At 37.7% G+C, this 72,089-nt stretch overlaps 1 protein-coding gene and 1 long non-coding RNA gene across 2 annotated transcripts; one reads left to right on the top strand and one right to left on the bottom strand.

Annotated features, from left to right (window-relative positions):
- The first annotated feature begins 26,869 nt into the window (after positions 1–26,869).
- Positions 26,870–29,431, top strand: LOC110791797 (uncharacterized). The gene is made up of 2 exons (XR_002534199.2): positions 26,870–27,365; positions 28,827–29,431. It is a non-coding gene; the product is annotated as an uncharacterized lncRNA (long non-coding RNA).
- Positions 29,432–33,616: 4,185 nt separating this feature from the next.
- Positions 33,617–49,454, bottom strand: LOC110791800 (alanine--tRNA ligase). Its single transcript, XM_021996559.2, has 23 exons — positions 49,119–49,454; positions 48,422–48,660; positions 48,088–48,228; positions 46,107–46,253; positions 45,679–45,831; positions 44,158–44,287; positions 41,873–41,969; positions 41,588–41,708; positions 40,990–41,049; positions 38,852–38,902; positions 38,679–38,774; positions 38,330–38,431; positions 38,063–38,185; positions 36,963–37,100; positions 36,819–36,890; positions 36,648–36,723; positions 36,423–36,565; positions 36,224–36,332; positions 35,943–36,130; positions 35,707–35,796; positions 35,431–35,601; positions 34,411–34,602; positions 33,617–33,995 (listed from the first exon to the last, which is right to left on the bottom strand). Exons 1-23 carry the CDS (start codon positions 49,429–49,431, stop codon positions 33,924–33,926), a joined length of 3,024 nt encoding a protein of 1,007 aa, XP_021852251.1. The 5' UTR covers positions 49,432–49,454; the 3' UTR covers positions 33,617–33,923.
- Between the last annotated feature and the right edge of the window lie 22,635 nt (positions 49,455–72,089).

Here is a 72,089-nt window from a genome sequence, read left to right as displayed (position 1 = left end):
GGAAGACCTGTGATCATAGCAAACTCAAAGGGGGTAATGGTGATCTCCCCCCATAACATGTGGAAAGTGTTGGTGGTATCCCACCACCGCTCCAACAAAGCCCACAGTCGGGGCTTAATCCCCGTTCTCCTCGAAGTGCCTCCCATGGCATGCCAGAAATCAGCCAGGCCAGTCTGTGACCAAATCTCCATGGCCTCCTCATCAGCACGAAGGGCTTTAAAGGCCTTCTGAACCTCCACCAAGGACCAGAAAGTACGAAACGTCTTTCCATCGGCCTACAGGTGAACGAGTCAGTTCCAAACCTATACAAGTACAAGATACAAACTCAAAATACAATACAAGACTCACCAAGCCAGCGCGAGGCCGCTGAGACAAGTGCCACTCCGGCCGAAACACCAGGTCGGAAGGACTCCAACCAGTACCACTAAAAGTGGGCGCCTCCCGGGGAACCATACCCCCACCTGGCGCGTTTATTGCAGCCGCTTCATCATCCGAAGCATCCTCCTCAGCAGCCCGAACCACAGACGATTCGGCGAACTTTCTCCAAGTGTGACGAGGCATACTAAATCAAGTGAAGTACAAAGTGTCAAAATTCTAAACTGGGGGCTATCCTATACTAGCCTATACAAAGTCAAAAAAAATCCCTAGTGGGCCTCTAGTTCAAAGTACAAGTTCAACACCAACGCCTAGGCTACCCATGCCAAAGCAATTATACAAGTTCAACACCAACGCCTAGGCTACCCATGCCAAAGCCAGCATTTCAAAACTCTACAAAACAACACCAAGGCATCCTAACCTATTTCTCTACCTGAGACCCCGCTAGGTCACCAGTGAGACTACTATCTACAACTACCAGGTACAACATTCAAGAAAACTTTCAAAAAAATTCAAAACTACAAGTTCCAACAGTTCAAGTTCAAGTGGCTATCAAACAATCTTCTACAAGATTCAAGAAGCTTAAGCATACAAGCATCATTTCAAAGTACGAGAAAATCGAAACAACATGCAATCCTAGAGTTATTTCATAAGCAAAACATTAAATACTTACATGGATAAGGCAAGAACAAGACCAAGGGAAGACAATTCGACCTTTGAGAGAGAAAGAGAGCAAGAAAGCAAGAGATTGCTCCTCAAAATGGCACGGCAAGGGGCGCTTATATAGCGCTGATGAGCGACATTTATGTCGCTCTTAGCTTAGGATTTTAGTTCATTTATTAGCTTTTTATTATTGTTTTCGCTTAGTTTTATCGTTTTTAGTTCGTTTGTTACATTTTTGCATTTATCGTTACAATCTCTCGTCTTGCGTATATTCTAGCCGTTTTTGCTCTAATTATGTCTTTTATGCTCAATTTGATAGCGTGGGGTCATTTGGAGTGTTAACGTGCTAAATAATGCGACTTTTGGCTTAGACGATGATTTAAATAGCTTTACGATTTGCGAAAATGTCAAACGAATTAAATATGTGATTTTCCGATTCAATAATGCGTTTTCCGATTTTAATAATGTGCTATACGATTTTCTTCAATGTGCAACGACGAAGCAAAGCAGCCACAGCAAGGCAAGGCACACAGCCAAGCAATGCAGCTACACTTGTGCACTCACAGTAACACTCGGGCACACACAAAGCCACAGCAATACAGCAAGTTCAGTAGCTATACATTCAGCCTTGTTGCAGCCAGTTCCAAGCCCACTGCAGCAGCCTTGTGCTCTCCTTGAGAGCCATGACAGCAGCCCTTACCTTGCAACAACTATGGCACAACAATGTACACAACCACAGCAGAGTAGTGCAGCAACTCACAGCAGATCATCGCAGCAACACGAGCAGAATGGCGCAGCAGTAGCGCGCAACAGCATAGCCTGCAGTCTATGAGGGCGCACCAGCTATCAGTGCGAGCGCAGCAGCAGTTCAGTGCGAGCGCAGCAGCAGTAAGTGCGACCTCACGAATTGTCAAAATCGATGCAGGAACTCAGCTATGATTCGTGCGATCGCACAGCTTCTTTCGTGCGAACACACGGCTGTGCGGAGCTGTTTAAATACGAGAAATCGCGAGTTAGTTTTGACGTAGAATTAGTTTTAGTTTTCATTTTCCAGATTTTAGAATTAGAATTCTAGAGAGAGAAATAGTTTAGGGCTTAGGTTAGAGATTAGGATTAGGATTCATTGCTTAAAATTCTTCAATTCTTAGTGAATTCAATCATCATTTTCAGATTTCTTTTTCTCTTTGCTTTGTGTTTTGTTCTTCATTTTGTTCTTCAAAGTTTGATGCAATTTCTTCATTTCAAGGTATAATTCTAATTCCTCTTTTGATTTTGTTCTTCAATTCTTTAATTGCTTTGTTAATTTCGTTCTTGCTTAGATTTTATGCTTGAATTCTAGAATTAGTTTGATATTTTGAATTTGCTTGATTTTTCCCCAATTTTTGTGGTTTGAATTTTCTGAATTTTATTTTTTCAATTAGCTTCATTGTTGCAATTAGATTCATGATTAGGGTTGATGTTAGTTTAATGTTGATGTTAATCATGCTAATTGAGTAGTTTAGTCTAGTTGTTAGGGATGAAGCCTTGGCATTGAATTTGGGGAATTTTAGGGAAAATTCATGATTGATGTTGTGATTAAATGTGATTTAGTGATAGGATTTTCCATGATCAATTGAGTAGTAGTTGCAAATGCTAGTTGATTGAGTTAGATTGGAATGTATGATTTAGGTTTGGCAAGACATTGTGAGCCTAGTTCATGCAAGTGAATGATAGCACCTATTATATGCTAGCTAATCTAGCTTAGGACTATGCGAAAGCTTATCTATAGGCTAGGCTGCTTAGCGTGCTCTATCCGAGAGGTGGCGAGTACGTCATTAGTTTTCATTCCCCTAATTGCTATGTCGTTGCATATTCATAAATGTCTTGACCTTGTTATTTCTTTGATTCGATTCCATTGCCGATTCCCGAATCCTCTATAATTTCTTTATTAGTTTGAATTACTTGCTTTCATTAGATTAGAATTCAAAATCAAATTCCATCCGAACTAGCTTGTGAACGCATAGATTGATAAGTCAAACATATCCATTCCTATGGGACGATCCCTATACTTGCCGCTATAGTCAATATAGCCGGTAGTTTAGGTGTTTTATAAATTTTGTTTGGTGAGGTGATTTTCTATTCAACGACGGAAAAACGCCGTATCAAAATGGCGCCGTTGCCAGGGTATGGCATCATTGTTTGATTCTTCATTCTAGTTCGCTAGTCTAGTTCATTTTTAATTTTCTTTTTCTTTAAAAACCAAAAAAAATGGCAAATTCTCTTGTTGCTCAAAATGACGAATCGATTTCGCTTGATGATCTTCTCTTTCTCCATGATAATTTCCTAAGCTCTTTGAATTTTGAACCTCCAAAATCATTAATTATGAGGCTTGCTTTCATACAATATCTTGAAATTCAAGAAGAGCTAAGAATAGAATCTTGTTTGAGTTCATTTGAGGACATGTCCCAACGAGTTGTAAAAGGCTTTTTGGGAATTTCTAACCTATTGCAAGAGTCTATTAAGGAAGTATCATGGAGAAGAGAAGAGTTTGAGGCTACATTGCCACCTATGATGCATGAGATTGAGGAGTTGATTATTGGAGAGTTTGTTCCTACTCGTTCCTCTTTGAGTGAGTGCATCGATGATGGTGATGAAAATCTATTTGCTCCATTTTGCCTTGAAGTGCTTAAGTCGATTCAAATTGAGGAAAAGAGTGAATGTGCCAACCAAAAAGATTTTAAAGTGAATGACGGATCTTATGTTGAGATTTCTTGTGCTTTATGTGATGTGAGCGAAGTTGTTTGTGAATCTTTTGTTCCCACTCCCTTCCCTCATTCCCCCTTCCGAAAGAAGAAACTCAACATTTATCCTTCATTTCCTCTTTCTTTTCCCTTTTTGTCCAAACTCCCGCCGCTTGAGGATTCTTTTTCCTCTATTGATCCTAATGATTCTCCTTTACCAAAGGAGAAAAAGGAAGGGAGTATTTCTTTTGTTTTTCATTTTGATTTTTCTTATTTTTGGTTCCCTACCCCTTGTAGGCATAGAGTTGCGCTTTACTTTGTGCTTGCATCTCATTTGACTCTTGCCTACTTGATACTATTGGATATGTTTGTCATTGCATATGACAAACTATTGCGATCATTGTCGGGGTATTTACTAGAGGTAAGAAGCGTCAAGCTAATGACGTAAAAAGAGCGCTTCTCGGGAGGCAACCCGTGGGTGTTGGCCATTTGGCCCATGTATACTATTTTTTCTTGATTCTTGAAGTTTTTTGTGGCTCAAGCTTTCTTGATGTGGAAATCTTTGCATCCATCTTTGCCATGTCCGGCTATTCCTATTGGTGAGTTCGTTCGTTATTACGGTTCTTTGCGGGACTTGCTCCCACGTCATCACCGGTAATATCCATCTAACTCACATGCATTCTTTGGGTTGGGCATCTTTATTGCGGGGCATTGGTTGGATGGGTAGCTGTGCCCCTCCTAGTTTCGTTTTAGGCCTTGAGGACACGGCCTAATTCGAGCTTGGGGGGAGATTCTATTGTTTGCTACTTTGATCTCCGTGTGATGGATTGCTTGATTTTGTGAATATTTTGGATTTTGTGCATATTTCTTGTTTAGTTTCATTGATTTTGTGAATATTTTCTTTATTTTCATTTTCATTTTCATTTCTTTTCTTTTTCCTTATTTTCTTTTTCATTTCTTTTCTTTCTTTTTCCTTTTCGATCAGGCAAGTTTTTCTAGCTTTTTAGGCATTATTCTTGATTTGGGCAAATAAAATTGGAACTTGTAGTCTAGAATGCTTTTATTCCTAATTGGTGGATGGTTACACGGTTTTCAATGTCTTGGGTCGAATCTAGGATTTGGTGTTAAGAAAGTTGGTTGAACTATGGGTAGCATGCGTCATGAACTCTTGGCTTGTGGTAAGATGGTGTCGATTTCTCTAGTGATTTGAAACCGGAGAGAGTGGTATTTTCTCCCATGTGAGGTTCATGTTCAAAAATAGCCCAAACACATATACATATATTGAGTGGCATGGACCCTTGGCATTGACTTTCTTACTTCCCGAATTTGACTATTTCCTTCCCGAGACCGCGACCGAACTACTTTAGGGGACGATAGAGGCATTTCTTTCGGTGACTATTTTCCTTTTTAGTTTAGGACTTTATTTTCTATTTTTCTCATATGTTTTTGTTTTCATTTGCCCCCTTGCTAGCCATTTGAGCCTTGACCCTTCATTTCTTATGATCACATTACAAGCCTAATAGCCTTTGTTTTGTTTTCACCCTTAGAAGTGATAGTGAAGCTTTGAGTTATGATGCTTGTTGGTTTTGATTGAATATGCAAAGTTGAGGAATGAATGTTGATTGGTATGAATGTCAAAGTTTGGGAAGTATGTTGTATATAGTGAATAAATAAGCAAAAGAAAAAGTTTTGAAAAAAGCCAAAAATAGAGAAAAACAAGGCAATAAGAAAAGTTTCATTTGAAACACAAAAAAAAAGAGAAAATCAAATCAAGAAAAGTGCAAAAGGCGTTTTTAGTTTAGTGTAGTTGTTGAATAAGCTTGGGGGTACCCCAAATAGGTGGTATGAGTTTGTTTTTGGTTCGATTTGCTTGAGTTGAGTTCATTGATTGCGCTTCACTTTAGGTATGAGCACCAAATTACCAAATTTGTTCCACGCCTTACCCCTAGCCTACGTTACGCCCTAAAAGTCCTCTTGACCCTTTTGAGTTGATTCATTGTCGGTGGAGGGAGGATTTGGTCAAGTTTATGGAATGGGATTGTCATGCTATGATGTCGGGTAGCCTAATCTTGTTTTCCGGCGCCTTCACGGTGTCTCGAGACGCTATTCTCAAGGGTGGATAGGATCTAGAGATTTGACGTGGTATGCTCGGTTGTAGGGGAATTGATGAGTGCTTACCCTTAGTTCACTTTGCTTGGCACTTGAATCTTTCACTCGACTTAGGACATTGGTTAGCGTGCATTCGTTTATTTAGTTAGTAATATTAGCATTCTTTTGTGCTCGTTCCATAATAAAGGCCCATTTCTTGAGTTTTGTAGTTTCATTTTTCATTTTTCTTTCTTTTCTATTTTCTTTTCCTTTCTTTCTTTTTCTTTTCTTTCTTTTTCTTTTCTCTCCTTTTCTTGGTTTGTTTTTCACTTTTTAGGCCTTGCCTTGATTCAAATTTTTGGAAGAGTTATGGGTGTTTCTCTTTGAAAACCCTTGCGAGATCCCACTCGCCCTCATGAGCGATTGTGGGGTTCAAAGAGCTTGTTGCATGCGCTTAAATGCAACCGTGATTCCTACGAGAGTGAGTTAGTGTGCATTCTTGTAGATCTTATTTTCGTAATTTTGATTTTTAATAAATAAGCTCATTCTCCTCCCCGTTTCTCATTCTAGCTTTGCTTGAGGACAAGCAAAGGGTTAGCTTGGGGGAGTTTGATGAGAGACATTTATGTCGCTCTTAACTTAGGATTTTAGTTCATTTTATTAGCTTTTTATTATTGTTTTCGCTTAGTTTTATCGTTTTTAGTTCGTTTGTTACATTTTTGCATTTATCGTTACAATCTCTCATCTTGCGTATATTCTAGCCGTTTTCGCTCTAATTATGTCTTTTATGCTCAATTTGATAGCGTGGGGTCATTTGGAGTGTTAACGTGCTAAATAATGCGACTTTTGGCTTAGACGATGATTTAAATAGCTTTACGATTTGCGAAAATGTCAAACGAATTAAATATGTGATTTTCCGATTCAATAATGCGTTTTCCGATTTTAATAATGTGCTATACGATTTTGTTCAATGTGCAGCGACGAAGCAAAGCAGCCACAGCAAGGCAAGGCACACAGCCAAGCAATGATGCTACACTTGTGCAGTCACAGTAACACTCGTGCACACACAAAGCCACAGCAATACAGCAAGTTCAGTAACTGTACATTCAGCCTTGTTGCAGCCAGTTCCAAGCCCACTGCAGCAGCCTTGTGCTCTCCATGAGAGCCTTGACAGCAGCCCTTACCTTGCAACAACTATGGCACAACAATGTACACAACCACAACAGAGTAGTGCAGCAGCTCACAGCAGATCATTGCAGCAACACGAGCAGAATGGCGCAGCAGTAGCGCGCAACAGAATAGCCTGCAGTCTGTGCGGGCGCACCAACTATCAGTGCGAGCGCAGCAGCAGCTCAGTGCGAGCGCAGCAGCAGTCAGTGCGACCTCATGAATTGTCAAAATCGATGCAGGAACTCAGCTATGATTTGTGCAACCGCACAGCTTCTTTCGTGCGAACACACGGCTGTGCGGAGCTGTTTAAATACGAGAAATAGCGAGTTAGTTTTCATTTTTCAGATTTTAGAATTAGAATTCTAGAGAGAGAAATAGTTTAGGGCTTAGATTAGAGATTAGGATTAGGATTCATCGCTTAAAATTCTTCAATTCTTAGTGAATTCAATCATCATTTTCAGATTTCTTTTTCTCTTTGCTTTGAGTTTTGTTCTTCATTTTGTTCTTCAAAGTTTGATGCAATTTCTTCATTTCAAGGTATAATTCTAATTCCTCTTTTGATTTTGTTCTTCAATTCTTTAATTGCTTTGTTAATTTCGTTCTTGCTTAGATTTTATGCTTGAATTCTAGAATTAGTTTGATATTTTGAATTTGCTTGATTTTTCCCCAATTTTTGTGGTTTGAATTTTCTGAATTTTATTGTTTCAATTAGCTTCATAGTTGCAATTAGATTCATGATTAGGATTGATGTTAGTTTAATGTTGATGTTAATCATACTAATTGAGTAGTTTAGTCTAGTGGTTAGGGATGAAGCCTTGGCATTGAATTTGGGGAATGTTAGGGAAAATTCATGATTGATGTTGTGATTAAATGTGATTTAGTTATAGGATTTTCCATGATCAATTGAGTAGTAGTTGCAAATGCTAGTTGATTGAGTTAGATTGGAATGTATGATTTAGGTTTGGCAAGACATTGTGAGCCTAGTTCATGCAAGTGAATGATAGCACCTATTATATGCTAGCTAATCTAGCTTAGGACTATGCGAAAGCTTTTCTATAGGCTAGGTTGCTTAGCGTGCTCTATCCGAGAGGTGGCAAGTACGTCATTAGTTTTCATTCCCCTAATTGCTATGTCGTTGCATATTCATGAATGTCTTGACCTTGTTATTTCTTTTACTCGATTCCATTGCCGATTCCCGAATCCTCTAGAATTTCTTTATTAGTTTGAATTACTTGCTTTCATTAGATTAGAATTCAAAATCAAATTCCATCCGAACTAGCTTGTGAACGCATGGATTGATAAGTCAAACATATCCATTCCTATGGGAGGATCTGAAGGAAATAATGCCCTTGGTCCAAGTATGCATTCTATGTTAAGTCTAATAAATGCGGTTCAGTATTAATTAACAAGTTAATAATTCAGTGAGATCAAGTGAGCTGAATGCCTAGCTAGAGGCCGCTTCAGTTCAAGTGGAATTAATGATATTAATCCACAGCTTACTCTTGACTGAACCCGTAGGGTCACACAAATAGTACGTAAACGGATCAAGTATTTAATGGCATTAAATACTCCATCTATGAATATTCGGAACCGACGGATCTTGGTTTCAGTGGGAGCTAAGATCGTTACAGGCAAGAAATGAATACTCCGGAAACGATGATATTACCGGAAACGGAAATATGGATCGTATCGGAAATATAAATATTATCCAAGTCGTAGATGTTGCCGGAAACGGAAACATGGTACGTATCGGAAAATATTATCGGAAATGGAAATATTGCCAGAATCGGAAATATTGCCGGAAACGGAAATATTGTCAGAATCGGAAATATTACCGGAATCGGAAAATAATTCCGGAAACGGAAATATTAAATATTTGTTCGAAACGGAAATTAATTCCGAAATCGGAAATATTAAATATTGTTCGTATCGGAAATGAATTCCGGAATCGGAAAATTTAATCGGAAGCGCATCGTACGAATAAGCATCGGACGAGGCCTGCCGGACGAGGCCCAGCACGAAGCCAGGCCATCGCCCAGCAAGCCATGCGCGCCGCACAAACAGCCACGCCAGGCCCAGCGCAAGGCCAGGCCCAGCAGGCTGCGCAGCGCGCACAGCGCGCACAGCACGCGCAGCGCGCAGCGCGCGCGGACGCTGCGTGGGCTGCTGCTCGCGCGCACGCATGGGGGCCCATCGTGGCTGCCGTGCGTGTGTGTGCAAGTGTTTGTGTTCGTGCACGTTTCCTAAAACATGCAGAGTTCGGTTAATGATTAAATTCCTAATTCTATTTGATAAATTAATTAAATTAGAGTTCTTGTAGGATTCTAGGTTTAATTAATTTGTATCTGAATAGGATTTCGATTCCCTTTCCATACCCCTATAAATATGAGGCTAGGGCTCACAATTTATAACAAGTTTCAAAGTATTCAAAGTGAGTTTTTGAGAGAAAAATTCAGTCACACATTTGCCTATAAAGTGCCGAAAATAATAGTACCTTAAGGGCGATTCTAGTTGGTCAATCTTAAGGCGGATCCGGACGTGCTGTGGACTATCTACGGAGGGACGACACTTGGAGTCCTAAAGACTTGTTCTTGTTCGGTTCGGGCGCAGCTAGGGAAGGCACGCAACAAAGAGTATGCATCTAAACTATGCTAAATGATTATGTGTAAATAATATGTTTTCCTGGCTTTATGGTTTTTTCCGCATGATTTATGAATTGTCATATGAATCATAACCTAACAGTGGTATCACGAGCCCCTTATTATTTTCATAATCTAAATTGCATGAACATGGTTAAATATTACAAATTTGCAAGAATTAAAAGGGGTGATTAATTTTCGTAATTGTTAATTAATTGCAAATTGCGTTTATTTAAATATACGTACGCAGTTTTTTCGGCAGTTTCTTCGTTACTCATCCGAATTGAGTGATTTTTGTGTCAATTCCGCATGTAAAAGGCATTCTAAAATTTTGACAAAAAGAGTATTTTTCTGCCGAACCCATAATTCTCAAATTCGAAGCCTAACTATGACTTTTCGAAGGTTTTAGTTTTTCGAATGCAAAATTTCGTAAATTTAAGATGTTAAATTAAATATTTGCGATTCTTGTTGATAAATCTTGAATTTTTGATTGACCTACTGCATATGTTTAACAAGTTTGAATGCCTAGTCTTGTTAATTATGCAATCTAATTTGTAATTATGATTAATTTGTTGAAAATTAGAATAATTTAGAATTAATTTAATTTTCATAATTAATTGTAATTTAATTAGAAACCTATGATTAAAAACCACCATAAAAATTATAAATTTATGATAAATTTTAAATTTTTATGACCTAGACTTGAATCCATAACAATCGGAAATCAATTGGATAATAAATTTTCGATTTTTTCGCCCTAAAATTATGAAATTAATATTATTTATTAATTTGTCATTAATTTTAAATATAAATTTTAAATTTTTATGCGATTCGTTCATAAAACTTGCACGCACGAAGCAATGGACGCTTCGTGTTACCCAAAGGGGTGTTGTATAATGCGGGCATGCGACGACGAGCAAGGGAGCTCGTCGCCCGTGCGGCACGAATGCAATGAGCAAGGGCGTAGTGCACGAGCACAAGGCAGCAGCCCTGCCTTGTGTCGTGTGCCACGAGCAATGGACGAATGGGCATGGGCGAAGGGCGAGCCAAGGCAGTCGCGTGTGGGCAGCAAGCGAGCTGCGCCACAACGCGCGCTGCCTCGCACAAGAGCGCGCAAGCTCGCGTGCCACGAGCGCTGCGCCCAGCATTGCTCGCGCGCACAGCGAGCGATGTCGCGCGCCCAGCGAGCGATGTCGCGCGCCCAGCGAGCGATGTCGCGCGCCCAGCGAGCGATGGCTCGCGCGCCCAGCGAGCGATGTCGCGCGCGCACTGCGAGCGATAGCTCGCGTGCGATGAGCGCTGGCGCGCGCAGCGAGCACCAATGCGTGCGGAGGCTTGCGATGGGGATGCAGCAGCTATGCGACGAGCGCATGGGCTGCGCGCACATGGCCAGCAATGGCTGTGTGCGTGCGGCCCATGGGCGTGCAACGCGTAGGGTGTTTGCATTACGATTAAAGATCGTTTTGAATGTTTAATTTGAAAATTCCAGTTCAAGTAATTTTAATTAATTTTAAAATTAATAATTTAAATTATTTTCTTGGATTTTAATTTTGAATATTGTAATTATAATAAATGTTATTTATTCTAATTATTTTACTAAAATTAAAATCATGAATTAATTTAAATACGACTGAAATTAAATTAAACTTTTTTGGATTCAATTATAAATTTATATGAGCTTTAAATTTTAATTAAATTTGTATGTTTCCGGTTAGACTAGAAATACATTTTTATGTTTAAAATTAGTAAAGCATATGAATTTATTGGTTTAAGTGGGAGCGTATTTTAGTCATGAACTCTTGATTAGGTCTACAAATCCTTAAGGTTAAAGCAACTTGATTAGAATTAATAAGGACTGAATAATTGGTAGATTATTGGTGCCCTTGATTAATTGCTGCAAATGTTTACGTGATGCATAATGTGTTTTACTAACCAGCTATGTGGGCCATTCATGATAATGAATGGGTGAATGGTATATATTGTATATGTACTGTTTTGCAGGTTATGAAGTGACTAGTATGGCCCAAATAGGATAGAAAATATGGTCTGTGTACCATTAATTTGAATGTAATTGGTCTAAAGTACCAAAGTTATTTTTCAATTCAAATATGGTCTGCGAACCATCAAATAGTTGTAATTAGTTATAGCTTATCCTATTTGAAGAAAATGGTGCCTCCCACGGAGATTTTCAAGACGGACTTTGAAGTCAAAGCTTCAAGATGAAGTCGGGCCATACTAGATCACAAATATCTTATGCATGTTTTAAGTTATTTATTGCTTTTAAATATGTCTTAAAATGCATGAGATCAAAAGCTTGATTATGTTGCATGATTAAGGATTTTAGTTCACTTAAAATCTAACCAACATAGTAAGAGCCTTAAGTTCCAAACTTAAAAATTGAGTTAAAAGGTGCCATGCCAAAATATACACTTGCTTGGATATCCTTTACATCAATCTAGTAATAGTTTTCGCTCAGCGAGGTGTTACTTATTGGTCCTAAAGGGGCAAGGTACACAAATAATTGTGAGTACATGTTAGTTTTGGTGAAACTCAACGATATAAGTAAGGAGTCCTTTTATGTCGTGGCAAATTCGATAGGTTTACCTAATAAGTTCTTAGACGTACCTATCAACCAAGAATAGTTTCTAGACTATTAGCAAAAGGCTTTTGCTTACCTAAGATGTTTTAGGATTAAGTCGACAAACTGTGCTTAGTTCTTCAATGATTTTAGGATCTTGGAATCATTTTATTCACACCTGCCGGAACACATAATTTGAATAAAATGCTTAATAAACATTGAATTATGCATGTATGCTAGAATTTAAGTTTATTAAGAGAAACTGTGAATGGTTATTTATTTGTTTATTCTTTTCAATTGTAGTTTTAATATGGCAAACAACAATCAAAACATCATCATGGGTTCTGAGCTTATGGTCAAGCTGAACCTGACAAATTTTCTTGAATGGGAAGCTAAGCTAGTTGAAATAGTCAAACTCAATGGACTTGAGTATGTACTGTCACATCCCATGCCAAGCTACTATGCCAGAGACATGACCCCTGAGAGATTTTACGCCTGGGATGCGGATCTCAAAAAGGTTATGAGTCTCATGCTGAACAATATCCCTGATGATTGGGCTAAAAGGTTTGTAGCCTATGAACCTTTTACGCTCATCAAGAATCTGAGGGATATCTGTCGTGGAAGTACGGAGGACAGGGACCTGAACGTCCATGAGTTGATTGAATCAATGTCTGGTCTAAAGGTTAGTTCTCCCAACAGGTGTTATAGGATGGAGGTCCAAGAAACACATGTTCAGCTCCTTCGCACTAAACAGAGGGTAGGCGTCCCACTGAGGTTCCATGTGGATCTTATGTGTTCATATTTTGATCGCCTAAGTCAACTAGGAACACCAATAAGCGAAAGGATGGCAGTCTCTGTCTTGCTCAATTCACTACACAGTGGGTTTGGTCGCTTCAAGCAACTATACCTAAGTGAACCAAGAGAAGAAACAGTTGCAGAATTTATTCACCTTGTCAGAAAGGCTGAAATAGTACTGGACTGTGAAGCCAAAGATTTACTCAAGGCTAGAAAGAGACCATTCAAGAAAGGTGGAAAGTCCAAGGGCAATGCTAAATCAAAGCAGGACAAGTCCACATCAAGCTGTCTTTATTGTGATGGAATAGGCCATTACAAAAGAGAATGTCCAAAGCTAAAGGAAGATCAGAAGAACGGAACAGTCGTTCCATCTTCAGGTATTTTCGTTATAGACTGTATACTTGCTAATTCAACTTCTTGGGTATTAGATACAGGTTGTGGCTCACACTTATGTTCCAATCCACAGGGACTAAGAAGGGTTTGGTCGCTTCAAGCAACTATACCTAAGTGAACCAAGAGAAGAAACAGTTGCAGAATTTATTCACCTTGTCAGAAAGGCTGAAATAGTACTGGACTGTGAAGCCAAAGATTTACTCAAGGCTAGAAAGAGACCATTCAAGAAAGGTGGAAAGTCCAAGGGCAATGCTAAATCAAAGCAGGACAAGTCCACATCAAGCTGTCTTTATTGTGATGGAATAGGCCATTACAAAAGAGAATGTCCAAAGCTAAAGGAAGATCAGAAGAACGGAACAGTCGTTCCATCTTCAGGTATTTTCGTTATAGACTGTATACTTGCTAATTCAACTTCTTGGGTATTAGATACAGGTTGTGGCTCACACTTATGTTCCAATCCACAGGGACTAAGAAGAAGTAGAAAGTTAAGCAAGGGTGAAGTCGACCTACGAGTGGGAAATGGAGCACGGATTGCTGCATTAGCCGTAGGAACTTACTATTTGTCGTTGCCCTCCGGGCTAGTTTTGGAACTGGAAGAATGTTTCCATGTTCCAAGTCTTACTAAAAACATCATTTCAGTTTCTTGCTTAGATGCTAAGGGATTTTCCTTTATAATAAAAGACAATAGTTGTTCGTTTTATTTTAAAGAGATGTTTTATGGATCTGCTAGATTAGTCAATGGACTTTATTTATTAGATCACGACAAACAAGTATATAACATAAATACCAAAAAGGCCAAAAAGGATGATTCAGATCTCACCTATCTGTGGCATTGTCGATTAGGCCATATAAACTTGAAACGCTTAGAAAGACTTCAAAGGGAAGGAATTCTAGAACCATTTGACTTAGAGGATTATGGTAAATGCGAATCATGTTTACTTGGCAAAATGACAAAGCAACCTTTCTCTAAAGTTGGAGAAAGAGCAAACGAACTATTGGGTTTAATCCATACAGATGTATGTGGACCAATGAGTACAAATGCTAGAGGTGGTTTCAGCTACTTTATCACTTTCACTGATGACTTCAGTAGGTATGATTACGTCTACCTAATGAAGCATAAGTCTGAATCCTTTGACAAATTCAAGGAATTTCAGAGTGAAGTAGAGAATCAATTAGGCAAGAAGATTAAGGCACTGCGGTCTGATAGAGGCGGTGAATATCTGAGCTATGAATTTGATGACCATCTGAAAGAATGTGGAATTCTATCAGAATTGACTCCTCCTGGAACACCACAATGGAACGGTGTGTCAGAACGGAGGAACAGAACCTTGCTAGACATGGTCAGGTCAATGATGGGTCAGGCCGAACTTCCATTAGAATTTTGGGGACATGCACTAAATACAGCTGCACTCACTATAAATAGAGCTCCGTCTAAAGCTGTCGAAAAGACTCCATACGAATTATGGTTTGGAAAGCCTCCAAATGTGTCTTTTCTTAAGATTTGGGGATGTGAAGTATACGTCAAACGATTAATTTCAGACAAACTTCATCCAAAATCTGACAAATGTATCCTTGTGGGCTATCCAAAGGAAACAAAGGGGTATTACTTCTACAATACATCTGAGAACAAAGTGTTTGTTGCTCGAGATGGTGTCTTTTTGGAGAAGGATCACATTTCCAAAATGACAAGTGGGAGAAAAGTAGACCTCGAAGAAATTCGAGTCGAACAACAAACTCTAGAGAATGCTCAAGATGACATTCAGGATGAAACTCAGAGATCTTTAGAAGAATCTGGTGAGAATCATGGTCAATCTAGAAATGTTACCCCGCGTAGATCGCAAAGATATAGATCTCAACCGGAAAGGTACTTAGGTATTTTGACGAACGAGAGCTATGACGTTCTATTACTTGAAAGTGATGAACCTGCGACTTACAAGCAAGCTATGACGAGCCCTAGCTCCAAGCAGTGGCAAGAAGCCATGCAATCTGAATTAGACTCCATGTCTGAAAACCAAGTATGGGATTTGGTCGATTTGCCAGATGGCTACCAAGCCATTGGAAGCAAATGGGTTTTCAAACTGAAAAAGGACAAGGATGGGAAACTTGAAGTTTTCAAAGCTAGATTGGTCGCAAAAGGTTACAGGCAAGTCCACGGTGTGGATTACGATGAAACCTTTTCACCAGTTGCAATGCTAAAGTCTATTCGAATAATGTTAGCAATCGCTGCATATTACGATTACGAAATATGGCAGATGGATGTCAAAACTGCTTTCTTAAACGGCGTTTTAACAGAAACTGTGTTTATGACACAGCCTGAAGGTTTTGAGGATCCAAAGAATGCTAAAAAGGTATGCAAGCTAAAGAAGTCAATCTACGGATTGAAGCAGGCATCCAGGAGCTGGAATATACGTTTTGATGAAGCAGTCAGTGACTTTGGTTTCATCAAGAACGCGGACGAATCTTGTGTATACAAGAAGGTCAGTGGGAGCAAAACTGCTTTCCTAGTATTATATGTCGACGACATATTGCTTATCAGAAATGACATTCCTATGTTGAACTCTGTCAAGATTTGGCTTGGGAAATGTTTTTCGATGAAGGATCTAGGAGAGGCACAGTACATATTGGGCATCAAGATTTACAGAGATAGATCTAAAAAGATGATTGGACTTAGTCAAAGCACTTATATCAATAAGGTGCTTGATAGGTTCAAGATGGCGGACTCCAAGCGAGGCTACCTACCCATGTCTCATGGAATGACTCTAAGCAAGACTCAGTGCCCAAAAACACTTGATGAGCGTAGACGAATGAATGGGATTCCATATGCATCATTGATTGGTTCAATAATGTATGCTATGATATGTACACGCCCGGATGTTGCGTACGCACTCAGTGCTACGAGCAGATGCCAGTCAGACCCAGGAGAGGCGCATTGGACTGCTGCCAAGAACATTCTGAAGTACCTGAAAAGGCACAAAGATGACTTCCTGGTCTATGGTGGAGATGATGAATTAATTGTTAAAGGCTATACGGACGCAAGTTTCCAAACCGACAAAGATGATTTTAGATCACAGTCTGGGTTTGTCTTCTGCCTCAACGGAGGAGCAGTAAGCTGGAAAAGTGCTAAGCAAAACACCATTGCGGATTCTACAACTGAAGCGGAGTACATTGCTGCACATGAAGCAGCAAAGGAAGCTATATGGCTAAGGAAGTTCATAGGAGAACTTGGTGTAGTCCCCTCCATTAAAGGACCAATAGCCCTGTATTGTGATAATAACGGAGCTATTGCACAGGCAAAAGAGCCTAGACACCACCAGAGAGTCAAGCATGTACTTCGTAGATTTCACCTTCTACGAGAGTTCGTTGAAAGAAAAGAAGTCGAGATGAGCAAAATTGGAACTGATGACAACATACCAGATCCATTAACTAAACCTCTGCCGCAGGCGAAGCACAACTCGCACACTGCAGCTATGGGAATCAAGCATATTGGAGAATGGCTTTGATGTCTCTGTTTAATGTTTTAAAGTTTTAGAGTTTAAATCTTTGTAAAACATTATTGGTTAATCATTCACAATAAATGAAATGAATTCATTTTTCCATTTAATTTATGGTTTATTAAATGATGAGTCCCTTCAATTTGACGATATATTCAAGATAGACTGTCAGGACCAGTCCTGTGACTAAGAAATGTCTATCAAGTGAACTTGAATGTCAAAGGTTGAAAATGGTCCCTAATCGGAGTTTTCTATAAAATTGGACGCATAGAAAACGTTAGACGATTAGAATGCAAGATGACTAGTAGTTCTGTTTCTTGAACTATGTGGACATGGCAATGTCATAATCATTTGCATAGATACTTACTTTGGGAAGACTAGTATCGGACAAGACCTATGAAACTTTACTGTAAGAGATGAAAATCTGTCATAAGTAAATTTCATTAAATTATTAGACACTAAATCCTCAATACCTGAGTGATTTGAGATTACTTGTTTGAGAACTGGTTGCTTTGACGTTGACCAACCGTCGCACCGTAAAAGGAGGCTATAAAGGCAACGCTCAGGTAATCACCTATCAAACGAAGTCTAACTCAAGATCGCAAGATTGGGATTGTCCTCCCATAAATCGGGATGAGATGCTTAAAAGTTGTACAAGGCCACTCGGAGAGCTAGAAACTGTGAAATGTATGGCCGTGCTCGGATGAATCATAGGCTATGATTATCTGTTTCTTTGATCAGTTGAACTCTGAAACCGAGGAACACCTCTGGACGTAATAAGGATGACAACTCTTACCTTATGTTCAAGAGCAAGCATCGAGCGACAAAGGAATTAGGAAATGCACACTTGTCCCTAAGGACAAGTGGGAGACTGAAGGAAATAATGCCCTTGGTCCAAGTATGCATTCTATGTTAAGTCTAATAAATGCGGTTCAGTATTAATTAACAAGTTAATAATTCAGTGAGATCAAGTGAGCTGAATGCCTAGCTAGAGGCCGCTTCAGTTCAAGTGGAATTAATGATATTAATCCACAGCATACTCTTGACTGAACCCGTAGGGTCACACAAATAGTACGTAAACGGATCAAGTATTTAATGGCATTAAATACTCCATCTATGAATATTCGGAACCGACGGATCTTGGTTTCAGTGGGAGCTAAGATCGTCACAGGCAAGAAATGAATACTCCGGAAACGATGATATTACCGGAAACGGAAATATGGATCGTATCGGAAATATAAATATTATCCAAGTCGTAGATGTTGCCGGAAACGGAAACATGGTACGTATCGGAAAATATTATCGGAAATGGAAATATTGCCAGAATCGGAAATATTGCCGGAAACGTAAATATTGTCAGAATCGGAAATATTACCGGAATCGGAAAATAATTCCGGAAACGGAAATATTAAATATTTGTTCGAAACGGAAATTAATTCCGAAATCGGAAATATTAAATATTGTTCGTATCGGAAATGAATTCCGGAATCGGAAAATTTAATCGGAAGCGCATCGTACGAATAAGCATCGGATGAGGCCTGCCGGACGAGGCCCAGCACGAAGCCAGGCCATCGCCCAGCAAGCCATGCGCGCCGCACAAACAGCCACGCCAGGCCCAGCGCAAGGCCAGGCCCAGCAGGCTGCGCAGCGCGCACAGCGCGCACAGCACGCGCAGCGCGCAGCGCGCGCGGACGCTGCGTGGGTTGCTGCTCGCGCGCACGCATGGGGGCCCATCGTGGCTGCCGTGCGTGTGTGTGCAAGTGTTTGTGTTCGTGCACGTTTCCTAAAACATGCAGAGTTCGGTTAATGATTAAATTCCTAATTCTATTTGATAAATTAATTAAATTAGAGTTCTTGTAGGATTCTAGGTTTAATTAATTTGTATCTGAATAGGATTTCGATTCCCTTTCCATACCCCTATAAATATGAGGCTAGGGCTCACAATTTATAACAAGTTTCAAAGTATTCAAAGTGAGTTTTTGAGAGAAAAATTCAGTCACACATTTGCCTATAAAGTGCCGAAAATAATAGTACCTTAAGGGCGATTCTAGTTGGTCAATCTTAAGGCGGATCCGGACGTGCTGTGGACTATCTACGGAGGGACGACACTTGGAGTCCTAAAGACTTGTTCTTGTTCGGTTCGGGCGCAGCTAGGGAAGGCACGCAACAAAGAGTATGCATCTAAACTATGCTAAATGATTATGTGTAAATAATATGTTTTCCTGGCTTTATGGTTTTTCCGCATGATTTATGAATTGTCATATGAATCATAACCTAACAGGATCCCTATACTTGCCGCTATAGTCAATATAGCCGGTAGTTTAGGTGTTTTATAAATTTTGTTTGGTGAGGTGATTTTCTATTCAACGACGAAAAAACGCCCTATCAAGCGCAGCCCCGCGCCGTACGCAGGAAAAGCCGTTCGATCGCACAGAGCTGCATCTTACTTGAGTCCACCTTTCCTTTACTGTTCGGGCGCACATGACCATGTTTGGTCGCACAACTCTGTTTTGTGCTCCAATCTACTTAGTTTTCCATCGTTTTCTACAAGATTCACCTATAATTCACAAGATGGAAAGAAAACATAAAAATGCTAGTACAAAAAACTATAAAAACTACGAAAATTATAATAAAACTAACACGAAAACCTAAGCTAGGAGCGACATAAATGCCGCTCATCAATATTCTCTTTCTCTGTTTTATTTTTTTTCTCCCTCCTCTGTTCGAGGCTTTCTAGCTGAATATTCTTGATCTTTTCTCTTGGATTATCAATTTTTTGTTGTTAGCATTGTTGTGCTATTTGTGTTATTGGTGTCTGGAAAACATGTACAATGTAGTTATTCGGGGGTTTGGTGTTAAAGGGTTCTTGAGGGAGGCATTACGAACAGCGAAGGGGACAAAGGGATTTTCCGTTCGATACAAAATTGGAATGGGAACCTGTTATGACTATCAAGGAGTCAGTGCGCAACCCCACGGTGCATGTAGACGAGATTGGGCTCGATATGATGGGTATCCTCCTTGAGGTTAGGGATTTTCTCAATGTGCTTCGTAGTTCGCACAACCACCTTCAACCATCTCTTGGTTAAATTCTTGGGCTCAATGTTCTTTTATTCTTGGGTTAAATTCAATAGCCCTTCTCGCATCTCTTTCTGCCTAACTAACGAGACATTCAAAACGACCAAAACAGAGCTCCAATATGTTTTGGTTGGCAAAGCATCGATTTCCGTCCAACTTCTCCTAGACACCCCCATTGTAACAAACACACCATTTTGGAAAAGCTTACAAAGATCCCACATTATGACACAAACACAGCCTTCGCAACACAAATCTATAATCCCTTTATCCGAAAGGCATTGAAAATCATGGCTAGTACTTTCTTCCCAAGGAACCTGTAGATAGACCTTGTTTACGAAGAAGATTTGTTACATATTTCTAATGGTGCATGATCGCTGGAATCCAAGATCCATCACACCACCAGACAACATGGCTTGGTTGCTTGCTTATCTTAGTCGGCTTTAGGATAGCGAAAATTAGGGTAGGCTTGCGATAGGTGGTAAGTGAGCTGCATAACACGAAATTTTTATGCTTCCACCAAATATTCTAGGTGGTTGTCATCCAACACATCTCCTACATCACATATGAGAACAGTGGAAGGATCATGTGGCTAGTCAATTCAGCACCCTACTACTCTCTCCCGGATCCTGCAATCGCAACTGCTATACCCGGGCACGACCCCACTTCTTCTCATAACCATGTTTATCTTCGCCAAGAGTTAGAACGTAGGGAGGGAACTAGAGGAAGAGGTCATGTATAAGGATACGAGAAGGCGTGCCAGACTCAAGGGGAGAAGAGACAAGGCCTCAAGGAAGAAAAGAAAGGAGGAAAGAGATGGAAGAGGATCAAGACTCGATTCACAGAAAATATTTTCATGATGAGCAAGATGATAGTGATGACAGTGAATTGGTTGTCCTAGGAACTTCAAAGGACGATATGTGGGAAGGTCACCCTTGGTGAGGTACGTTCTCTCTACCACCCGGCTAAACCACATCGGGATAATGTGCTCAGTTTAGCTTGGGGGACGTTTATATGTAATTTTAATTTATTTATTTGAATCTATGTTTTAATGCTTTCTTTTCTTACTTTACTTTTTCTAATTTTTTTTTTTTGCATTGTTCTAGCATACTAGGTAATAACCCTTGCATTAGCTGCATCATTGTGCATAATAGTTATTCTTTTTGGCTCCTTAGACATTCCTAAAGTTAGTGCATAAGGATGAAGTGTTTTGTGTTTGAATTTTTGTCTCATACTATAAAATGCCTTGTACATTGTGGTGATGCGTGATTGTATGATTCTTGTACTTTTTTGGGTGTGACTTCAGAATTTCCCTACCCAAGCATAGCTTTTCGAAAAAAAAAATGCTTTATTTTCCTATGTTAGTCTAGCTTTCCCAATTAAGTCTCACCCAAAGGTAGCTCTCAAGTGTCATTATGGTGTAAATTATCGTTTCCCCTCATCCCATGATTCATGAAAATTGGATTTGTTTTAATTCTCTTTTATATGCACTAGTCCTTACGAACTACATGCCGATTTAGGAAGGGGGCTATTTTTCGTATCATGTTTTGCCTAAACACAATCCCTTCTTGAATTTATCCTTTGCATAGTCATGTTGAAGCCTACCTAACTCTACTCCCGAACACAAGCCATAGCCTTTCTTTGATACCCCAATCCATGGAAGCTAAGGTTCATTATGGAAGTATGGTAGCTTCTAAGCACCTCAAGAAGTCGTGTTCAAGATCACCTCATGATTGAAGCATGTTTGTAACTATGTGTTTGTGTTTTTTTTCCGTTTGCTTTTAAAGTTCAAAAAAAATTGAAAAAGAAAAGAAATGTATGCCTTCACTCCGGAAATGAAGCATACATAAAAAAATTGAGAAAAATTAGTATATTTAAAAAAAATTCCATAAGACTTCAATTGGTATTGTAGAATTATCCTTAAGAAATTTTCTCCCTTGCTTGACTACACTTGTATACCACAATTGTTGCTTGTTCGAAGTGATTGTATTTGTGCCTTATTGAGAAGGTTAGTGCAAGTTGAAAGTAGTTAATGGATACTAGCATGTGATGTATTGCAGGCAATTTGCAAAGCATGTTTGTATTGTCCTCCCATTCATTTTTAAAGCTTTAGCCCATTCCCAATTTTGTTTGTGCATTCTACCGCCGCAAAGAACACCACTGGAATAAAATCCTCTCGGGATGAGCATGTTTAGTTTATTTGGAAGCATTTTCTAGAACTATGCAAAGTATAAAGTAGAGTGAATCTTCTAAATTTTGTAGTACGTTAGGATCACCCACACTACACACTTAGATGCGAGGGAGCATGCCTTTAAGTGAACTTTGTTGGGATTAGTAAGCTTTAGGAAGACACCCAAAACATGTTTTCTTATTGAACTTATGTGTGTATGTGATTGGATGTTGTCACTACCTTTGGTCTTGATTATTCTTTCGCTTTCATCCTACTTTGTACATTATATTTATGATGAGAAACATAGGTGATCCGAACCCTTAAGGATTCATCCTTATGCTCTTGCTTCAAACGAGCTTCACTTTGTAAGTCTTTCTCGAGAACGAGCAAGAGTTTAGCTTGGGGGTGTATGATGTGCTTGTAATTTGCATATCTTTAGGAGCCAATTAGGATATATTTTGTGTACATATTAGCGTTGTTTATTTGTATCTAGATCTATTCCTAGTCTATTGCCTTTCTTTGCTTGTTTTCTATGGAGATCTCCTCTCTCCCTATTTCCAGGCGGAGCTAAAGCGACGCACGGAGTATGGATATCCCGCTAATCCGAAATAGAAAATGGGCACACCAATGGGGTTCGAGTGCAAACTTTGCGGCATACATGTCATCCCACCTCATCACTATCATCAAAGGCTCTAACGAAGGAAGAGAAGTATGAGTTGAAAGCTTCCACCAAGTCGAGTCTTTGTGCTTGAAGGATGCATGACATTTATGCACGGGAGAAGAGTAGAAGAGAAGTGAATCAACTAGGGGCATGGTCCTTGCACAGACCGTGTAGGACTTGAATCGTATTAGATCATCAACCACAGACATCAGTTATGCACGACGGTGCATGATTCGATACGGGTCGTGCAGCACCTTATGCATGACCTGTTGCACGGGTCGTGCACATTTGGTACGGACCGTGCAGCGTTGCTACTCTACCCCATTGTATTATTTTCCTGATGAAGATCCTGCGAAGGATGACTTCTACCCCACTTCTTGGCACATGTTCCCCTTAGTATAAAAAGAATGTTACCATAAAGCCCACATGTGTGCATTGTGTATTTTTTTTGTCATTTTGTTTTCTCGTAGGTCGCACACTCTCACCACTTTATTGCTTACTAGTTTATCTCTTTAATTTTTCTTTTGAATTCTTCACTTTTAAGATCAAGATCTCCTCTTTCAATTCAAGTAACTTTAGTTGTTTGTTTGCTTAACCTCTTTATTTCTTTCATCAATTGTTTTATTTACAATTTTTTAATTTTTAGTGCATGATTTGTGGTTGAGTTTCTTTACCCAATTTGTTATGATCCTCAAGTTCATCTTTTAGGTTGAGTTTATTTATCCAAAATAGAAAGTCATCTTCTTTCTCTCTACTTTTGTATGTAACTTTGGTGTTTGTTGGGCTTTACTAGTTGTTGTTGGATTATGTCCTTGCTTGAGATGGGTGTATGAGCATGCTAGATGTACTTAGGTTGGTCTTTTTTGGTTGTTATCTTGCTCTAAACCCCAAGGGAAAGTTGTGATTCATGTGCTATAGTTTTCCTCCTACATAGGCATTGAGCATGGAGTCGTTAGCACCGGAAACACTCCCTTTCACACGGGAAAGTGTTCGTTATTCGTGTCGAGGAGCGTGATTATATTGGGTGTTGAGCCTCATTTCTATTTACCTAGTTGTCAACGTGACCATCGGGAACCTAGGTAGGAATTGTTTGCAGTAGTGCGCAATGCTCCCTAGAATAACTTGTAATTCGTCAATTTCTCACGCTTGAATAGAGTAAGAGAGAACTTGACTAGCCATAGCTATACTAGGTGGAATCTATCTTCCCTAGTCCTATACCTTAATATAGTTTACCCCGTTTGTGCAATTCGTGACAAGTTGTGCAAACAACCCAACCACTGATTGTGTTTTAAGTGAAGTGTGCTAGTGATTACATGTGTCTTGCTCGTGTAGAAAATGTTTGATCCCTGAGAGTTTGACCCCTTACTTAACCCTTGTCTACTATACTTGCTGTAGTGTCATAGGATTGAGTCAAGTGGAATAAATGAGGAGGGGAGATACACACGATGGTGGTAGCGGCGATCGACCATGAAGTAGGAGAAGCACAAGCAGCGCAAATAGCAGCGACAGTAGTAGTACAATGAAAAACGAGCAAGAAAGAATTAAGGGTTTTGTTTTGTTTTGTTTTACTAAACTTGGGATTTATTTATTTAATTTAAATAATTAAGAAATACTTAATTAAAATCCTTTCTCTAATTCCTTTTGGTTTCCTCCATAAACTGTTTGTTTCCTTGTTTTTCATAAAATAAAACACTTCGTTTCTCCTTGTGACTAAAATAACATTTATAATATTAATGACCTTGCTTAAAAGCATAACATTATTTCTAATGATTTATAACATAAAACTTAATACATTTCCTTGAAATATAAAAAAAACACAAAAATATGGAGTAGCATACCGAATCCCTACAGCATACCATAAAAAGACTAGAACATGCAAGAGAACAAAGAGAGACCACGGGGATTACTACCCACCAGACATCAACAATAGGACAGTCACGGAGCAAATGAGATACCAACTTTGGTGCCGCGTGGCAAAGGGAAGAAGACGGATCTAAGGGCATACCATGTGAGTGTATAATAACTTCCTGAGGAAAACTTTAAAACAAGGAAGAATACGAAGACCCAGGAATTCTTCCACCAAGTCTGTGAAGGCACTTGCCAAAGGGAGGAAACAACATATGCTTGAGTAGGAAAAGTCGTGTACGCTGAACGCACAGAGAAACTTCCATTAGAATTAAACTTTCAGCAAATCAAATCATCCATGCATATGAGCATAAGGCCGCTCCAACAACCTAGGGATCCTGAGAAATACGGATCTTCGAACTAGAACCAAATTTCAAGCCAGAATCCCAATGCAAAACTTGCATACCAACCAAGATACTCCTATAACCCTTGGAGGGACGAGAAGGAGCGGAAAGAAACAACAAGCCCTAGATCCTGGTACCAAGCCTTATAAAGACGAGATACTAGAAGATGAGGATGATGAACAATCCTCCAAGCTTGGCCAAAAGATCCTGATTAAACGAAATTATTTTCCTAATCCTAAGCCCGCACATACCCGGAGGCAAATGCACAAGGGAAGCAGGGGCAAGGGCAGTGGCGTTTGAAGAAGCGGACAACCGCCACCAGAACCGAAGACAAAGCTGACCAATGCGATCACAGATTGACTAAGGAATCTTGAACAAAGACAAAATGAGAGTAACAGAAGCAACGAGAACCGAATTAATAAGAACCAACTTCACCGCCGCTGAAAGGAGAAGAGAAGAAAAATTCAAAAGTCGACGGGCAGCCTACAACCAAGACATAAAGGCAAGAACATTTAGATCTACCCAAATCTACCGGATCTCCCAAATAAGAACCCAAGGGAGGCCGATGACCCATGCGCAAACACGAAGCAAGATAATCTTAGTAATCAAACGACGTATTCGGACTGAACTTGACAAAGGACTTTTGGAAATTCACAAGTTGACCCGAACGTTAAGTAAACTGGTTAAGAATAGAAAAAACCTGATCACAAGTCGTCGGTGGGAAATTGGAGTGGAACCCCGAGAAATAGAAATCCCACGAATCAAATTAAGGCGCTCCGCCTGACGCATTAAAGCATAAAAGACTTCCATACAAAGAACAAACAGATATAGAGACAGAGGTCCTCCAGACGAAGGCCAAAGTAACCGCGGGACATAAACGTTGGCTCCCCATTAACTAGCACTTGATACGAAATATTGGACACACATTGCCAGATAATGTGCTCCCATTAAGGAAGCCGAAAGCAAAGAGTGTACGAAACAAAACGTCCTAGAGAACTCTATCATAAGCCTTATTCATATCCAACTTTACTGAGGTATAACACTTTGAACGAGTACGACAGTTATTAACAAATGTAATAAGCTCATGGGACAATAAGCAATCATCCGATATAAGCCTACCGGGAACATACACCTTCTGAATGTCAGAAATTAAGGAAGGCATGCTTGGTAATTTCACCATCGTCTTCAATAGGGTATCAATTTGGAGGGATTTGAATTCCTCTCTTTCTCTCTTTGGTAGCTTCTTTGATTAGAGTTGGTCATTCGACTTGTTTGTTCCTCACCTCTAGAGACAAGCATTTTCTCATGCTCAAGCCAGCAGTCTAAGGTTAAATGGAATGTTCTGGAAGAACACACATTCCAAATTGTTCCAAATTGTCATTCTCTCTGTTCAGACTCGTAAGCGTCAAAATTGAATTTTGGGTCTTTGGGTATACCTCCCCTCGACTCTTCAAAGCCTCATTTCTGGGTTTTATGCTGATCTAAGTTAAGGGTACTCCTTCTCTTCTGAATTTTTATTGCGTTCAACTTCAGTTGCCTCACCTTTCGTCTTCTCAAGTTCAGGGGTTGATGGTTCCTTTTCTCCATTTGACATCCGTTTAGCAATGTTTTGTATCACAGATGATCAATCCACACGAGTTGTTCCTTGATTTTTGAAAACTCAATAGGAGGTAGTAGGGGCCTCATGTTATTGAAGTGTTTCAATATGTTTTGCTCATGGGTTTATGCACTAGTAGAAAAAACATCAAAGGTGGCTACTTAAAGGTGGCCTTATTTAACAAGTGCATCCTTTGATTGACCAAAAATTAAAAATAAAATAAAAATAAACATTGACATCCCGCGTTTGGGGGAAGGAAACACACAAGCGCATCTTTTATTTGGTTTTGTACTTGCAAATTGAAACCTAGCTATCCCCTTTATTCAATTTACACCATTCTACTACTGCTTCTTCCCGCTCATCCACTCACCATTCTTGCTGCTACTACTTCTTCTAGCTCTTCCCCCACTTATTCACTCACAATTCTCCCTAAACTCCACATGCAACGTTCGCCTCAATTCTCCCAAAACTCCACCGGCAACGTTCGACTTATCAGCTATAAAGCTCTCCTTTAATTACTCAGGAGGAGACGCAGCCAAAGATGCTTGAACTTCATCGTTTTTGCTCGATTACGGAACTGGAACTTCATAGCAACTGGAACTCCTTTGCTTAAGATATGGAACTTCATCATTTTAGCGGTTGTTCGAGCCCATAGATATGCAAATTTTTCTAAAATTGAAAGTTGAACGACGGCTAATTTAGCGGTATGTTTCTCTTAATTGATTCTCTTAAATTCACATTCTTTTATTAGGAGATTATGTAGTTGATTTGGGTTTAATTTGAATTATACTTTCAAATTAGGTTTATTTTTTATCTTCTGTTTTTCTCTTTGGTTATATTAGGATGTTTACTTTCCGGCGTGATGTTCATTACTCATTAGAATTCCGGTCTTGATTTTGTTACTTCTATCTTGAACTCGTGTTAATATTAATGTTTTTTTTTGTTGGGTTTAGAGGGTATGATTTAGTATAGGAGATTGTTAATAAAATTTATAACTTTGTTGATATTTATAGTTGAATAAGTATGGAGTTGTTTCTGTTTTGTCGGCGCTACCTACTGCAACTTGTTTTGTAGGCTGTTGGCTAGTTTTTGCTTCTAGTTTCAGCCTTTTGCCAGCAGGTTTGAGTTATCTTGGTTTTGATTGTAGTTATGTTTTGTGGGATCTTGGAGGGTAGTCTTCGACACTCATATGATTAGCTTTGTGTTGTTGTTTCAGTTTCAGTTGCAGCCTGTTAACACTTGCAGTCTTCAAGTTTCCAATGGATTAATGCCTTTTCCTGTGGCTTGTGTCTCTGATTTTTTTGTGCAGCTTGTTGTTGCTTGTTTAGTGGCCTGTTAGCTAGTTTTTTGTTCTGGTTTCAGTCTTTTGGAAGGTTTTTGGTTCTGGTTTTAGGCTTTTGGTTGTGCAGCTTGTTACTGCTTCTTCCTACACGCTCCTGCTTCTGCTTACCCCACCCCAGAATGCAGAGAGTCCAGATTGTGGAAGGCATTTCAGTTTTAGCCATTATTCATGTCTTACACTTTTCCCAACTTATCTAAGATTTATTTACGTGAAAGAAATTCGTGTAGTACTATAGTAGTAGTGCTACTTTTAGTAGTTAGTATTACCTTAATTTATTCTTTCGTATGCACTCTTTCTCTTCATTAAAAATGTATTTCATCGGGGAATTCGGGAAGAAGCTTACTAATCTTGACTTGTTAAAGTCTTAGGGGTAAAATTATATATATTTTGACCTGCGCAGACGTTGACTGGAGTGTGATCAATATTGAGTGGTGTAATTGTAGGAACCACTCAAATACAGGAAAGTATATACAGATTTTTTGTGCCTTTGATTGTTAATTTTGTGGGATGTAAGAGCATGAAGAGACATCTTTATATTGTTTTTGTTGCATTCGATTATTTCTATGTTACTCCCTTAATCTCGTCCAGGTATTGGACTTGAACAAAATAAATTCTAGTTGAAATATAATTATGGCCTAGTATTCTATAAAGTTTATTCTATTCAACGAACTAAATTGACTTTAAAGACTTTGATGAAAATCAAGAAAGAACTTTATGCCTATTTTTCTGCTGTTAAATTTCCAAAAGTTTAGAATGTTTATGGAACTGCATATACTGCTTTAGAGAATTTGAATAGTAAAACAACAGCTATTTTTTATCACAGGTCAGGTGTGGCGTGAGAGGAACATTAAATCCTCCTTGTAATGCAGTTGGGTATGTTGATAGAAAATTTCTAGGGATTAATCATGTGTATCAACATCCGGCTTGGAGGAGATCTAAGGTGAGTGGTGAACATAAGCATGCTTTAGATGGTCTTTATTAGTCCTAGTGCCCTATAAAACTCCATTGATTGTGTATCAGAAATATCAATATATCATAATATAGTTGCATCGACATTTTTAAAAAGAGATATTTTATTGTGCTTGTCGAAATACTGCGGGCTTGCACAGAAAACTCTCCTTGCAAGGGGCCTCTTCTGGAAAATGCTCCCTCCTGGTGTCATGCACCATTTAAGCCAGAAGGAATTTTGAGGTTTGTACATTTGTACTTCGTGTGACTTCGTATTAATAGGCTTATGTTCCTGTTTGTGGTTGATTACTTATAGACTAGTAAATTGTAACTTAATGATGGGGGACCTTACATAATACTCCGCATATGGTACTGCAAAATCTTGTTTCTAGTACCTTTCTAAACCTGTTGAATTGCAACATGCAACTATGCAAGTCAGCATAGCTCAGCTTCTAGTATGAGTATGAGCTTATTTCTGGATGACGTACACAAAACCACATGCATTTTATAACCATTTTCATCAGACAACCAATTTGACTTGTGTGTTTAGAACACTACCCATAAGTTAAAATAATATAACCATAAACCACACTCAATGAGTTAGTTTTTTCTCATTTTCATTGTTTTAGTAAGATGTTGTGCTAACAAGTGCATAATGTTTTTTACCCTTTTTTCCCAAAATATGGTTTATACACCCGGGCTCACTGTGCACCCTATTTTACAAAGAACATATAGTTCAAATACAAAGAACATATTGTTCATACCCAAAGAACATATAGCCAATGAACATATAGTTCAAATCCATAGAACATATAGTTTAAATATTTCACTAGTATATGTACATTGAAATCGTTCTCAATGTTCATTACATTTTCAATAAATGTTCAACAGGGTGCACAATGAGCACTGTGCACCTGGGTGTATAATCCAAATTGCGCTTTTTTCCTCCTGTTTTTACCTTGCTATGATCTCCGAGAAGTAATACCAATTTCAAATTAAATTTTTTTTTCTTTGTATCATATTTACTCATAGAATGCAGCTCAATATCCGCCATACTTTCAACAATTATGGGAGTTCATTTTGGCCATGCGATTATTCATGTTAAGGTTGGCCGCCTAATATTAATATAAAGCTTTTTTTGAGATGTGAGTAATACACGTAAAAATTCGCCTATAATTACGAATTCAAAATCAATGTAAAGAACTTAAAATAAACATAGTTTAACCAAAAGAGCCTTATATTATACACATTTTCGCTCCCAACCCTCAACTAATGAACCAAAATGGGTATCTAAACCCTTTGCATGTTTAATATACTTAATATTAGGTTTTCAATCCTCATTCTCATCTACTTTGGTCAAGTTATGCACATTTAAGATTTGTTTGATCGTCATATGGAATGCATTTGTAAGTAAATAATACTTCCTCCATTCTTATTTACATGACACATTTTATTTTTGGACACTATTCACACAAGCACGTTTGTTTTCCTTTTGTGATTTATATTTGAGAAAACACAGCCGTGTGGAGTCTTGTTAGATTCGTCTCAATAAATATTTTTTAAATATCAACTTTTTATAATTTTTTCTTATCCATAATTGAAGATATTAAGGTTTGAAATCATGCTTTGGAAAAAGTGACTAAATAATTGTGTCGTGTAAATAAGAAAAGAGGACGTATTACATAAACCATGGGACGCAACTGAGACGCAGATTTCAGATGTTCCACCTTAGGCAATAAAACTAAACAAGTTTTATTCTAGTCTCCAAGCATCACTAGTAAAAAAAACATCAAAGGTGGCGCTTAAAATAGGGGTATAGGTGACGCTTTACAAGTGCATCACAAGGCCTAGTCACATTTGGCCAATTCACAAAGATGGCGCTTAAAAAGCGCCAACTTTGACTCACAAAGGTGGTGCTACCAAAATGTAAACGGTTTAGAATGTTTACTTAGGTTCGTTTTGTGAAAATTGGGAGCAAAAATGTCATTTTAGGCCACATATAACCTATAACGTCCCAAGCGAGCTTTAGATGTGCATAAATAGCTTGGAATGAGTCTTATAAGCCTTAAACTAACCATATTAAACATGTAAATGGTTTAGAATGTTTACTTAGGTTCATTTTGTGAAAGTTGTGAGCGAAAATGACATTTTTTGCTACATGTGAACTATTACTACCAAAACGATCCTTAGATGTGCATAAATTGACCAAAGTAGATAAGAATGAGGATTGACAACCTAATACTAAGTGTATTAAACATTCACATCGTTAAGAATTCCTATTTTGGTTCATTAGTTGAGAGTTGGGAGCGAAAACGACTATTTTAATCCAAATATGACATGTAAGGACCAAATGAGCCTTAAATGTGCATAAATTGACCAAAGTAGATAAGAATGAGGAGCGGCAACCTAATACTAAGTATATTAAACATGTAAAGGGTTAAGAATTCCTATTTTGTTCATTAATTGAGAGTTGGGAGCGAAAACGAATATTTTTGTCAAAATATGACATGTAAGGATCGAACGAGCCTTAAATGTGCATAAATTGATCAAAGTAGATGAGGATGACGATTGACAACCTAATACTTCCTCTGTTCCGCATCGTTTCACTTTTGTACACTATTCATTAACTAACTTTGACCGTTAATCTTTCACATTATGTAAAAACAAACATAGTCAAGTGAGATCTTGTAAGTTCGTATCAATGTGAGAATTCTAAATATCAATTTTTTATAATTTTTACTTACACGCAATTAGAGGTATTAATGTTCAAAGAAGCATGTTGGGATACGTGAAAAAAAAACGATGCATCTATTGCGAAACGGAGGTAGTACTAAGTATTTTAAACATGTAAAGTTAAGAATTCCTATTTTGGTTCATTAGTTGAGTTGGGAGCAAAAACGAGTATTTTTTCAAAATATGACATATAAGGATAAAACGAGCTTTAAATGTGCCTAAATTGACCAAAGTATATGAGAATGAGAATTGGAACCTAATACTAAGTGTATTAAACATGCAAATCGTTAAGAATTCCTATTTTGGTTCATTAGTTGAGAGTTGGGAGCGAAAACGACTATTTTAATCCAAATATGACATGTAAGGACCAAACGAGCCTTAAATGTGCATAAATTGACCAAAGTAGATAAGAATGAGGAGCGGCAACCTAATACTAAGTACATTAAACATGTAAAGGGTTAAGAATTCCTATTTTGTTCATTAATTAAGAGTTGGGAGCGAAAACGAATATTTTTGTCAAAATATGACATGTAAGGATCGAACGAGCCTTATATGTGCATAAATTGATCAAAGTAGATGAGAATGACGATTGACAACCTAATACTTCCTCTGTTCCGCATCGTTTCTCTTTTGGACACTATTCATTAACTACTTTGACAGTTTCACATTATGTAAAAACAAACATAGTCAAATGAGATCTTGTAAGTTCGTATCAATGTGAGAATTCTAAATATCAATTTTTTATAATTTTTATTTACACGCAATTAAAGATATTAATGTTCAAAGAAGCATGTTGGGATACGTGAAAAAAAAAACAATGCATCTATTGCGAAACGAATGTAGTACTAAGTATTTTAAACATGTAAAGTTAAGAATTCCTATTTTGGTTCATTAGTTGAGTTGGGAGCAAAAACGACTAATTTTTTCCAAATATGACATACTTCCTCCATTCTTTTTTAAATGACGCAATTATTAAGGCACGTTTGCCAATGCACGATTTCAAGCATTAATATCTCTAATTATGGATCGGAAAAAATTATAAAAAAATGATATTAAAATAATATTTACTGATACGAATCTAATAAGACCCCACACAACTATGTTTTTTCTTATGTATAAACCACAAAAGGAAGTCAAATGTGCTTGTGTAAATATTGTCTAAAACCCTATTGTGTCATGTAAATAAGAACAAATGAAGTATAAGGATCAAACGAGCTTTAAATGTACCTAAATTGACCAAAGTGTATTAAACATGCAAAGTGTTTAGAATTCTTATTTTGGTTCATTAGTTGAGAGTTGGGAGCAAAAACAACTATTTTAGTCAGAATATGACATCTAACGATCAAACGAGCTTTAAATGTACCTAAATTGACCAAAGTAGATGAGAATGAGGATTGACAACCTAATACTAAGTATATTAAACATGCAAAGGGTTAAGAATTCCGATTTTGGTTCATTAGTTGAGAGTTGGGAGCGAAAACGACTTTTTTGGTCAAAATATGACATAATGATCAAACGAGCCTTAAATGTGTAAAAATTGACCAAAGAAGATGAGAATAAAGATTTTCTTCCTAATACTAAGTATATGAAACATCCTTAAATGTGTATAAATTAACTATTTTTGTTTATAAGTTGAGAGGTGGAGCGAAAACGGCAATTTTTGTCAAAATATAACATGTAACGATCAAACGAGTCTTAAATGTACATAAATTGACCAAATTAGATGAGAATGAGGATTGACAACCAAATACTAAGTATTTTAAACATGTAAAGGGTTAAGAATTCCTATTTTAGTTCATTAGTTGAGAGTTGGAAGCGAAAACGACTATTTTAGTCAAAATATTACATAACTCGACATCTACTCAACTTAGGATCAATTTGTTTTATCATTTTTTGTTTCATGTTTTGTTTCTTAGAAAACTAAAACAAGAATTATGACAACAAAACTCAAATGTTCTCAAACTTTTTATATCTTGAAGAGTTCATGTTCTACTTTATTTACTTATGTTAAGACTATGTAGCTTCAATAAAATTCACAAACAACAGTTCTTGAAAATCTGCGAATAATTCCTAGTGTTCAATGATATAAATAACACCCCAATTCTATCAATAATCAATCATTCTGCACCTCACCTCTCAAAAAATTGCCCAAAAAGTTCGAGGGATTAAGAGCGAGCAACAACATTGAGACCGCACAGGCAGCAAAAAGGTTTGAACAGCTAATACGTAGGAAACGTGCTCACTTCAGCTTCATCGATGCAAAGTCCGCTGCCAGTTTTATGGCTTCCTCCACATTTGACACACCAGGGCCCTGAAGAACAAAAGCATTTTCGTGAGAATTTTAGTTTTCCATTAAAAAATGTTGAGCGAATTCATGTAAAATGGGCCAGAATTCACAAGTACATTCTGAAGAGACTAAAATAACAGTTATGCAAAGCTTTAAATTGCAAGGCATATGATATTTAGAATATATTTGCTGATTGGATCTGCACGCCTAGGCAGCTGGTCCCTAATAGTTCAGAGCTGATCAACCAGCTGGCCAGGTCACAGATAGGTAGGTCTCAGACCCAACTCATTGCAATCATCTAGACTTCACAACTACAGATAACAGATCTACTCCGTACCGAATACACACATACCTCAAGTCTAAACTAATATCGGTAAAAGTTTGCTGAACAGCAGAAACACAAGTATGCAATATCTGAGCAAGAGAAAATGTTGCTAACCTGGCCTTTAGCGATATTACTTTTTCCCTTACCACACCTTCCCTTTAGAGGACCCAAAGCAACTGTTAACCACTCAGACACTTCTAATCCATTCCATGTGTTGCCCTTGCCAGGTACTCCAGCAGAAACAAAAGCCTTATTCGCAGTTTCATCAACACTAAAGACCATGACGGATATCGTCTGATCACCCCACTGAATGCAAAGCCACAAATCAGAAATCCATTCCCAGAATAGAAAGGAAAAATGAGGAAGGCAAAAAGAATCAGTTGTTACATACAGGCCCGGCCCTGAGGGCAGGCCAGTTCAACCGCCAAGGGCCCAGAGCAGAAAGGGGGCCAAAATAAAAGTGTGTACAATGTGCTATAAACAATGACATGCTGAATAACACTAATGCATCTTTGGCTCAGTGAAAAGTTTGTTCGACACCGCATGGCTTCAACCTTTTTATTCTTTTGACGTTGACAACTTTCCTTCTGCCTTGGTTCATTCCTATTTTTTTACTCTGCTTTTTCGTGTTTATTAGCTTCTTTTTCTATTTCACTTTTCTTTTTGGCAAACAGTTTTCTCATTCATAATATATTTTGTATGAAGTATTGTAATTTTAACTTTTTGATAGAATATGAGTATATATTAGATGGTTTAGAAATATCAAATTTCGAACTTTAATAAAGACAAATTTAAAGAACTTATAGATACTGATACTTCTCTCTCTACAAAATAAATCATAATACTTTTTATGCATATACAAATAATAAACCCATTTATGCATATAGACTAATTAACCTTTTTTTTTTTTTGACGGGGACTAACTAATTTAGTTAAGTAATCATAATACTTTTTTATTTATTTGAACTTGAATATATAGTAGATTGGACAAAAAATTTGATGCGTTGTCATTCTTTTTTTTTAATATGGTGAAAATATATTTCAGTTAAACTATCAGACATAATTCTAGAAGGGGCCCTAATCCCTTATTTCGCCTACGGCCCAAAAATGTCAGGAACAGGCCTGGTTACATACCTTTTGCTTTATTACATGCTGTGCAATATCCCCGACAGCAGCAACATCTAAACCATCATTTACACGAGAGATGCAAAATTTCTTCCCTTCTGAAACAGCAGCCTTTGCCTTCTCAATGGCAGTCTGTTTTGCACTGTCAATCAATTTTTTTCTTGCCGTCTTCACTTGTTCCTGAAGACAAACAAGGACATCAACTTGAATTTGTAAGAGAAGGTAATGGACACGGAGAACAGACAAGAGGAGCTATTATACTTCATCAGAACACAGCCATAATACCTGAAGCAAGGAAATCTTCAACTTTATGTCACTTTTCTTAGGTGCTGAGATGGATGCTGCATCTACACTGTTTCTCAGAGAAGCTGCTTTCTGAACCAAAAGAGAGAATCTACATCATTACACATCAAAAAGTACGAAAATCCATAGCAGGGTGCTAATATTCAGTCAGTCCTTTACTAGCCGTAATAGCTAAAATCGCTAGTGTTAAGAGAGAAAAACAAAAATCCCAAACTAACTTTCTCCAGCAGGCTTGCATCTATGTTTGATGCATCAATCACTTCTTGCTCGAGGGAGCATGCCAAATTAATTGCATTCAATGCAACGTCAGACGTAACAGCAGTCACTCTACGAATTCCTTTGGCAATTCCCTGCTCAGATAAAAGAGCAAATGCCTTGGCTTCTCTTGTATTAGATATATGGGTTCCTACATAATCCACAAAACACGTTTTAGTACAAAGTTAATCAGAAATTTGAAAATGAACAGTTAGAATATCAAGGAGACATGATACATTGATACCTCCACAAAGTTCAGCAGAGTATTGTGCCCATTCTTCTTTATCTGGATCAGCCAGGAGATCTTCCACCTTTTTCCCAACTGATACTATTCTTACAGGATCAGGGTATATCTGAAACAGTATGCAGTCTTTCACTGGATAAAAGATGATGAAATGAACAACGGAAATCAACACATGGTTTCAAAAGATCAGAAGCTTTACCTCCCCAAACACAGCCCTAAGACCATTTACGCGCTTGGCATCAGCAAGTGTTGCCTCTTTTGCAAATACATCTAGTTCGGCTTTAATTTGATCATTTACAATGTTTTCTATTTTCCTCAATTCTTCATCTGTAACAGGATTGCCTGTGGAGAAAATCAATTGCTTTTCAGCTAACATATTTGCAGTAAGGCAAACAATTTACTGAATAGACTGAAAATTCATTACCATGAGAAAAATCATATCTCAATTTCTCAGGAAGAACAATAGATCCCTTTTGGTCTACATGAGTCCCAAGAACTTCCTGCAAATCCACAGATGTATAACGTTTAGACAAGGTACATAGCCACAAACCAAAAAAGTAGTACAAATGAGCTTTTGCCTAGAAATGCAACCTACCCTGAGAGCAAAGTTTAACATGTGCGTACAGGTATGGTTGGGGGCAATGAGTTGACGTCTACTATAGTCCACCTGCACAACAAAAGCAAGTGAGAAAATAAAAACAGAACAAGGGAATCGGGAAGAATGAGAAAAGTATTATACCTTGCCAGTGACTTTATCACCGACAGATAATCTACCAGTCTCAATGGAGCCGATATGTAGAACAAAACCACCAAACACTTGGACATTAGAAACTTGGAAACTTCCATGGGGGCCATCAATTGATCCAGTGTCAAAGATCTGAAACAAAAGAGATCAAATTAGACACCTGGACATTATTACAATGTTCCAATGCATATTAGTGCAATTGGACCTCTAGAGCAAAACCATATGTATACAACTTACAAAGTTACATGTCGTGCAAAAAATGTACAAGATAGCAGTCATCGTACCCACACAAATTGAATTTTCCTATGAACTAGTCAAATCCAGGAAAAGAAAAACGGAAGTTACAGAAGACAATATATCAACTTCCTAGACCATCACTATTCTCTTTCTCCATGCAAATATAAACCAACATTGGCCACATGAAACATCAGAAACTCAAAGACTCAAACTACTTCTCCAAAATTTTCCAGCAATTATAATTTTCGTGTGAAACAAGCAGATAATCCGCTCTGCTTCATGTAATGGTTAGGGTCTTCTTTTTATTTAACTAAACAAGGTGCAAGAAACTTTTTTGCATGTTCAAGGGGCAGGCGCATGGACAGGAAGGGGAAAAGCGGAACCAAAGCACCTCCTGCTAAAAGTATGCACACAAGTGGCACGCCAACTGTTTTCCTTTAGCTGTACGGCACCTCAAAAACCTAGTCTTGTCAGTTTTAGTCAGTAAACTTACACTCTATAGTCTATAAAAAACCAGGCAATTAAGAATTGACACCAATAAATATCAGGGTATAAACCATTAAACAAAAATTTACAGAAAATAGATAGCAAAGCTGTATCTAGTGAAGTTCTTTGGACTTCTTTCATTGGCAATGAGCATTAAAGCTCTCCAGTTCTACTAAATTTACGGAATAGCTTAAAAAAGAAACAAATGAACTAATTAATCTAAATAAATAAAATAAACCATTGATGTAAGACCATATAATTTCAGATCAAACAGCCTACTGATTAGATATTAGTAATCTAGAATCAGACCAGAAAGCAGTACATGGTTAATAACTAGAGCAGTTAATTATGACTGGTAAACATCATAATACCTGACCACCTTGCTCAGCATAGAAACCCGTGGACTCGAGAACAACACCAATTTCCCGGCCAACCTCAGCAGACTCCAAAAACTCAGATCCAGTGTATACAGCTCTTATGGTGCTGTCATGATCCTGAAACACATGAATGAATAGTGAGAGGGGGAAGAAAAACTATATTAAGTGCTCATGTAAATAAGTTATGAGGGCCACTAAGTGCAAAATTTCCATCTACATTCGACAGTAATACTACGTGAATAATACAATGAACATATTAACCTTGAACCAGACATATTTGCTGGAATCGTCAGTGGTTGGAACTTTATTGTTGTGCAATGACGCTGTAGCATTAGCATCCATCGTAATTGCCCCACCAACTTCCTACAGGAATTGTAATTGATGGAGTTAGATTGACATAGATTTCAACTCATTAGACAGGGAAAGCTGTAGAATTATTGTCTCTCAGCAACTAAGCTTTCTTACGCATACCCCCTCTTGCCCCCATCCCCTATAAATTCAGCAGTGCATGAGGCATGAAATTTGAACTTAAAAATGCAGGTCGCCTGTCCAACTTCATATAACTCCAGCTCTGCCTCTGGTAGCTAGAATTCGTAGAAATTAGAAATACCTTATTTTGAGCACCTCTTGATCTTTCCCTTGCTTCTTCCATAGCATCAGCAAAACCTTTTGTATCAACTGTTAAACCTCTTTCCTCTGCCATTAACTAGAGAGAAACAAGAATCAGGAGTCGAAAAATGCATGATTGCATTTGTTTATAAAAAATAAAATCACACCAACTACCTGTGTCAAATCTAATGGGAAGCCATAAGTATCCCACAATACAAATGCATCCTGCAAAAAACAACCTAGCAATCAGTCACAGCTCTATTATGTAATAGCCATTTACTAATTTGTGAAGCCTTGGTATCATTGCACAAAAGATGCAGACAAAAGCGGGATGATAGACTGTTTACCAGATACCTATGTTACTCAGACACGAGTGTCGGTGTCGTGTCTGACAAGGTGTCGGAATATCTGATACTCAGATCTAAATTTTTAGACACTTCGACACGGTCAAAGGAGCGTCTTGACTAGGTTTTTAGACACGGCTACCATATACAGTGTAGGGAAAAAAATCGACACTTTTTATAAATAAAACAAATTAAACTTTTTCTCAAAGTAAACATTAAAAATAAAGAAAAAAAAATAATAGGGTACTGTGCATTTAATAGGCTAAGCCGCTAAGGTGAAAGTCTTTGTCTAGGGAAGGTGAAAGTCTTTATCTAGGGAAGGTGAATGATGTAAAAAATAAAAACAAAAAATAAACTAGCTGTCAAAAACTAAAAACAGATTAAATATAAGCTACTTTTTGAAAAGCACCCTAGCCGTATGAAAAAAAAAAGAGGAGAGTAAGCAGCCCTAGCCGCATGAAAATAAAAAGAAAGAGAGAGAAAGCAGACCTAGCCGCATGAAACAGAAGAAAGAGGAGAGAGAAAAACAAGAAACCCTAAAGCATAGCAGCCGCATGAAAGAAAAGATGGAGGAGAGAGAAAGGATAACTATTCTGATTATCTCCTTCTCCATTGTCAATGGAGACACCACAATAAACTTAGGGGGCGTTTGGTTGGGGGTCTTCGGGAAAGGGAAAGGGAATCAACACCTCCCATTCCCTTTGTTGTTGTTTGTTTGTCCATTTCAATCATTCCCTTTACCCCTCTCATTCCCCAATTTCCCTCTACTCTGATTCCCAACCCCTCCCCCCCCAAGGGTATCAACCTTACCCCCAAAATCCTCTTCAGCTCATCTTCCTTGACCAACATTGACCAACTTATACACCACACCACCACCCAACTCCAACACCACAACTGCCACCCTCGCAACTACCTCCGCCTGCAACCACCCCGAAACCAACCACCACCACCCGCAACAACCCAAAACAAACCACCACCACTCGAACAAACCCAGAAATCAACCACCACCACACGAAACAAACCCATAAATCAACCACCACAACACGAAACAAACCCATAAATCAACCACCACCACACACAATCAAACCCAGAAATCAACCACCACCACACACAATCACAGTAAACGAACGGAGAACGGCGACAGGAGAAGAGAGGAGAGCGAAGGAAAGGAACGACAGCTGTGGGAGGAGGGGGAAGGAGAGAGAAGAAAAGGAACGACGGCGGCCGGAGAAGGAGAGGAAGGAAAGAGGAGAGGACTGGCGGCGGTAGGAGGGAAGAGAGAGGAGAGGACTGGCGGCGGTAGGAGGGAAGAGAGAGGAGAGGAACGGCGGCGGCAGGAGAAGGAGAGGACTGGCGGCGGGAGGAGGGAGGAGGGAGAAGGAGAGGAAGAGAGAAGAAAAGGAACGGCGGTAGGCAGTCGGCGGTCGGCGGGGGCGAGTGTGGGGGGAGGAGGGGAAGGAGAGGAAGGAGTGAGAAGTAAAGCTGTGAAGGGAATGGAAATAACACCGGTGTCGACACCTCCCCGAACACGTGTCGACACCAATGTCGACACCTCCCTGAACACGTGTCGAGTGTCGTGTCGTGTCGACACACGACACCCACCTTCCACCGGAGTGTCGGAGTAACATAGCCAAATACTCTCCTATTTTTTTGTCAACTTCACCTCCTACCCCCCTCCCCTCCAAAAAATTAGAACTACCAATACTCACAATTCATTTAGTGAGACAGAAAATCAATTTACAAATAAGTTTAAACACAAGATAATCTAAGCATATCTTCTTTTTGGATGGGGGTGGGATGCAGCCGTTCAGAATATATTTTATGTGCCACTTCATAGTTGGGAATGAAATGGCATTGGATCATCCAATATATTATATGCGGAAACAAAGAGTGCACATGGCACATGCCAGAAAAGCCCCACACAATACAAAAAATAAAGGATCCAAATACCAAAGTTAAGCAATCTACCTGGCCACTCAATGTCTTCCCTTCAACCTCCAGAGAAGCCTTCTTAAATTTCTCAATCCCCTGGTGACAAATTAATGGCAATTTGTAAGAGAAGTGCAGCCTGGCATGGATGAGAACAAGCTACAACAGAATTCAGCTAGACCTAAACTAATCTGGAAAAATGAAAATTCCTTTTTGAAATTGCAGTTTCCTGATTTTCTTAGAAGACTCTTACCAAGTTATGTACCACCACTTGTTTGTAAAGCATAGAGTACGCATTTCATACTTGCACTAATAGTGACAATCTGGAAATATGAAATTAAGGAGCCAATTCAATAAAATAATAGCAAACTCCTCAACTCATTGAAGCAATATCGCACCAATAAGCTATTTCCCATCTCCTTATATGATATATGTACTACTCGGTATATCAGATTTTTTTTTCTTTTAAAAAGGCCTAATTAGCCATTCAAGAGCTAGCTCAAAAGAGGAGCATCAGGGGCAAAGGACATGTATGGAAAACCAACAATAGAAAGTTTGTTCGTGAATTAACATCAAATAGCTTTGCCACTTAAGCAAACATGTCTACTGCAAATTCACAAGCAATTTTTTTCCCAACCTTAAGCAATGTTCTCCCAAAACTGATCTCTTCAGCTGCAATGATATCTTTGATATGTTTCTCATGCTGCTTCAGCTCCGGGAAAACACTACCCATCAAATCCACCAGAGTAGGTACCAGCCTGCAGCAAGTGCAGCCAATCATGCATTCAATAAATAATGTGTTAGTAGGAATACAAGCAAGGAAAATACACAGCACAATTACAGAGAAAAATATGGTTATTGAAGATGGTATTATATCAAGCAAGAAGAATGATCGGAAAAAAACTGTGTTCTTCTTTCTTACCCATTAAAAAAACCTTCCTTGGCGTTTAGTACTTCACTTCCATAACGAACAGCACGACGAAGAATGCGCCTTAAAACATATTCACGGCCCTCATTACCTGCGTCAAAAGTGAAAACTTAGTGACATATCCATACATGTTACGTTGACTAATTTTCATCAAATGATGTAAGACCAAAAACAAGAATTTTAATCCGATTTACATCACAATCATTATTGCCTCTAGTTTGGCGCAAGAACCTAAAATATCCAACAAGTCACCGTTATCAAAATATGCATAGCTAGCTTCCAATTCCAACCAATATAATTACCACAACTGTAAATCCATAAAATGTCAGGGCCAAATCAACAAACAAACAATAATAAACCAACTTTTAACAGCTCTGAAGATCCCAAAAAAAAGCAACAATGAACTACTATGATGAAAATCATGAACTTGATGCATGAGATAAAAAGCTAACTACTCTCTTGTAATTATACACAAGCCCAAGGCCACCGAAATGGCTTCTACGAGATCAATATTCCCTAACCAGACAGTTTAAACCATACACACTCACTATACATTTTATGGAAAGAATAAAATATAAACATTTAGTACATCTAATGTACTTTATCAAGGAGTTAACCCCATGACTGGGTCCAAGTTTTACAAAAAATCACCAATTGGGACCTCACTTTTTTTTGGTCAATAATTGGGACCTCATCTTACTTTTTTAGCCAAAGTTAACTATGGTGGTTAAAAGAATGTTAAGTCCTTGGGTTAAGAAATAAGAAATATAATTATAACATTTTATTTTTGCAAAAATACAAAACTAATTTAATTAATTAGTTGTTATTCTTACACCTCCAATATCCCCCTCTTGAACAAACATCATCGGAAACTACCAACACCACATTAATTTCTATTTTCTTTATTAATGAAGTTCGTCCATTATGATTAGTTCACAGTTCAACGATAAATTGATAAAAAAAATGTTAAGTAACTAATTTCTAATATTTACATAATTTTACTTCGAAACCAACAAAACCAAATGTTCCCTTGAATGTTTTAACATAGAGCTATAAAAATGGGTCATGTCAAGGGCGGCTCCGGCCCAAACTTAATGAAATTAGTCTGTTCGGGTCATAAACAAGTCATATTTAGTCAGTTCAAGTGACCTATCTCTATTATATAAGCCAAGAGCTGAGGGACATTTCGGTAATCATGCTTTTGGTGTCCCCAATCAAAAAGACTAGTTTAGCATAGCCCAGCCCGTCCCGACCCATGATTTTTTTTAAAGAAAATGAGTATACGAGTCACATTCTAAAAATACTTCGTAGTATGTATCAATCTATCATACTTCTCACTGTATGCCACCCCTTTAAAAGGCATCTTCATTTGAAACAATGGTCGAACCTCATTTTACTTTCAATCAATTTATAAAGTATGCAAAAATTTTGCTCTCCTTAAGTGAGTAAGGTATAAACATCACGAAGTAAACATAAAAAAATAAAAATAAAAATAAAAAATCAAACAATAACAAATCGATCAAAATCAACACAAAAACAATAAAATTTAGCAGCATTGATATCATACAAAATCACAAAATTTACCAATTCAATCATTAATCTCACAAAAAATCACAATTTTTTTTTTTTGAGGGGAACAAAAAATCACAAAATTAACAAGTACGGAGTACCAATTAACTCAAATCTAAAGACGAACAAAATAAACCCAATAAAACCCCTAAACAAATCGGCAAATAATACTACTTATTAAGTCATAACTCTTATAATTTATTTTTGATTTATTTTATTAGTTTGAATAGTCAATCTTGAGTTAAAGGTGAGTTAAACTACCAAAAATCTAACCTTAGGTCCCAATTATTGACCCAAAAAAAGTGAGGTCCCAATTGGTGATTTATTGCAAAACTTAGACCCCAATAATGGACTTAACTCACTTTATCTAAGATGTTTTACTTCAAGGTTGCAACACAATTTCCAAAAGTGTAGATTTTTTTATAGCAAATACAAAGTCCTCCACAAGGGAAATATGAGTAACGTTCAAGTTTAAGCAAGATCTAAATAACCACCAAAGATACCATTCTAAACTTTACTAAAATCTAATCAGCCAATATCGCCTTAAACTTACAAAATGATTTTGATCAGCTGACATCATTACATTTACAATATTTTTCACTTACCAAATGATTATTCAAAAACAAAACTACAGTTAGCAGTACACAGCATTACAGCAACAACAATACCTAAAGACAGGTGAGCACTAAGAACCATGTTTCAGATTATACCTGGACAAGCACCATCCGCAATAGCAAACGAGAGAGTTCTTATATGATCAGCAACAACCCTATAGGCCATATCAACTTTGTCTACATCTTCTGCTCCAACTTTTCCAGAATAAGGCCGAGCCCCAGTTGCCTTCATGCAGATCACAGATGGACAAAAAATAGAGCTCAGAAAAGGTTGATTACTCAAAACAAACCACTAGTTCACCCTGCCCAAAGATAAACCCAACCTAGAATAGAGGGTTAACTAATGCAATCTACAATACAGTCCACAGTTCCAGATATGCAGAACTGAGACCAAAATCCAACATAAATGTCACAAGTCAAAAAAGAAGATTAAACATAGACCACACTCATACAACGAGGACTCCAGAGAATTATATAGAAGCAAAACCCAATGGACAGTTATGCGTTTCACAATGCAGGAACAATCATCAAGAAGACTCACATAAAGTTGCTTTAGTAACATTATAAGTGATGATATTATGTACACTCCCCCTGTCGCCCAGGTAGCTTCTGGACCAGCATATACCATACTAATAATTAAATTCTTGGCCTAATAGGATGAAGGTAATAAATTGTACAGCAATCATGTTTCATTAGCCCGAAAAGCAGGTAATCCAGAAATTAAGTGCAGGTCATCCGTCCAGGAGATTAGCTCATGTGAAAGTAAAACCACAGAGCCCAATTAAGCAAGCATTGGGCATTGATACATCCTTAGAACCAAGATGGCTAGCCAATCATCACCTATTTCGGTTTTGATTTCTTAGCTCTTGTGATATACTCCCTTGTTTCCTTCTGATGGTATCCTTTTCATTGGTAAAAAATACAAATCGAACTCCCAGTCATGGAATTAAAACTCGGCCGTTCCGTTACGTAACGGCCGTTCTGTAACCTATTTTGGATTTGCCGTTACGCGAAAACCCGTTACGTTACGGTTTGACAAAAATCACGTCTTTCTCCCCGCGTCGTCCGTTACGTAACGGTGACTCGCCGTGTTAGACGTTTTTTTCTCCGTTACACCGTTTTTTTACATAAATTTACCAAAAATATTTTTGTAATTAGTTATGTAGTTTATGAAACATGATATTTCATGTGTTTATTTGTTCACAAAATATAATACTCACTTATATTAGGATAGATTTGGTTATATTGTGTTGATATAATACTTTTTAGACTAAAAATGTAATAATAAGGCTTAGACATGCTAATGTGATTTTTTTCAAAAAAATCACACCGCGTCAGCCGCGATCCGTTCTATTCATCCGTTACAAGCGGTTTCCGCGACAACGCGACCGTTTCCGCAATCGCGACCGCATCCGCTTTTTTTTCTATGCTCCCAGTACCAGTACGTGTAAAAAATGTAACATGTAATGAGGCAATCTGAAATACATGAATCCATATAAGACATTGGCACCGAAATTCAAGTCTCAGTATCAGGATGTTATTTTCCAACAAAATCGAACAAGAAACTTTAGCTTCACAAGAAATCTAACAGTTCAAATGCTTTTGTTGTATGATTACCTGTTGAATAGCATCGAATAAAGGCATGAAGACATCTGTATCATAATTACTCATCTTATTCTGAAGAATAGATGTCAATCTTTCAAAACCCATTCCTGTATCAACATGTTTTGCAGGAAGGGATTTCAGAGAACCATCAGTCTCTCTATTAAACTGTAAACCAAAAAAAAAGGCCCTTATTAGCAGCAAACCAAATATCTGGAAATACAAATCTCCATAATAAAACGATTCCTTCTGTACTAAAGCATAATAAATAAATAAATAAAGTAATCCACGATCCACATAGACAGCATAACAGTTTAAAAGAAAAAGAACATTCAACATTTCACTAGAGTAATAACAATACACGGAATAAAATATATTCGTTATGGAACTAGCTAGACAGGAAACATGGCCTAGTCCAGAAGATATAATCGAAAAAAGCATACCTGAATGAACACTAGATTCCAAATCTCTATACAAGTAGGATCATCATTATTAACAAGTGATGCAGCATCACGATTCCCAATCCTATCGAAATGAATCTCAGTACAGGGTCCACACGGACCAGTGTCTCCCATCTCCCAGAAGTTGTCCTATTCCATGCAAACATTGGGCCAGGTAATTTAGAACTGAACTACATAAGCAAGCAACGGTAATCAACAACGTACCAGACAGCTCAAGCGTAGGACATTAAGAATAATTATCAAACTTCATGAAAATGCTTTAGACCTACTCAATAAAACCCAACTCCGTCCTTTCCGATTACTCCATTCCCTACTAACTGTCTTTTAAGATTATGCACAAGTGTTTAGAAAATGTTATTTAATGCACTGGTAATTAAATGGACAAAGTATAGTGCATTGATATATAGAGAGAAGAAATCATAGTGCACCGATACATTAAGTGACATATGGAATGAGAAAATGAAGTGCCCTAATCATATGGAGCGGCAGAATGACATGGTTTCATTTAGGAATGTCCCAAGCTATATGAGAGTGTAAAATGACATCACCGATAAAGTAAATGTTCAAATATCCCATATTAGGTAGCATACCATTTGAATTGAAGAGATTCTTGGACTAATAGTAGATCTTGCTAAAAATATTTATTTAAATCAAAGAACTCCTGAATAGTTGGGCAAAGGTGATATTATCACATAAACAGGACGGAGTATGAACAGAGAAAAGAAAGATAACTAGAATTTATTTCCCCTTTTTAACTACTATGCAAGGAAATAGGGCTGAATTATCTAGCTGCAGCCAGGAAAGTCTCCGTATCCAATGCTTGCAGCATCAAAGGGTGTCACTATAATAATTCCAATCACCAACGCAACTTAGTGCATTTACCTTTTTATTTATTCTCTACTAGTAGGTCGTGTTTTGTTCAACTTATTTTCACTTATTTCATGACTAATAAATGTAGATAAAAGCTAAGGGGTTGATAGGGATTACCCAAAGTACATTTTGTAACTAAAATAATAAGTTTTAATCAATTCTGATACGTTAAGTTCAGAAAAAATCAGATAATTGAAAATGAATAGAATGCACCATTAGACATAAGGGTTAAATAAAATTATTACATCACCACTCCCCACAACAGGAACAGTTTTAGGAACCCATTCTTCTTTTGCGCCATATGACAGGCTCAAGGCTTGCAGTTTACTCTGAAGTTTTAAATGTGCAATATATTTAGGCATTTAGCATATAAAACTATTCTGGTATGATATGATATATGCAACTGGAGGTTGATTTTACCAGTTGACCAAATTCAAAACCTATTTAAAATTAGCAAGAACAGCAACCACATCTGATCAAATAAAAAAAATTGACACTTGCCACCATCACAAGGAAACAATACACATTGGCTGATGTAGGAACTGTAGCTTTACTATCATGACATTGTATACTACTATCACGACCCATTTGATATGCGGTACTAAAATGGGGGTGGTAATGAGAATGAATTTGTATTGTAAATTTGTGGGGGAAGTAATATTCCAATGCCCATAGTAATGTGTATTCACCTCAAGTATCTAATTTCTACATAAATCTTCATAACCATCCATTATCTTTAGGGAGGTGGTATTAGGTGGGAATAAAAATTTATGAAAAAAATAAAAGTTGTGGATAAGATTGCATTACCACGAGCATTATGATGTTACTTTCCTTGCTAAATTAGACTTAAATTTATTCCGGAATTTAATACCATCTACCAAAAGGGCCATGAAAACCATGAAAGTCCTCACTAATTGCAATCAGCTCAATTACTGATCATTCACCTGTAGGCAACAGGGTGAATTCAGCATTCCAAGAATCAAACCCTCAGCCATGATGTAGAAGTAACATGTTAATTTACATCCAAAATTCAAGTTTATATCAAAAAACTCATTTTTTTGTTAAAATGTACAAAGAGTAAAAAACAACTTACCTTGCAACCAAAAGGTAATACACGCTCAGCAGGCAAGAAGTTGAGCCAAATTTCCCTGGCCTCCGTGTCAGCAGTTAGTCCTGCTTTCTCATCTCCACCAAAATAGGTAGCATAAATTTGATCAGTCGGTAGCCCATAAACCTGTTAGCAGCACAATAACACTAATCAGGTTCAAAGTCTCACTTAAATAACCAAATTCATACATGCTCAAAATAATGAAAGAGTCAAACTGGAATTCCTAATAACGCAAAATATTTTCTCAGTATGCTGACAAGTAGACATCAAACTAGGGTAGAATAAAGGACATTGACGACAAGTCACATGACCCAATTACCTTAGTTAGGAGTTCCCAGGCCCATTCAATGGCTTCATTCTTAAAGTAATCACCAAAGGACCAATTGCCAAGCATTTCAAAGAATGTGTGATGGTAAGTATCTTTCCCAACATCATCAAGATCATTGTGCTTCCCACCAGCCCGAATACATTTCTGGGTGTTGCAAGCACGCTTCATTTCGTTCAAAGGACTGTTAGGATCAACATTCCCCAGGAATATCGGCTTGAACTGATTCATACCTGCTCAATCAGACAATTATCAGCACTAACAGTACTTTAACTTGTAAATTATAATTCATTAACAGCAAACAGACTAAAAAGCTAATCCTTCAGCAGCATAAGAAGTTACTAAAAACTAAAAAGAGAGTACACCAATGTGTGAAACCATTCAAGCACGAAAGGCAAGCAAAATTAAACGCAGCGTTCTAAACACTAATATCACAAGTTCATAACTGTACTCATAAGAACTTCGAATGGGAAAATCACATTAGCGATATCATTCGAATACGCAAAACAGACGCAGATGCCACAAAGAAACTAAAATCCAGCAAACTTAAGTATTCCAGAACATTGGAATTTGAAACAAACTCATACCCACAAAAAAAATATAAAAAAAAAATCATTGAATTTGGTCAATAAACACTAGAAACCATTAAATTCGATCAATAAACAAAAATGGGAAAGGAATTAACACAAACCAGCATTCGCGAAGAGCAGAGTGGGATCATTAACAGGAACAACAGGGCTCGATTTCCATAACTTATGGTTTTTTCCTTCATAAAAATTGATAAAATTGTCTCGAACTCTAGAAGCGGGCCATTCGGTGTTAACCCCATCAACAGATTTTGATTGAGGCGCCATAACTTCAACGGATGAACGAAATCTGATTTTGGACGAAGATGTGAATAATGGTAGTGAAGGAGGAAAGAGAGTGGAGGCTGTAAGAGGTCGTCGGGTTCGGGTAAAGGGGGAGATGGAAAAGCTAAACCCTGCTCTGAAATATGCCCTCATCCATTTGTTTTTTAAGTTAGGTTTTTTGTTCTGATGAACAAAATGTTGGACATGGAAGGAGGATCACCTTAACAATCCACGTGGCAGATTTTGATTGCCCACTTTGTGGTCCTTCTTCTACAGTTTCCGTTCTTTTTTTTTTCTTTTCTTTCTTTTGTTTTTTGTTTTTTTTTTCTTCTTCTACAGTTTCTTTCTTTAGTTTTGGTAAATTGCAAAATTTATTTATAAAATATGAAAATTATTTTTCGAAAAATATCGAAATAATATTTAGTTATTAATTATACCTAACTAGATTTTAGCCCGTACGATGCACGGATTCTATTAAATTGTTATGTTCAAATAAAACTTCTATGTATATACCAATTTTATATACTTTGTATTAGATTAGGTATGTTTTTTATTTTTCATTGAATTTCATTTTAGATTTATTTTTTAAAATTATGAGAGTGTTTGTTTTTGGATAAAATTGTATATGCGTAATATTAATAACTAGATTTTAGCCCGTGCATGGCACAGAATTAAAATGAAACTCCTACCTACACTAACTCTATATTTTATATATTATATTAGTTTTTTTTATTTTGGATTAAATTTCATTTTCGATTTATTTTTTAATTATTAGAGTGTTTTACTTCGGATGAAGTTGTATATGCGTAATATTAGTAATTAATTAATAAAAATATATGCATGGCACAGAATTATTTATCTACGTGGCACTCAACTTTTTTTATTCAAAAATAATTTTGAAATTTTATTTTTCAATTGCCGAAATCATTAGATTGTATACGTGGTGCTCTAATATTGGATTAGTGTTTGATTTTGGATTGAATTTGTTTTAGATTAGTGTTTAATTTTGGATGAATTTTATTTTTTCAATGAGTGTTTTTGTTTTGGATGAATTTTATTTTAGATTTATTTTTTAATTATTAGAGTGTTTGATTTTGTATGGAGTTGTATATATTAATAATTAATTAATTAAAATATCTATGTGGCACCTAATATAAATTACTTATCTACATGGCACTCGATTTTTTTAATTCAAAAATAAATTAGAAATCTTATTTTTCATTGGCCGAAACCAATAGGAATCCTAGGTGGCGCTCTAATATTTCAGCAAATATGCCTCCTTTATATATATATATATATATATATATATATATATATTAATTAATTAAAATATCTACGTGACACTTAATTATATATCTACGTGGCACTCGACTTTTTTATTTCAAAATGAATTTTAAAATCTTATTTTTCATTGGCCGAAACCATTAGAATTCCTACGTGGCGCTCTAATATTGGATTAATGTTTGATTTTAAATTGAATTTTATTTATTTTATTTTAGATTAGTGTTTGATTTTTGATGAATTTCATTTTAGATTTATTTTTTAATTATTAGAGTATTTGATTTTAGATGGAGTTGTATACTGCTATTAGTAATTAACTAGATTTTTGCCCGTGCGATGCACGGTTCTATTAAATTGTTATGTTTAAATAAAACTCCTATGTATATACCAATTTTATATATTAGATTAGATTAATTTCTTATTTTTCATTGAACTTCATTTTAATTATCAGAGTGTTTGTTTTTTAATTAGCCTTGGCACTTTGGGCCGTTTTGTTTTTGTTTCAGTTGAAAAACGATTTTAATTAAATTTAATTTCGTAATTTAATTTTTTCTCGGAATTTAATTTTGATTAATTTAATTATTATAAATTATTTTATACTAATTATTTTGATAAAATTTAATTCTTGATAAAATTTTATTAATTAATTTTAATCAACTGAAAATAAAATTAAGGGATTTAAATATTATTTTATATGAGCTTTAAATTTTAATTAAACTTGTAAGTTTCCGGTTGGACTAGGAAATACAATTTTATGTTTAAAATTTGTAAAGCATGTAAATTCTTGGTTTTAGTGGGAGCTTTTAGTCATTAAACTCTTGATTAGGTCTACATTCCTTTAAGGATAAAACAACTCGATTAGAACTAATAAGGTTGAATAATTTGTAGATTGATGGAACCTTTGATTAGTTGCTGCAAATGTTTATGTGATGCATGATTTTTCTACTAATTAACTTGCTATGTGGGCCATTCATTGATAAATGAATAGATGAATGGTATATTGTAAATGTACTGTTTTGCAGGTTATGGAAAGTGAATGGTATGGCCCAAATATGATAGAAAATATGGTATGCGTACCATTAATTTGAATGTAAAATTGGTCTTATGCACTAAAGTTTCTATTTAAATATGGTCTGCGTACCATCAAATAGTTGTAATTAGTTTTAATTATAGCATATCCTATTTGAAGAAAATGGCGTCTCTCATGGTGAAATTCAAGACGGAGTTTCCAATCCATTTTCAAAGACGGAGTTTGAAGTTGAAGCTTCAAGATGAAGTCCGGCCATACTAGATAACATTTAAATCTTATGCATGCTTTAAGTTATTTATTGCTTTAAATATGTCTTAATTATGCATGAGATTATGGCTAGCTTGATTATGTTGCATGATTAAGGATTTTAGTTCACTTAAAATCTAACCAACATAGTAAGAGCCTTAAGTTCCAAACTTTAAAAAATTGAGTTAAAAGGTGCCATGCCAAAATAACACTTACTTGGATAACCTTTACATCAATCTAAGTAATAGTTTTCCGCCATAGCGAGGTGTTACTTGTTGATTCTAAAGGGGTAAGGTACACATATAATTGTGAGTACATGTTAGTTTTGGTAAAACTCAAGGATATAAGTAAGGAGTCCTTTTATGTCGTGGCAAATGAGATAGGTTTACCTAATAAATTATCAGACGTAACTATCAACCAAGAGTAGTTTCTAGACTATAAGCAAAGGATTTGCTTACCTAAAATATTTTAGAATTGAGTCTAAATACATAATGTGCTTAATTCTTCAATGGTTTAAGGATCTTGGATTCATTTTATTCACACCTGCCGGAACAATATATTCGAATAAAATGCCAATGACTTGTTTAAATTGTTAGGTTATGATACATATAAATCATATATATTTCATGCGAAAAAAACCATAAAGTCAGGAATCCAAATTAATTGCCACATAACTATTAGCATAATTTAGGATGCATACACTTTGTAGCGTGGCCTCCCTAGCTGCTCCCTAACCGAACAAGAACAAGTTTAGGACTCCAAGTGTCGTCCCTCCGTAGATAGTCCACAGCACGTTTGGATCCGCCTTAGATTTAATTAACTAGAATTGCACCTAAGGTATTATGTTTTATTCGAATATTTTGAGGCAATATTAACGTTAGTTTTAATCCTTAAAACTAGGTGAATACTTGAAATTATGTGTTTCATAAATTGTGAGTGCCATCACATATTTATAGGGTAGGAATAATGGAATTAGAAGTCTACTAGGTTTCAAGTAATCTAAATCTATTATAATTAGACTTTAACTAAAACTAGTAACTTTAGGAAATTAATCTTTTTAATCTAATCCTAATTGCTTAAGGATTCGATGCATGCACGAACTTCAACACACACACGCGCACGGCCCACAAGAGCACAAGCCATGCGTGCGTGCGCGGAGAAGCCCACGAATGGCTCGCAGCCCACGAGTGCTCGCGGCCCATGAGTGCTCGCAGCTCACGATTTGCTCGCAGCCCATGGGCGCGCTGGGCCTGGCCTTGCGCTAGGCCTTGCGTGCCTTGGTTGCTGCTGCGATGCCTTGTGCGCTGGGCTTGCTAGGCGTGGGCCTGGCTTCGTGTTGGGCCTTGCGTCTAGCGAGCTCGTCCGATGTTTATTTCGTACGACGCGCTTCCGATTAATTTTCCGATTCCGGAATTCATTTCCGATTCGAACAATATTTAATATTTCCGATTCCGGAATTAATTTTCGTTTCTGACAATATTTCCATTTCCGGCAATATTTCCGATTCCGGCAATATTTCCGATTCCGGCAATATTTCCATTTCCGATAATGTTTTCCGATACGTACCATGTTTCCGTTTCCGGCAACATCTACGACTTGGATAATATTTATATTTCCGATACGATCCATATTTCCGTTTCCGTTAATATCATCGTTTCTGGAGTATTCATAATTTGCCTTTTGACGATTTCAGCTCCCACTGGAACCGAGATCCGTCGATTCCGAATATCCATAAATGGAGAATTAATTCCTTTAAATACTTGATCTGTTCACGTACTATTTGTGTGACCCTACGAGTTCAGTCAAGATTAAGCTGTGGATTAATATTATTAATTCCACTTGAACTAAAGCGGCCTCTAGCTAGGCATACAGTTCACTTGATCTCACTAAATTATTAACTTGTATAATTAATACTGAACCGCATTTATTAGACTTAGCATTAAATGCATACTTGGACCAAAGACATTTATTTCCTTCAGTCTCCCACTTGTCCTTAGGGACAAGTGTGCATTTCCTAATTCCTTTGTCGCTTGATGCTTGCTCATGAATATAAGGTAAGAGTTGTCATCCTTATTATGTCCATAGGTGTTTCTCGGTTTCAGAGTTCAACTGATCAAATAAACAGATAATCATAGCCTATGATTCATCTGAGCACGACCATGCATTTTACAGTTTCTAGCTCTCCGAGTGGCCTTGTACAACTTTCAGCATCTCATCCCGATTTATGGGAGGAAAATCCCAATCTTGCGATCTTGAGATTAGACTTCGTTTGATAGGTGATTACTGTTAGGTTATGATACATATGACATTACATAGATCATGCGGAAACAACCATTAACCCAGGACAACATATTATTTACACATAATCATATAGCATAATTTAGATGCATACTCTTTGTTGCGTGCCCTCCCTAGCTGCGCCCGAACCGAACAAGAACAAGTCTTTAGGACTCCAAGTGTCGTCCCTCCGTAGATAGTCCACAGCACGTCCGGATCCGCCTTAAGATTGACCAACTAGAATCGCCCTTAAGGTACTAGAAAATTTCGGCACTTTTATGAGCAAGATGTGTGTTTTAATTTTCTCTCAAAAACTCACTTTTTGAATACTTTTAAAACTTGTTATAAATTGTGAGCCCTAGCCTCATATTTATAGGGGTATGGAAAGGGAATCGAAATCCTATTCAGATACAAATTAATTAAACCTAGAATCCTACAAGAACTCTAATTTAATTAATTTATCAAATAGAATTAGGAATTTAATCATTAACCGAACTCTGCATGTTTTAGGAAACGTGCACGAACACAAACACTTGCACACACACGCACGGCAGCCACGATGGGCCCCCATGCGTACGCGCGAGCAGCAGCCCACGCAGCGCCCGCGCGCGCTGCGCGCTGCCCGTGCTGTGCGCGCTGCGCAGCCTGCTGGGCCTGGCCTTGGCTTGCAGGGCGATGGCCTGGCTGTTTGTGCGGCGCGCTTGGCTTGCTGGGCGATGGCCTGGCTTCGTGCTGGGCCTTGTCCGGCAGGCCTCGTCCGATGCTTATTCGTACGATGCGCTTCCGATTAAATTTTCCGATTCCGGAATTCATTTCCGATACGAACAATATTTAATATTTCCGATTCCGGAATTAATTTCCGTTTCGAACAAATATTTAATATTTCCGTTTCCGGAATTATTTTCCGATTCCGGTAATATTTCCGATTCTGACAATATTTCCGTTTCCGATAATATTTCCGATTCTGGCAATATTTCCATTTCCGATAATATTTTCCGATACGTACCATGTTTCCGTTTCCGGCAACATCTACGACTTGGATAATATTTATTTTTCCGATACGATCCATATTTCCGTTTCCGGCAATATCATCGTTTCCGGAGTATTCATTTCTTGCCTGTGACGATCTTAGCTCCCACTGAAACCAAGATCCGTCGGTTCCGAATATTCATAGATGGAGTATTTAATGCCATTAAATACTTGATCCGTTTACGTACTATTTGTGTGACCCTACGGGTTCAGTCAAGAGTAAGCTGTGGATTAATATCATTAATTCCACTTGAACTGAAGCGGCCTCTAGCTAGGCATTCAGCTCACTTGATCTCACTGAATTATTAACTTGTTAATTAATACTGAACCGCATTTATTAGACTTAACATAGAATGCATACTTGGACCAAGGGCATTATTTCCTTCAGTCTCCCACTTGTCCTTAGGGACAAGTGTGCATTTCCTAATTCCTTTGTCGCTCGATGCTTGCTCTTGAACATAAGGTAAGAGTTGTCATCCTTATTATGTCCAGAGGTGTTCCTCGGTTTCAGAGTTCAACTGATCAAATAAACAGATAATCATAGCCTATGATTCATCCGAGCACGGCCATGCATTTCACAGTTTCTAGCTCTCCGAGTGGCCTTGTACAACTTTTAAGCATCTCATCCCGATTTATGGGAGGACAATCCCAATCTTGCGATCTTGAGATTAGACTTCGTTTGATAGGTGATTACCTGAGCGTTGCCTTTATAGCCTCCTTTTACGGTGCGACGGTTGGTCAACGTCAAAGCAACCAGTTCTCAAACAAGTAATCTCAAATCACTCAGGTATTGAGGATTTAGTGTCTAATAATTTAATGAAATTTACTTATGACAGACTTTCATCTCTTACAGTAAAGTTTCATAGGTCTTGTCCGATACTAGTCTTCCCAGAGTAAGTATCTATGCAAATGATTATGACATTGCCATGTCCACATAGTTCAAGAAACAGAACTACTAGTCATCTTGCATTCTAATCGTCTAACGTTTTCTATGCGTCCAATTTTATAGAAAACTCCGATTAGGGACCATTTTCAACCATTGACATTCAAGTTCACTTGATAGACATTTCTTAGTCACAGGACTGGTCCTGACAGTCTATCTTGAATATATCGTCAAATTGAGGGGACTCATCATTTAATAAACCACAAATTAAATGGAAAAATGAATTCATTTCATTTATTGTGAATGATTAACCAATAATGTTTTACAAAGATTTAAACTCTAAAACTTTAAAACATTAAACAGAGACATCAAAGCCATTCTCCAATATGCTTGATTCCCATAGCTGCAGTGTGCGAGTTGTGCTTCGCCTGCGGCAGAGGTTTAGTTAATGGATCTGATATGTTGTCATCAGTTCCAATTTTGCTTATCTCGACTTCTTTTCTTTCAACGAACTCTCGTAGAAGGTGAAATCTACGAAGTACATGCTTGACTCTCTGGTGGTGTCTAGGCTCTTTTGCCTGTGCAATAGCTCCGTTATTATCACAATACAGGGCTATTGGTCCTTTAATGGAGGGGACTACACCAAGTTCTCCTATGAACTTCCTTAGCCATATAGCTTCCTTTGCTGCTTCATGTGCAGCAATGTACTCCGCTTCAGTTGTAGAATCCGCAATGGTGCTTTGCTTAGCACTTTTCCAGCTTACTGCTCCTCCGTTGAGGCAGAAGACAAACCCAGACTGTGATCTAAAATCATCTTTGTCGGTTTGGAAACTTGCGTCCGTATAGCCTTTAACAATTAATTCATCATCTCCACCATAGACCAGGAAGTCATCTTTGTGCCTTTTCAGGTACTTCAGAATATTCTTGGCAGCAGTCCAATGCGTCTCTCCTGGGTTTGACTGGTATCTGCTCGTAGCACTGAGTGCGTACGCAACATCCGGGCGTGTACATATCATAGCATACATTATTGAACCAATCAATGATGCATATGGAATCCCATTCATTCGTCTACGCTCATCAAGTGTTTTTGGGCACTGAGTCTTGCTTAGAGTCATTCCATGAGACATGGGTAGGTAGCCTCGCTTGGAGTCCGCCATCTTGAACCTATCAAGCACCTTATTGATATAAGTGCTTTGACTAAGTCCAATCATCCTTTTAGATCTATCTCTGTAAATCTTGATGCCCAATATGTACTGTGCTTCTCCTAGATCCTTCATCGAAAAACATTTCCCAAGCCAAATCTTGACAGAGTTCAACATAGGAATGTCATTTCCGATAAGCAATATGTCGTCGACATATAATACTAGGAAAGCAATTTTGCTCCCACTGACCTTCTTGTATACACAAGATTCGTCCGCGTTCTTGATGAAACCAAAGTCACTGACTGCTTCATCAAAACGTATATTCCAGCTCCTGGATGCCTGCTTCAATCCGTAGATTGACTTCTTTAGCTTGCATACCTTTTTAGCATTCTTTGGATCCTCAAAACCTTCAGGCTGTGTCATAAACACAGTTTCTGTTAAAACGCCGTTTAAGAAAGCAGTTTTGACATCCATCTGCCATATTTCGTAATCGTAATATGCAGCGATTGCTAACATTATTCGAATAGACTTTAGCATTGCAACTGGTGAAAAGGTTTCATCGTAATCCACACCGTGGACTTGCCTGTAACCTTTTGCGACCAATCTAGCTTTGAAAACTTCAAGTTTCCCATCCTTGTCCTTTTTCAGTTTGAAAACCCATTTGCTTCCAATGGCTTGGTAGCCATCTGGCAAATTGACCAAATCCCATACTTGGTTTTCAGACATGGAGTCTAATTCAGATTGCATGGCTTCTTTCCACTGCTTGGAGCTAGGGCTCGTCATAGCTTGCTTGTAAGTCGCAGGTTCATCACTTTCAAGTAATAGAACGTCATAGCTCTCGTTCGTCAAAATACCTAAGTACCTTTCCGGTTGAGATCTATATCTTTGCGATCTACGCGGGGTAACATTTCTAGATTGACCATGATTCTCACCAGATTCTTCTAAAGATCTCTGAGTTTCATCCTGAATGTCATCTTGAGCATTCTCTAGAGTTTGTTGTTCGACTCGAATTTCTTCGAGGTCTACTTTTCTCCCACTTGTCATTTTGGAAATGTGATCCTTCTCCAAAAAGACACCATCTCGAGCAACAAACACTTTGTTCTCAGATGTATTGTAGAAGTAATACCCCTTTGTTTCCTTTGGATAGCCCACAAGGATACATTTGTCAGATTTTGGATGAAGTTTGTCTGAAATTAATCGTTTGACGTATACTTCACATCCCCAAATCTTAAGAAAAGACACATTTGGAGGCTTTCCAAACCATAATTCGTATGGAGTCTTTTCGACAGCTTTAGACGGAGCTCTATTTATAGTGAGTGCAGCTGTATTTAGTGCATGTCCCCAAAATTCTAATGGAAGTTCGGCCTGACCCATCATTGACCTGACCATGTCTAGCAAGGTTCTGTTCCTCCGTTCTGACACACCGTTCCATTGTGGTGTTCCAGGAGGAGTCAATTCTGATAGAATTCCACATTCTTTCAGATGGTCATCAAATTCATAGCTCAGATATTCACCGCCTCTATCAGACCGCAGTGCCTTAATCTTCTTGCCTAATTGATTCTCTACTTCACTCTGAAATTCCTTGAATTTGTCAAAGGATTCAGACTTATGCTTCATTAGGTAGACATAACCATACCTACTGAAGTCATCAGTGAAAGTGATAAAGTAGCTGAAACCACCTCTAGCATTTGTGCTCATTGGTCCACATACATCTGTATGGATTAAACCCAATAGTTCATTTGCTCTTTCTCCAACTTTAGAGAAAGGTTGCTTTGTCATTTTGCCAAGTAAACATGATTCACATTTACCATAATCCTCTAAGTCAAATGGTTCTAGAATTCCTTCCCTTTGAAGTCTTTCTAAGCGTTTCAAGTTTATATGGCCTAATCGACAATGCCACAGATAGGTGAGATCTGAATCATCCTTTTTGGCCTTTTTGGTATTTATGTTATATACTTGTTTGTCGTGATCTAATAAATAAAGTCCATTGACTAATCTAGCAGATCCATAAAACATCTCTTTAAAATAAAACGAACAACTATTGTCTTTTATTAAAAAGGAAAATCCCTTAGCATCTAAGCAAGAAACTGAAATGATGTTTTTAGTAAGATTTGGAACATGGAAACATTCTTCCAGTTCCAAAACTAGCCCGGAGGGCAACGACAAATAGTAAGTTCCTACGGCTAATGCAGCAATCCGTGCTCCATTTCCTACTCGTAGGTCGACTTCACCCTTGCTTAACTTTCTACTTCTTCTTAGTCCCTGTGGATTGGAACATAAGTGTGAGCCACAACCTGTATCTAATACCCAAGAAGTTGAATTAGCAAGTATACAGTCTATAACGAAAATACCTGAAGATGGAACGACTGTTCCGTTCTTCTGATCTTCCTTTAGCTTTGGACATTCTCTTTTGTAATGGCCTATTCCATCACAATAAAGACAGCTTGATGTGGACTTGTCCTGCTTTGATTTAGCATTTCCCTTGGACTTTCCACCTTTCTTGAATGGTCTCTTTCTAGCCTTGAGTAAATCTTTGGCTTCACAGTCCAGTACTATTTCAGCCTTTTTGACAAGGTGAATAAATTCTGCAACTGTTTCTTCTCTTGGTTCACTTAGGTATAGTTGCTTGAAGCGACCAAACCCACTGTGTAGTGAATTGAGCAAGACAGAGACTGCCATCCTTTCGCTTATTGGTGTTCCTAGTAGACTTAGGCGATCAAAATATGAACACATAAGATCCACATGGAACCTCAGTGGGACGCCTACCCTCTGTTTAGTGCGAAGGAGCTGAACATGTGTTTCTTGGACCTCCATCCTATAACACCTGTTGGGAGAACTAACCTTTAGACCAGACATTGATTCAATCAACTCATGGACGTTCAGGTCCCTGTCCTCCGTACTTCCACGACAGATATCCCTCAGATTCTTGATGAGCGTAAAAGGTTCATAGGCTACAAACCTTTTAGCCCAATCATCAGGGATATTGTTCAGCATGAGACTCATAACCTTTTTGAGATCCGCATCCCAGGCGTAAAATCTCTCAGGGGTCATGTCTCTGGCATAGTAGCTTGGCATGGGATGTGACAGTACATACTCAAGTCCATTGAGTTTGACTATTTCAACTAGCTTAGCTTCCCATTCAAGAAAATTTGTCAGGTTCAGCTTGACCATAAGCTCAGAACCCATGATGATGTTTTGATTGTTGTTTGCCATATTAATACTACAATTGAAAAGAATAAACAAATAAATAACCATTCACAGTTTCTCTTAATAAACTTAAATTCTAGCATACATGCATAATTCAATGTTTATTAAGCATTTTATTCAAATTATGTGTTCCGGCAGGTGTGAATAAAATGATTCCAAGATCCTAAAATCATTGAAGAACTAAGCACAGTTTGTCGACTTAATCCTAGAACATCTTAGGTAAGCAAAAGCCTTTTGCTAATAGTCTAGAAACTATTCTTGGTTGATAGGTACGTCTAAGAACTTATTAGGTAAACCTATCGATTTTGCCACGACATAAAAGGACTCCTTACTTATATCGTTGAGTTTCACCAAAACTAACATGTACTCACAATTATTTGTGTACCTTGCCCCTTTAGGACCAATAAGTAACACCTCGCTGAGCGAAAACTATTACTAGATTGATGTAAAGGATATCCAAGCAAGTGTATATTTTGGCATGGCACCTTTTAACTCAATTTTTAAGTTTGGAACTTAAAGCTCTTACTATGTTGGTTAGATTTTAAGTGAACTAAAATCCTTAATCATGCAACATAATCAAGCTTTTGATCTCATGCATTTTAAGACATATTTAAAACAATAAATAACTTAAAGCATGCATAAGATAAATGTGATCTAGTATGGCCCGACTTCATCTTGAAGCTTTGACTTCAAAGTCCGTCTTGAAAATCTCTGTGGGAGGCACCATTTTCTTCAAATAGGATAAGTTATAACTAATTACAACTATTTGATGGTACGCAGACCATATTTGAATTGAAAAATAACTTTGGTACTTTAGACCAATTACATTCAAATTAATGGTACGCAGACCATATTTTCTATCCTATTTGGGCCATACTAGTCACTTCATAACCTGCAAAACAGTACATATACAATATATACCATTCACCCATTCATTATCATGAATGGCCCACATAGCTGGTTAGTAAAACACATTATGCATCACGTAAACATTTGCAGCAATTAATCAAGGGCACCAATAATCTACCAATTATTCAGTCCTTATTAATTCTAATCAAGTTGTTTTAACCTTAAGGATTTGTAGACCTAATCAAGAGTTTATGACTAAAAAACGCTCCCACTTAAACCAATAAATTTATATGCTTTACTAATTTTAAACATAAAAATGTATTTCTAGTCTAACTGGAAACATACAAATTTAATTAAAATTTAAAGCTCATATAAATTTATAATTGAATCCAAAAAGTTTAATTTAATTTCAGTCGTATTTAAATTAATTCATGATTTTAATTTTAGTAAAATAATTAGAATAAATAAAATTTATTATAATTACAATATTCAAAATTAAAATCCAAGAAAATAATTTAAATTATTAATTTTAAAATTAATTAAAATTACGTGAACTGGAATTTTCAAATTAAACATTCAAAACGATCTTTAATCGTAACGCAAACACCCTACGCGTTGCACGCCCATGGGCCGCACGCACACAGCCATTGTTGGCCATGTGCGCGCAGCCCATGCGCTCGTCACATAGCTGCTGCATCCCCATCGCAAGCCTCCGCACGCATTGGTGCTCGCTGCGCGCGCCAGCGCTCATCGCACGCGAGCTATCGCTCGCAGTGCGCGCGCGACATCGCTCGCTGGGCGCGCGACATCGCTCGCTGGGCGCGCGAGCCATCGCTCGCTGGGCGCGCGACATCGCTCGCTGGGCGGGCGACATCGCTCGCTGTGCGCGCGAGCAATGCTGGCTGTGCGCGCGAGTCCTCGCTCGTTGTGCGCGCGAGCAATGCTGGGCGCAGCGCTCGTGGCACGCGAGCTTGCGCTCGCTGCGCGCGAGGCTGCGCGCTCTTGTGCGAGGCAGCGCGCGTTGTGGCGCAGCTCGCTTGCTGCCCACACGCGACTGCCTTGGCTCGCCCTTCGCCCATGCCCATTCGTCCATTGCTCGTGGCACACGACACAAGGCAGGGCTGCTGCCTTGTGCTCGTGCACTACGCCCTTGCTCATTGCATTCGTGCCGCACGGGCGACGAGCTCCCTTGCTCGTCGTCGCATGCCCGCATTATACAACACCCCTTAAGGGTAACACGAAGCGTCCATTGCTTCGTGCGTGCAAGTTTTATGAACGAATCGCATAAAAAATTTAAAATTTATATTTAAAATTAATGACAAATTAATAAATAATATTAATTTCATAATTTTAGGGCGAAAAAATCGAAAATTTATTATCCAATTGATTTCCGATTGTTATGGATTCAAGTCTAGGTCATAAAAATTTAAAATTTATCATAAATTTACAATTTTTATGGTGGTTTTTAATCATAGGTTTCTAATTAAATTACAATTAATTATGAAAATCAAATTAATTCTAAATTATTCTAATTTTCAACAAATTAATCATAATTACAAATTAGATTGCATAATTAACAAGACTAGGCATTCAAACTTGTTAAACATATGCAGTAGGTCAATCAAAAATTCAAGATTTATTAACAAGAATCGCAAATATTTAATTTAACATCTTAAATTTACGAAATTTTGCATTCGAAAAACTAAAACCTTCGAAAAAGTCATAGTTAGGCTTCGAATTTGAGAATTCTGGGTTCGGCAGAAAACTACTATTTTTGTCAAAATTTTAGAATGCCTTTTACATGCGGAATTGACACAAAAATCACTCAATTCGGATGAGTAACGAAGAAACTGCCGAAAAACTGCGTACGTATAATTAAATAAACGCAATTTGCAATTAATTAACAATTACGAAAATTAATCACCCCTTTTAATTCTTGCAAATTGGTAATATTTAACCATGTTTATGCAATTTAGATTATGAAAATAATAAGGGGCTCGTGATACCACTGTTAGGTTATGATACATATGACATTACATAGATCATGCGGAAACAACCATTAACCCAGGACAACATATTATTTACACATAATCATATAGCATAATTTAGATGCATACTCTTTGTTGCGTGCCCTCCCTAGCTGCGCCCGAACCGAACAAGAACAAGTCTTTAGGACTCCAAGTGTCGTCCCTCCGTAGATAGTCCACAGCACGTCCGGATCCGCCTTAAGATTGACCAACTAGAATCGCCCTTAAGGTACTAGAAAATTTCGGCACTTTTATGAGCAAGATGTGTGTTTTAATTTTCTCTCAAAAACTCACTTTTTGAATACTTTTAAAACTTGTTATAAATTGTGAGCCCTAGCCTCATATTTATAGGGGTATGGAAAGGGAATCGAAATCCTATTCAGATACGAATTAATTAAACCTAGAATCCTACAAGAACTCTAATTTAATTAATTTATCAAATAGAATTAGGAATTTAATCATTAACCGAACTCTGCATGTTTTAGGAAACGTGCACGAACACAAACACTTGCACACACACGCACGGCAGCCACGATGGGCCCCCATGCGTGCGCGCGAGCAGCAGCCCACGCAGCGCCCGCGCGCGCTGCGCGCTGCCCGTGCTGTGCGCGCTGTGCGCGCTGCGCAGCCTGCTGGGCATGGCCTTGCGCTGGGCCTGGCGTGGCTGTTTGTGCGGCGCGCTTGGCTTGCTGGGCGATGGCCTGGCTTCGTGCTGGGCCTTGTCCGGCAGGCCTCGTCCGATGCTTATTCGTACGATGCGCTTCCGATTAAATTTTCCGATTCCGGAATTCATTTCCGATACGAACAATATTTAATATTTCCGATTCCGGAATTAATTTCCGTTTCGAACAAATATTTAATATTTCCGTTTCCGGAATTATTTTCCGATTCCGGTAATATTTCCGATTCTGACAATATTTCCGTTTCCGATAATATTTCCGATTCTGGCAATATTTCCATTTCCGATAATATTTTCCGATACGTACCATGTTTCCGTTTCCGGAAACATCTACGACTTGGATAATATTTATTTTTCCGATACGATCCATATTTCCGTTTCCGGCAATATCATCGTTTCCGGAGTATTCATTTCTTGCCTGTGACGATCTTAGCTCCCACTGAAACCAAGATCCGTCGGTTCCGAATATTCATAGATGGAGTATTTAATGCCATTAAATACTTGATCCGTTTACGTACTATTTGTGTGACCCTACGGGTTCAGTCAAGAGCAAGCTGTGGATTAATATCATTAATTCCACTTGAACTGAAGTGGCCTCTAGCTAGGCATTCAGCTCACTTGATCTCACTGAATTATTAACTTGTTAATTAATACTGAACCGCATTTATTAGACTTAACATAGAATGCATACTTGGACCAAGGGCATTATTTCCTTCAATTACCCGAGCGTTGCCTTTATAGCCTCCTTTTACGGTGCGACGGTTGACAACGTCAAAGCAACCAGTTCTCAAACAAGTAATCTCAAATCACTCAGGTATTGAGGATTAGTGTCTAATAAATTTAATGAAATTTACTTATGACAGATTTTCATCTCTTACAGTAAAGTTTCATAGGTCTTTCCGATACTAGTCTTTCCCAAAGTAAGTATCTATGCAAATGATTATGACATTGCCATGTCCACATAGTTCAAGAAACAGAACTACTAGTCATCTTGCATTCTAGTCATCTAACGCTTTCTATGCGTCCATCTTTATAGAAAACTCCGACCAGGGACCATTTTCAACTTTTGACATTCAAGTTCACTTGATAGACATTTCTCAGTCACAGGACAGGTCCTGACAGTCTATCTTGAATATTTTGTCAAATTGAAGGGACTCATCATTTAATAAACCACAAATTAAATGGAAAAATGAATTCTATTCATTTATTGTGAATGATTAACCAATAATGTTTTACAAAGTATTAAACTCTAAAACTTTAAAACATTAAACAAGGACGTCAAAGCCATTCTCCAATATGCTTGATTCCCATAGCTGCAGTGTGCGAGTTGTGCTTCGCCTATGGCAGAGGTTTAGTCAATGGATCTGAGATGTTGTTATCAGTTCCAATCTTGCTTATCTCGACTTCTTTTCTTTCAACGAACTCTCGTAGAAGGTGAAATCTACGAAGTACATGCTTGACTCTTTGGTGGTGTCTAGGCTCCTTTGCCTGTGCAATAGCTCCGTTATTATCACAATACAGGGCTATTGGTCCTTTAATGGAGGGGACTACACCAGGTTCACCTATGAACTTCCTTAGCCATATAGCTTCCTTTGCTGCTTCATGTGCAGCAATGTACTCCGCTTCAGTTGTAGAATCCGCAATGGTGCTTTTCTTAGCACTTTTCCAGCTTACTGCACCTCTGTTGAGGCAGAAGACAAACCCAGACTGTGATCTGAAATCATTTTTGTCGGTTTGGAAACTTGCGTCCGTATAGCCTTTAACAATTAATTCATCATCTCCACCATAGACCAGGAAATCATCTTTGTGCCTTTTCAGGTACTTCAGAATATTCTTGGCAGCAGTCTAATGTGCCTTTCCTGGGTCTGACTGGTATCTGCTTGTAGCACTGAGTGCGTACGCAACATCCGGGCGTGTACATATCATAACATACATTATTGAACCAATCAATGATGCATATGGAATCCCACTCATTTGTCTACGCTCATCTAGTGTTTTTGGGCACTGAGTCTTGCTTTGAGTCATTCCATGAGACATGGGTAGGTAGCCTCGCTTGGAGTCTGCCATATTGAACCTTTCAAGCACCTTATTGATATAAGTGCTTTGACTGAGTCCAATCATCCTTTTAGATCTATCTCTGTAAATCTTGATGCCCAGTATGTACTGTGCTTCTCCTAGATCCTTCATCGAAAAACATTTCCCAAGCCAAATCTTGACAGAGTTCAACATAGGAATGTCATTTCCGATAAGTAATATGTCGTCAACATATAATACTAGAAAAGCAATTTTTCTCCCACTGACCTTCTTGTGTACACAAGATTTGTCTGCGTTCTTGATGAAAACAAAGTCACTGAATGCTTCATCAAAACGTATATTCCAGCTCCTTGATGCTTGCTTCAGTCAGTAGATTGATTTCTTAAGCTTGCATACCTTTTTAGCATTCTTTGGATCCTCAAAACCCTCAGGCTGTGTCATAAACACAGTGTCTGTTAAAACGTCGTTTAAGAAAGCGATTTTGACATCCATCTGCCATATTTCGTAATCGTAATATGCAGCGATTGCTAACATTATCCGAATAGACTTTAGCATTGCAACTGGTGAAAAGGTTTCATCATAATCCACACCGTGGACTTGCCTGTAACCTTTTGCAACCAATCTAGCTTTGAAAACTTCCAGTTTCCCATCCTTGTCCTTTTTCAGTTTGAAAACCCATTTGCTTCCTATGGCTTGGTAGCCATCTGGCAAATTGACCAAATCCCAAACTTGGTTTTCAGACATGGAGTCTAATTTAGATTGCATGGCTTCTTGCCATTGCTTGGAGCTAGGGCTCGTCATAACTTGTTTGTAAGTCGCAGGTTCATCACTTTCAAGTAATAGAATTTCATAGCTCTCGTTCGTCAGAATACCTAAGTACCTTTCCGGTTGAGATCTATATCTCTGCGATCTACGCGGGGTTACATTTCTAGATGGTCCTTGATTCTCACCAGATACTTCTAAAGATCTATGAGTTTCAACCTGAATGTCATCTTGAGCATTCTCTAGAGTTTGTTGTTCGACTCGAATTTCTTCGAGGTCTACTTTTCTCCCACTTGTCATTTTGGAAATGTGATCTCTTTCCAAAAAGATACTATCTCGAGCAACAAACACCTTGCTCTCAGATGTATTGTAGAAGTAATACCCCTTTGTTTCCTTTGGATAGCCCACAAGGATACATTTGTCAGATTTTGGTTGAAATTTGTCTGAAATTAATCGTTTGACGTATACTTCACAACCCCAAATCTTAAGAAAAGACACTTTTGGAGGCTTTCCAAACCATAACTCATATGGAGTCTTTTCAACAGCTTTAGACGGAGCTCTATTTATAGTGAGTGCAGCTGTATTTAGTGCATATCCCCAAAATTCTATTGGAAGTTTGGCCTGGCCCATCATTGATCTAACCATGTCTAGCAAGGTTCTATTCCTCTGTTCCGACACACCGTTCCATTGAGGTGTTCCAGGAGGAGTCAATTCTGATAGAATTCCACATTCTTTCAGATGGTCATCAAATTCATAGCTCAGATATTCACCGCCTCTATCAGACCACAGTGCCTTAATCTTCTTGCCTAATTGATTCTCTACTTCACTCTGAAATTCCTTGAATTTTTCAAAGGATTCAGACTTATGCTTCATCAGATAGACATAACCATATCTACTGAAGTCATCAGTGAAAGTTATAAAGTAGCTGAAACCACCTCTAGAATTTGTACTCATTGGTCCACATACATCTGTATGGATTAAACCCAATAGTTCAGTTGCTCTTTCTCCAACTTTAGAGAAAGGTTGCTTTGTCATTTTTCCAAGTAAACATGATTCGCATTTACCATAATCCTCTAAGTCAAATGGTTCTAGAATTCCTTTCTTTTGAAGTCTTTCTATGCGTTTTATGTTTATATGGCCTAATCGACAATGCCACAAATAGGTGAGATCTGAATCATTCTTTTTGACCTTTTGGTATTTATGTTATAAACTTGTTTGTCGTGATCTAATAAATAAAGTCCATTGACTAATCTAGCAGATCCATAAAACATCTCTTTAAAATAAAACGAGCAACTATTGTCTTTTATTAAAAAGGAAAATCCCTTAGCATCTAAGCAAGAAACAGAAATGATGTTTTTAGTAAGACTTGGAACATGGAAACATTCTTCCAGTTCCAAAACTAGCCCGGAGGGCAACGACAAATACTAAGTTCCTACAGCTAATGCAGCAATCTGTGCTCCATTTCCCACTCGTAGGTCGACTTCACCCTTGCTTAACCTTCTACTTCTTCTTAGTCCCTGCGAATTGGAACATAAGTGTGAGCCACAACCTGTATCTAATACCCAAGAAGTTGAATTAGCAAGTATACAGTCTATAACGAAAATACCTGAAGATGGAACGACTGTTCCGTTCTTCTGATCTTCCTTAAGCTTTGGACATTCTCTCTTGTAATGGCCAATTCCATCACAATAAAGACAGCTTGATGTGGACTTGTCCTGCTTTAGTTTGTCTTCTTTCTTGACTTAGCATTGCCCTTGGACTTTCCACCTTTCTTGAAGGGTCTCCCTTTAGCCTTGAGTAAATCCTTGGCCTCACAGTCGAGTATTATTTCAGCCTTTTTGACCAGGTGAAGAAACTTTGCAACTGTTTCTTCTCTTGGTTCACTTAGGTATAGTTGCTTAAAGCGACCAAACCCACTGTGCAGTGAATTGAGCAAGATAGAGACTGTCATCCTTTCGCTTATTGGTGTTCCTAGCAGACTTAATCGATCAAACAATGAAAGCATATGGTCTACATGGAACCTTAGTGGAACATCCACCCTTTGTTTAGTGCGGAGGACCTGAACATGTGTTTCTTGGACTTCCATCCTAAAACATCTGTTACGAGAACTGACCTTCAGGCTGACATTGATTCAATCAACTCATGGACATTTAGTTCCTTGTCCTCCGTGTTTCCACGAAAGATATCCCTCAGATTCTTGATGAGCGTAAAAGGTTCGTAAGCTACAAACCTCCTAGCCCATTCATCAGGGATATTGTTCAGCATGAGACTCATAACCTTTTTGAGATCCGCATCCCAGGCAGCATGTCTTTCAGAGGTCATGTCTCTGGCATAGTAGCTTGGCATTGGATTGAACATTACACACTCAAACCCATTGAGTCTGACTACTTCAACTAGCTTAGCTTCCCATTCAAGAAAATTTATTAGGTTCAGCTTGACCATAAGCTCAGAACCCATGATGATGTTTTGATTGTTGTTTGCCGTAGTAAAAACTACAATTGAAAAAAGAATAAACAAATAAATACCCATTCATAGTTTCTCTTAATAAACTTAAATTCTAGCATACATGCATAATATATCATTTATTAAGAATTTTATTCAAGTTATGTGTTCCGGCAGGTGTGAATAAAATGATTCCAAGATCCTTAAATCATTGAAGAATTAAGCACATTATGTATTTAGACTCAATTCTAAAATATTTTAGGTAAGCAAAGCCTTTGCTAATAATCTAGAAACTATTCTTGGTTGATAGGTACATCTGAGAACTTATTAGGTAAACCTATCTCATTTGCCACGACATAAAAGGACTCCTTACTTATATCGTTGAGTTTCACCAAAACTAACATGTACTGACAATTATTTGTGTACCTTACCCCTTTAGGATCAATAAGTAACACCTCGCTTAGGCGGAAAACTATTATTAAGATTGATGTAAAGGTTATCCAAGTAAGTGTTATTTTGGCATGGCACCTTTTAACTCAATTTTTAAAGTTTGGAACTTAAGGCTCTTACTATGTTGGTTAGATTTTAAGTGAACTAAAATCCTTAATCATGCAACATAATCAAGCCATAATCTCATGCATAATTAAGACATATTTAAAGCAATAAATAACTTAAAGCATGCATAAGATATTAATGTGATCTAGTATGGCCCGACTTCATCTTGAAGCTTCAACTTCAAACTCCGTCTTGAAAATGGATTGGAAACTCCGTCTTGGATTTCACCATGGGAGGCGCCATTTTCTTCAAATAGGATAAGCTATAATTTAAACTAATTACAACTATTTGATGGTACGCAGACTATTTTTAAAGCAATAAAATTTGGTACTTTAGACCAATATTACATTCAAATTAATGGTACGTAGACCATATTTTCTATCCTATTTGGGCCATACTAGTCACTTTCCATAACCTGCAAAACAGTACATTTACAATATATCATTCACCCATTCATTTATCAATGAATGGCCTACATAGCTGGTTAGTAGAACATATTATGCATCACATAAATATTTGCAGCAATTAATCAAGGCTTCCAATAATCTACCAATTATTCAATCCTTATTAATTCTAATCAAGTTGTTTTAACCTTAAAGGAATGCAGACCTAATCAAGTGTTTATGACTAAAAGGCTCCCACTTAAACCAATAAATTTATATGCTTTACTAATTTTAAACATAAAATTGTATTTCCTAGTCTAACCGGAAACATACAAATTTAATTAAAATTTAAAGCTCATATAAATTATTATTTGAATCCTTTAATTTATTTTCAGTTTATTAAATTAATTAATTTAAATTTAATCAAGGTTTTAATTTTAGTAAAATAATTAGTATAAATAAAATTTATAATAATTAGATTATTCAAAATTAAATTCCGAGAAAAAATTAAATTACGAATTTAAATTAAATAAAAATCGTTTTTCAACAAAAAATTAAAATTAAAATCAAAACGAACCAATCGGGTCAAGACGATGCCATGGGCTTGCGCCCATTCCCCGTCGAGTCCACGAGGCAGCAGCGCCCCTCGACTGATCGCATAGCAAGGCACGAACAGGTCACACGCATACGCAACCAGCCCAGCAAGCCACGCATGCGCGCAACCTGCTTGCTCGCTGTGTTCTGGCAGCGCTTGCTCCCTGCTCGCGTGCCTCGTCTCGTTTGTGCCTTGCCCCTTCACCCCATCCGCCCATACTCGTAGCACACAGCGCCTAGGCAGGCCCACTGCCTTGCGCGCATGCCACGCTCCTTTGCTCGCTGCATTAGTGCCGCATGGGAGACGAGCTCCCTTGCTCGTCGTCGCATGCCCGCACTGTACAACACCCCTTACGGGTAACACGTATGTTCCATTGCTTTGTGCGTGCAAGATTTATGAGCGGATTATATAAAAATCAAAACTCTTTAATTTAAATTTATAGACAAATTAATAAATCATATTAATTTCATAAATTTAGGGCGAAAAATCGAAAATTTATTATTCAAATTAATTTTCGATTATCATGGATTCAACTCTAGGTCATAAAAATTTAAAATTTACCAAATTTAACAATTTTTATGGCGGTTTTTAATCATAGATACCTAATTAAATTGTCAATTAATTATGAAAAACAAATCAAATTCTAAATTATTCGAATTTCAACAAATTAATTACAATTACAAATTAGGTTGTATAATTAACATGCTTAGGCATTTAAATTTGTTAAACATATACAGTAGGTCAATCAAAAATTCAAGATTTACAAACAAGAATCGCAAATATTTAATTTAACATCTTAAAAATTACAAATTTTGCGTTTGAAAAACTAAAACCTCCGAAAAGTCATAGTTAGGCTTCGAATTTGGGAATTCTGGGTTCGGCATCAAATCATAGATTTTAGTCAAAATTTAAAAATGTCGTTTACATGCGAAATAAACTATAAAATTATACGATTGCGACCATTATTGACTAAACTGCCGAAAATTCTGCGAACATATAATTAAATAATCACACGAATTTGCAATTAATTACAAAAAATCGAAATTAATCACCCCTTTAATTAATTGCAAATTTATAAAATTTAACCATGTTAACTAATTATTATAGAATTAATTAGAGGCTCATGAAACCACTGTTAGGTTATGTTACATATAAATCATATATATTTCATGCGGAAAAACCATAAAGCCAGGAATCCAAATTAATTGCCACATAACAATTAGCATAATTTAGGATGCATACACTTTGTAGCGTGCCCTCCCTAGCTGCTCCCTAACCGAACAAGAACAAGTTTAGGACTCCAAGTGTCGTCCCTCCGTAGATAGTCCACAACACGTTTGGATCCGCCTTAGATTTAATTAACTAGAATTGCACCTAAGGTATTATGTTT

The sequence above is a fragment of the Spinacia oleracea genome, chromosome 4 (assembly GCF_020520425.1).
Source record: "Spinacia oleracea cultivar Varoflay chromosome 4, BTI_SOV_V1, whole genome shotgun sequence".
NCBI classification, from domain to species: domain Eukaryota; kingdom Viridiplantae; phylum Streptophyta; class Magnoliopsida; order Caryophyllales; family Amaranthaceae; genus Spinacia; species Spinacia oleracea.
Note: the sequence above shows the minus strand (reverse complement) of the source record. Positions and strands in the feature narration are given on the sequence as shown.

Bases quoted from the DNA above. Each gene is read 5' to 3' on its own strand.
- LOC110791800 (XM_021996559.2), bottom strand. From the start codon at position 49,431: ATGAGGGCATATTTCAGAGCAGGGTTTAGCTTTTCCATCTCCCCCTTT. The intron at 41,970-44,157 runs GTATAATCTGAA...CTTTTGACGCAG, and splicing joins TGCGGATGGTGCTTGTCCAG to GTAATGAGGGCCGTGAATAT. The intron at 38,186-38,329 runs GTTAATATGTTC...CATGTGTTTCAG, and splicing joins GCAAATATGTCTGGTTCAAG to GATCATGACAGCACCATAAG.